Source organism: Pelmatolapia mariae, linkage group LG7 (genome assembly GCF_036321145.2).
Source record: "Pelmatolapia mariae isolate MD_Pm_ZW linkage group LG7, Pm_UMD_F_2, whole genome shotgun sequence".
NCBI lineage: Eukaryota > Metazoa > Chordata > Actinopteri > Cichliformes > Cichlidae > Pelmatolapia > Pelmatolapia mariae.
The window spans coordinates 32,254,775-32,326,863 of record NC_086233.1 but is presented as its reverse complement, the minus strand read 5'-3'; the positions used below and the strand labels follow the sequence as shown (position 1 = coordinate 32,326,863).

The following is a 72,089-nucleotide window of genomic DNA, read 5'->3' as shown; positions in this document are numbered from 1 at the left end:
TCTCACTCTCCTCTGTGACATCATGGGTAGTGCACTGTGCATTTCAAGCTAGCTGCTTTTCCTTAACACCCTCACTTGGGTCAGCCTTTATTTTTGTATTATAATGAATACAAATACAGCTTATAGTAAACAATTTAACGATATGAAAAAACAAACAAAAAAGAAAACAACCTAAACAACAAAAACAAAAAATAATTCACAACATATACAAGTAGGAGTCAACAGTTTTGAAATAACTCTGGCTAATTAAAATGAAATTACACTTTTTAATAAAATGATTTAACATGTTCAGTTTAATTAAATATAAAAATGAATGCATTTCAGTGCATTGTTTGAAGGTTGAGGCATGGTTAATATCACAACCATTATATATAAGATCTGTCTGTAATCCATCTATACCTTACAACAGAAAAAATGTTTTAAGGTATAAAAGAGATTTAAAAATAGAAAGGTATTGAGTTTGTCATTTGTGATCAATCACACCTCATAAATTAGGGGTACTTTGTAATCTTCATTGTTTTCAGCCTTCAGAATTTCCAGATGGTATGTGCCATCATTAGTGACTTTAGGATTCATGGGAGCTGGATCCTGGAGCAAAGCCTTCTATGTGACTGATTGCTTTAGTGGGTATTCCTGAGGTATCTCTTCATGTACTACCTAGAGTTATCACCTGATAATGATATTCCACATGACCACATGATCCACATCCTTTATCCATATCCACTAAATATTGTCTCTCTATATTACATCTTTAGGTCAGTCTCTGAGCTCAGTATGTTTTACATACATTATGTTTTAACACCCTCTCACAGTAGCATACATCACACATGCTCTGCTGTACCTTCTCCAATAGTTGTTATTCAACTGTTGGTCTATGTTTTTATGCTTTCTTCTCACACAACTGGGCTGAGGCCCAACTTAATTCCCCAGTTAGAAGTCTCAGCGTAGTCTCAGCCTCAGCTTTGTCAAAGCTACAAGACAAGATCACATCAGGATACACTGATGACTGCAATAATGAAACACAGTGCCCATGAGAGTTTCACCAGTTCTCAAAACATCTCTATTATTACCAATTCCTGCTGATTCCCTTCGCACCTCCTGCCATTTTTCCCTGCAAAAAATATTCACAGCTCATGTCCTGTTGATAATGGAGAGAAAATATTTTGTTAATCTATTCTAAACATGCTTATCACCTGATTAATGTACCCAATGCAATTTACAAATAGATAGAATTTTCTTTGCATTTATTCCTCCCTATTTCTCTGTCCCCTCATATGGTAAATGGACTGATTCTTATATAGTGCTTCTCTACTCTCTCGGAATACTCAAAGCGCTTGATAGAACATGCAACATTCACCCACTCGCACAAGCACTTCCTTCTATGCTTTTTAAGTACTTACTAACTAATTCACACACTTTCATGCCTCAGAGATGATTTTGCATGCAGACTAGAGAGAGCCAGGGATCAAACCACCAACCAAGTAGATGATCTGCTCTACCTCCTGAGCTACAGCCAACCTGTATAGACATGTACCCCTGAATCTTATAACATTTAATTCTACTTTTTTGATTCTGGGGTGTACTCTTCCTCAGTTAACTGACAGAGGGAATGATCCTACAGTCTGATTATATTTTTTTCCTCCACCAAATAAGTTCTTATGTTCTTCTTGTAAATTAGAATAAGATCGTGTTAATGAATGGTCTGACTACTTATGTAACCAATCTGTGCTCTCAGTGGTTTAACAAAGAGGTTACCCTGATGACTACGGTTCAACATGCTCCAACATAGCTGATTCAAATGATCAGTTGGGTATTAAATGCTGTGGCTGTCTGATAACAGGATGAACATTTGAATCAGTTGTGTTGGAACATCTGACCTGGTGTTCCGAAGATGAATAGAATTCAGAAGTAGAAAAGTCAGAGTAGTAGTGCATTTCCTGTTGCTGTGTCCCAGGCAGCTTTGCTTCTTAGGAAAAACAATTACTTGAGCTCCAGGTCAAAGGTCAAATCCTCTTTTACTCTTCATTTTATTGCAGTGACATGTCGTGTGACATTAAAAAAATATTAATAATAATCTATTATTTTTAATAATACAAGTAATAATACAAGTATAATAACCAAAATGCATAGAAGGTTAATGCATTTGTAAAGCCTAAATATTTGGAATAATATCTGCTATCTTCTTCTTTAGTATCTGATATGTTTTTCAGGACAACCATCAACTTCTTTGTGATTAAGGATGAATCATTATTGTCATCTTAACCTGACAAATAAATTTTAATCTTAGTCAACTTAACAGGAACATTTAAAACCTTATCCTTATTTTGTTCTTTAGCATATCAGCTAAGAAAGCATAGCTATGTTCCAATAACTAAAAATGAAAATAAATAAATAAAGCAAATAACAATGATAATAAAGCATTAATAAAAAAAGTATAAAAAATGCACAATTAGAAATGCATAATATACAACGCTAATCAATTGGTTTGTCTTCTAATTTATTTCATTTTTAATATTTAAACCTGTAGTTTTATGTTAGTAATGTTCTATTAAGCAACAGTTTTTGTCTTTTGTCTCTTTTTTCTTCCTGAGTCTTACAAAACCTAAAAGCTATCTACCAAGTTCACATCCCAAAGAACCTGAAGGCAGAAGGACAAGGTACAGAAAAAAGTGCAACATAAACAATAAAGCTGCCAGCAGCTCTTTGTGTCATGAAAATGATGAATGAAAACAACTTGAAATTTATTAGTCATGTAAATCTGCATGATGCTTTCCTTATTTTCCCTGGCTGTATTATTACAAGACCAAGTTTATGTATTTTGAACATCAATCAATCAATCAATCAATCAATCAATCAATCAATCAATCCTGTATATTTGAAACTTCATATATCTATAAACACATTTCCAGGATTAGCCACAAACTGCAAGTTGTATCTCAGTTACATATGGCCATTATTTCAATAAAAATGCTAATAAAGTTTACTTAATTTAAAACACCATATGAACATAACATATTTTAAGTTCTCTGGAGTATTTTCTGTGAGCTGAAGGGCTGTTCTTTATCAGGGCATGCATGTGCAGCATGTCCAATCAGATGAACCTCAAAATGGTTGTTGGAAGTACTGGATATATAACATTTCATATTGGCTTCACCGTATCCAACTGACACAATACTGACTGGTATGTGGATTTTAATACAGCCTCTGGATACACTTACCAAGTAAGGCCCATGAAGACTGCTTGAGTTTGTTTGTATCTTGCAGCCAATTACAGCACTGATTGCTGGTCAAGTCTGATAAAATTCCTTTAGTGAAAAGGGAGAATAATTTCCACCCTCAGGCTCAGATTTCTTCCAACTTCTTCCAACAATACACCCATGGGAACTTTCAACCTCAAAATCATTTTAACATGTTAAACTAAACATATGCAGGGTTTTGGAGGGCCATGCTCTTTTATGAAGTTTTACAAATGTATCAAACTTCTACAAATATACATATTACCAAGCTGTTATCTCTTACAATAAAATGGGTCTAGATAGTCTGTGAACATACTGCTGTATGAGTTGATTGATGCTGAGTTGATGCTTTTATATACATTTTAATTCAAAACTCTGCAAACAATGTATATTCTGTTTTATATAGAAACGGTTGAGTGCAGTGGTAAACTATTCGGTACTATAGTAAAACGTTTCTAGCATTCAATTACGTAGTGTGTATGGCCATGTCAAAGTTCAGTCAGACCACCACACAGGCTTCTTTACCAGTAGAACCCCACCCCGCTCTCATCTATGTCAACCCAATAGTTTCTCCAACCTCAACCAACAAATACATACAGACTCACACATAGTCAGTGTGAAGCTGACAAGAGAATAGCATGGTGAAGACAGTATTACTTGAGTTGACATAAAACCTTTTCCATCAGGAATCAGTCTTAAATACATGGATTTGGAACCATACCCAACTTGAATTTAGCAGGTTGGGTGAGGAAGCTACAACGCCTGCTGCTGATAACAGTTGAATAACAAACAGTCCAATTTTCATCTGTACAAATTGAAACAAAAGAGAATGGACGCCAACAGCGAAAAGCACTGATGACAGTCACCCAATAGGTGTGTGACATTTTGAAACAATTTGGCACATTGCAAACATGCTATATTAATACCATTGTACACACCCGGATTTTCACATGTTTTCTTAACCCCTTATTTAAACATTTACTGTAGGGGCACAACCTGACCAGATTGCTAGTGCATGGCACTAACAAATAAGGATTATCACTCAGATCCACATCTCACTAATAACTGAACTTAACCAGTGGTGTTAAAAAGCATACACAACACTTCAGTTCAAATTTAGTAAACATAACTGTGAGTAGACATATGAAATCAGCCATTAAATTGGTAACTATTGTTTTATGGCTACAGTGAAGTATTCTTGATACTTAAGTCTAGTTATTATCAGAGTCAAACATTTTCAAGTTGAAGCTTCTAAAATAAAATCTGTTTAATTTGGAATCTTAAATCATTTCAGACTGCTAGTTGGTCATAACTTGTATGACCAACTTTTAAAAATAATTCTTAATATGTTTTTTAGCCCAAGCAAAAGATCTGTTACAGTTATATTGGCATTTTAATCCATAAAGAAAAGTTATTTAGTGGAACCCTTCCTGAATTAAACTAAACATCATAGCCATCATTAATAATAGTCATGAACCTAGGGGTGTGCAAAATGATTTTTTTAACCCTTCTGTACAGCTTGCACATATTATTCTGCCGAAAGAAGCCACTGCCATTAAGGAATACTGTTGACATGAAAGGGTGTATATGGCCTTTTCCATAGTTTAGGTCGGTGGTACTTATGAAGATAACATCCGCATGAATGGAAAAACCCTAGGTTCCACAGAAGAACATATTCCAGAGCATCACACAGCTTTCTTCCTACAAGCTTACTTTTTTCTTATTAGTGCATACTGCTGCCATATCTTCAGGGTGTGGATACATCCACATCCACATGACTTAAAGAAAACCTATCTTATTAAATCAAGGCACTCTTCTTCCATTACTGTCTGGTCCCATTTGGACAGTGATCTGCCCACTGTTCTTTTGGTGCTTTTGGTGATAGACAAGGGTCAGCATGGGCTCTCAAGCTTTGATGCACTATATATTCTGACACCTTTCTATCATACTTTCAGGAACTTTTTCCCCAAGACTGTTTTTGGGTCAAAGGTTGTCCTACTGTACATCTAAAAGTTTACATTTTTGTGCAGGAAAGAAAACCTTCTCTATGAAAAAGTCCAAGTATTATCTGCCAACTATAATTAAAAGCCTGTGTCCCTTCATCTGTGATTGTATAAAGCTTAACTATTAAATAAAAATAGACTATTATTTCAGATGACTGAAAGCAAACAAGAAAAATAACATAAATGACTTCAGTGCTCTAGCTCTTCTGTATTATATATCATAAACACACCATGAATCCTCTGGAGAAGTCGGAAGGACTACATAAGACTCATAACAGATGGCACAGCATTACTCTTTTAGAATACATCAAATATTAGATGATCTCAAGAGGGCAACACATTCAGAAAGCCCATTATGGTATATCTAGTGAGAGACAACAGCTTGGGTGTGCTCAACAGGTGTTAATTTGCCCCAGTGGTAATAACCATACAATATGTGAATAAACATGTATGGTATAACATGTGCTGTAACATTGAAGGAAAAGACCTTTGATTGAAATAAAATTAAACAAAAAACAAACAAAAAAACCCAAAAAACAAACAAAAAAACCTGTGTGACAGCTATAAAAATTAACTAAGAAAAACGAATAAAACAAATAAAAACAAGAATGTTATCAAGAACATACATGTAAAAAATGTATTTACAAGAACAAGTCCTAAACACATAGTCTTTAAAGGCCTGTCTGTGCAAAATTCTCTTGTGACATTAAAAATAGACAGTTTTGCAACTGAAAGGTACAGTTGCAGTTAATTTTCAGTCTAACCTTATTATATTCATCACATTTACATATCACATATTTATATGCAGTTGTCTCTGTGTGCTCTTTCTCAGCAGTGCAGTACACAAGCAGCTATGCATATATGTATATGTATACATATAAAAAGCTGTATGTATAGGTTTTTTTTTAATGTGTCTGTAGTATCAGAACTACATGTTAAATACATGTTGAAAATTGTGTCAAAATGCTGCAGTCTTTCAATATGAAATATTGGGTTTCATAAAGATCTGTAGCCCCTGGTGTGATATGCACATTTATGCACGTGCCTCAGTAACAGTGACTTTAATATTGCAGTATGGGTATGACTCTGATAGTATATGATGCTCTGTGTTCTTCTCCTGCACATCCTACAGATTAGCTGTGAGAAGCTCACCTAGATATCAACATTTGCACCTTGTGTATAACGTATGTGTATAACAATCTCAGGGTAATATTAGTTTAAATCTGTAGCATTCAATTGGATTGAAATTCTATGGTACCCAAGGCTGTGCTTTATTTTGTAAACTTGTTTTTAAGGTGTCCTCCTTACTGAGGTGCATTTGCTAGCATTTTTGGTAGGCTGAATTTTAAATTTGAGCTTTTCTGTTCTTTTGAGTTCAACACCCAATTGGATTTTCAAAACTGTATAAATAAAGCAATTTGAAACACATTTTAGTTACTGAATTTCAATCTGTACATCAGACAGCTGCCTTAAATACTGCTATAGTGTGGCTTTCTATGCATGTATGTATTACATGAAATAAATCACTAATAGCTTTCCAATTTCACTTTGTACTTTGGATGATTCTACAAGAAGCTGCACAGATTGTAAAAATCAATTGCCTCACAGCAGGATTCCATATTTACTGTGATGTTTATGGATAAAGGGATGGAAAAAAGTGCACCAGATCAGAACTGGGAATGAAGATGAATAGAGCTGTCTTCCATTAGATCTGCAGGGGACTAAGTGTTTAGCTATGTATGTAACTCCGAGTACTCTGCCTTATGTAGCCTTGTCAAAACTACCTGTTCATGTGCACAGATACATTTATAAACAGACTCGGGAAGCACCAAAAAGCTGTTGAGCATCAGAATGAACCAAATGCCTGAAAGAACTCATGTAACACCTTTCCAGAGGTTTAAAGTCCTTCCAATGTTTTTCTTTTTCCTTGAAAGGAATGTTATTTGTCATGTGGTCTGTTGGATGGAGTTAAAAGGACATTCAAGCTCTACTGTGAGAAAACTGGCTTTGATCTTCTGATGGCCTAAGCTCCATTCAGCACTGCAATATGTAAAGTGTAAATTGTTAAGGGTAGGCTTTACTTCTGCAAACACCGTACATCAGTCAGTATGCGTTTCTGTTCTTCTTCAGCACAGTTCACTATTTCTTCACCTAAAGCCCTATCTATAATAGCACCTTTTTTCAACCATTAAAAATTCTTGAGGGGTAATGGACAAAAGACAGACATTGTTGCTGATGAACGGCAATCCTCCTAAATCTCTACATACACACACACACACACACACACACACACACACACATGTTATATATATATATATATATAAATATATATATATATAGCAGATGCAGGAAATGTCTTTTTTTTATTAAATCCCCAAGGCCATTACAGCAAGAGTCTGTTCTTCTTTGTCAAAAAAGAGAGGGGGAGCAAGCGAGAGACAGCAAGAGCAAGTTGAGGTTGACAGTTCAATCAAATTGTGGCTAATAGTTAACTTTATCTGTTTCTCCTTCCTAGGGCGGTATCATGACCAGACACCTGCAACCCAGAGAAAATGTGAGCACAGTGAGAGGGCATGCATCTTCAAATAGGGCCAGGATTTGAGTCAAAGATTTCAATCGGCACTGGAATTATCCCAGCCTGCAGGCACGGATCTGTGGAACTGTTCTATCATCTGAAAGACTTGGATCTCTGCAACATAACCTAGTTGCTTCTTTGAGCCAGGAAGATTTACTGTCAGGAGTGTGTCTGGCTTCATTCAAAGCGAATGCTTTTTACATATATGAAAGGTCCCTGATTTAAATTTCTATAAAATAATCAAGAGGCAGTTTATTTGAACTTTTTTGTCATCAATTTTAATAGAGCAAAATAAATAAAATGTTAGCAAGAAGTCTTGGTATTGTTTAAAAAAGCCTCTAATCAAAGCCATGATAACAAAACATCTTGTATGCTGATAGAAAAACTTGGTGCTGGTAAGGCACAATGTATCTTCCTTTTCAGTTATTACTTCTTGTTTAAAGTCGTGTTTAGTCAATTCTGATTTCTGGCACACAATTTTGAGATGTTTTTTCCCTATTACATTATCAAGGCTACTGTATTTGGAAAACACTGATTTACCTATGTATATGTAGCAGAAACATAATCATTCATTTTTAGTCATATTTCAGTCTAGCTAATGAAGAAATCCAATGTAAATCTTGTTCACTCTAGTTTTAGGGTGTACCCGCCTTTCGTCCTATGACAGCTGGGATAGGCTCCCGCGACCCTGGAAAGGATAAGCAGAAGCGAATGGATGGATGGATGGAAGTTTATATGTATCCTTTTATTTGAGAGTCTGTGTTTGAAGTCAAAATCTTTTAAAACAAACACTCCCTGAGGCAAAGTACCCTGATACAGCACTGGGATATACAACACATTTCTTATGGTGGCACAGTATTTTTTGAATTACCAGAAAAATTAAAATAGGACAGGGAATACAGGGAATATCCCAAATGAACCCTTAGATGATCCTTTTGACTCTGATAATAACTAGACTTTTTAGGCCACAAAATGCCCCAAAACTGATTTATTTTCATATATTATTTTAACCATTTAAGAGCCGGCATATTTACATAATGCCACTGATTTTTATAGAAAAATAAAAACAAAAATACATTTACAAGGAGTGTTTGATTATATTTGTATTTTTATTAGGCCCACAGATAAGTTAATGATTGGCAGCGACTTGACTTGCATGCATTTTTTTTTTGTCAGATTTTTAAAAAAATGACACTAGTGATCCCAAGGACACAAAATGGTAGCTTCCCAAAGACTGCTGTAAAATAATTATCGAGTAATATTTTTTTCTACTTTAAATGATGCAGTCTTTTAAAACTAATTCAGCCTGAACTAAAAATATCATATAAATTATATTTTTTGGATTTTAGCCCCATTTAAGGCCAGTATGTTTACATATAGAAAGAAAGAAAACCCAACAAAAAACAAAAATAATTTGCATAAAATATATTTCAAGGAATATTTTATTAATTTAAAATGGGTCAATAATTGGCAAGAAAACTGATTTATTATTTTCATACAGTGTCAGATTATTTTACTAAAAAATTCATCCTAACAAAAATAATGCCACCTTCCCACAAATGGCTGTAAAAGTATTATGAAGTAATATTTTTTTTCCACTTCAAATGAAATATAATTATTAAATATTAATGATGTTTTTTTGCATTTTAAAGAAGAGGGACTCCAGCTCAGGTGGCAAATAGACAGGCTGTGGTTTTTGCATGTAAGCTTCCCACATGGCGCTGCCAGCGCATCTCTTTCTGTCTGTGCAAAAGTCATACTGCCCTTACATTTGCTGATGAGACGGGCTTGTAGCAGCACCCTGCAGATTTGAATTGATTAATTTTTTGACCTGTAAATAGCCTCCAAAATGAACATCTCTGCATAAGCCTGCAGTTCCTATGTCTCCACATAAGCCACTGAGTGTTTCCCATACAGGTGTGTCATGGCCACGATTTGCTGCAGGATTTCATCCATCAATAGCTGTGCATAACTGGTGGCATGGTGTGCAGGTCAGGGGATCAAACTTCTGGCTGCCGGAATGTAGCAGAGCATTGCAGTCTTTGTGGGAGACCAAACTATGCAGTATGCTACTGCTCATACTTCTAACCATGGCTGGAGTGCATCTGCATAAACAAGCGAGAGCGAGAACCAAAAAGTAGTCAAATTTTGTTTTGGTTCTTGCTACTGAGACATCTTTGAAACTGTGAAAGATTGCTCATCATTTACTGTTATTGAATTAGTTTATAACACAGTGTGGCCTTTTAGGAAAAAAGGACTCAAAGCTGGTTCTGGCATAACTGCATCTTGTTGCAACTTATCTTTCTTCTGTGTAGTAACACAGGTTGAGTGAAGCAGGATCTCATTAGGCAAGTTATTAATATCTAGTATTACACAAGCATTACACAGTTTATTACTGCATACTGCAGTTTTATAAAGCAGTTACATTTTCTTGAATCATCCCAAGTTTGGTAAAAGTTTAAATGATCACATTATACAAGCTTAAACTCACCTCCCTGCATATCATCTGGGTTCCTGCTGGGTCAAATTTTGCTCCAGTCTGAGAGCAAAAACTAAATAAAAATATAAAGATAAAATAGCTGATGGGCCTAACGGGGTTAAAAGAAAATAAGAGAAAATGAAATTCTGAAATCTAAATGCAAATTAGTAAACCACCACACAACTGTGCATTTATGGTGTTTGCGTTACTTTGCAAGCATATGTGCACTCCCATGCACTCGCTCTAATTCAGTAGGGAATATTCCATGATATGTGTTTTGCAAGCCTCCGAGGGCTGGCTGGAGAATTCAGATAAGGACAGTTAGGTGTAGTGGAGATGTGCAGTGTACTGGGCTGCTGTGTGAAGTGCATTGTGTGGTTCCAGGTTTGCCATTGGTGTTCTCCCCTACTTTACCTGTCACAGTGTTATCTGAAGGGACCCAGAGAGCTCCTTAGGGGCGGGTCTAAGTAACGCCAGACATGCAAGGAATAGAAACTACTCTTTTTCAGAGGCTACTTCTTAAAGATGGCTGACCCCTAAAATTACCATTGTTGCCAGTTTAAATCCACAGAAAGTTTATTTTTTTAGGAATTGGCAACACAAACTCTACATTTCACTCAGCAGTAGATTAGTGGATTTATGATAAATTTACATAACTGGATGATATTATTGGGAGTATTGGGACTCGTTCATAACAGTAAAATGAATCAAGAGGATTCACCTCAGGTCCAGCTTGATGTTTATGCAGGTTGTAGCCACTAGCAACCATTTCTAGTGTTGATCTTAAGCCATCATTTTAGGTAACAATCAGTCAAGGATGGACAGGTTTGTTCAAATATAAATCATAATTACATTTTGTTGTCTCTCACTTACCCTGTCGTCCATTCATGTACTGATAGCAGTAATGACTACACACAGTACTGCCCTTAGTATCAGGGATAAGGTTAGTTTCAGTGTCTTTTCAAGAACACAGACATACAGAGAAGAGGCATTCAGGCCTAAAACATCTTCCATGTTACTAGTGAGCAACCCTGCTCTACCTCAAGAGTCACAGCAGCACTTGTTGATTATGCAGACTGTACTGTTGCACCCAATGTGACCCAGTGTCCTATATTGAGATTCACAGCCAGTTAAACTCTCTCTTGCATCACTTCCTCCAAGGAACAGGCACGTGTTGTATTTGGACAGGATTTAATGCAAAAAAGTGTGAAACTGAAATGATACAGAATACAAAAATGTCACATAAACATTAGCTTGGGTTGGATTTATGTGGACATATAAAACACATCAAACGTTTCCAAATCACTTCAAAAATGTCATATACCTTGTCTTAAAGGTAAATACAATTAATAAACTTACTCATATTGCCACTCAAAGGGATTTAACGGAGTGGATGGCTTTGGATCAGAAGAAACACACCATGTCTTGCTTCACTCATGAGCAAACACTTCCTATCACACTTCTTCTAGTAACTAATTGGTTCAACATAGCAAACTGTGCAAACCTGCGCCCCCTATAGGTCTGGAGAAATAGCATACAAACAGTTCCAGTACACTCCCCGCCTGGCATTATTTTAAAAAATGCCACTATTTACATGTTAGACCAATCTCTCAGAAGAAGGATACAGTCCGAAATGGGTCTACAGAATGTCTTTGCAATCTTGTCACGTGTCACCTTCACTTCCATTTTTCTGACAACTCCATCTCTGCTTGGAAGTGTCTTCACGATGACACCCATAGGCCACTCATTTCTTTTTAGTTGCTTGTCCTTCAGAAGAACAACGTCTCCTTCCTTCAAGTTTGGTTTGCTGAGCTGCCATTTCTGACGACCTTGGAGCATGTGGAGGTACTCCTTCTGCCACCTGGCCCAGAATGTGTCGGCAAGGGCTTGAACTCTCTTCCACTGACGTGTATATATGTCGGCCTTGGTGAAATCCCCAGGTGGAGTTGGGATCGGATCGAACTTCTGGGTGAGCAGAGCTGAGGGGGTCAGGATCAAGGGAGCGTCTGGATCCGAGGAAACGGGTACCAAGGGCCTTGCGTTGATAATAGCTGTGACTTCCGCCATTAACGTTGTCAGGACCTCGTGAGTTAGTGTAGGGTTTCCTGCTTGTAGGAGCATTGAGTCTAGGATGCGTCGTGAGATGCCTATCATACGCTCCCAGGCACCACCCATGTGAGATGAGTGAGGAGCATTAAACACCCAGGAACACCTCTGCTTGCGTAAGTAGTCATCCACACTTGTCTCACCAGGTTTTGGGGAATGCAACTTTAGGTCCTTGGAGGCACCAATGAAATTGGTTCCGCAATCTGACCTCAACTGCTTGGCGGGGCCTCTGATCGCAAAGAACCTGCGAAGAGCATTGATAAAACTGGAAGAGCTGAGAGTTTCAATCACTTCAATATGAACAGCCCGTGTAGACATGCAAGTGAACAGGACTGCCCATCTCTTACTGTTTGCTTGACCACCTTTGGTGCGGCGTGTTGAAACCTCCCACGGTCCAAATACATCGAGCCCAACATAAGAGAATGGGGGGTCCGTCTGAAGGCGTTCGGCAGGTAAGTCAGACATGATTTGCTGCTCTGTTCTACCTCGAAGCTTTCTGCAGGTGACACATTTGTGGATTACACTGCTGATAGACCTTTTAGAACCAACTACCCATAAGCCACTTGCTCTCACAGCCCCTTCAGTGAAGTGTCTTCCTTGGTGCTGGGTGGCTTCATGGTGATGTCGAATAAGCAGCGTTGCAATGTGATGCTTCCCTGGTATCAGAAGAGGGTTAGCTTGATGACTCGGCAAGCCAGACTCTGCAAGTCGACCTCCTACTCGCAGTAAGTTTTTGCCATCGATGATGGGATGAAGTTTGTGAAGAGCACTGTTGCGTGGTAAGTCTCGTTTTGCCATGATGCATTTTATTTCTTCTGCATAAACTTCATGCTGGACACACCTGATGATCGTGTGCTCTGCTTCAGATAAAGCTTCATCTGTGAGACTAGCCTTACAAAGATGCCAGCCGCTACAGGCATCACCATCTTTAGACTTGAAACTGTGAGAGATGTGGCGAAGGTAGGCCACCGCTTGGACAAGGGAAGTCCATTTTGAGAATCTTTCAAAGCGTGATGAACCCAAGGCACCTGGAGCAGTTGTGGTCACAAGCACATTGACTTTATGTCGAATTTCAATGTCCGACTCTGGATCGACAAGTTCAAATGGACCCTTTTCTGGGGAGAGAGTCTCGTGATTGAGAAGAAATGCTGGGCCGTACAACCATGAAGTACCAGAGAGTTTTTCTGCTGGTACAGACCGAGAGCCATGATCAGCAGGATTGTGCTCTGATGGGACGTATCTCCATTGATCTGGTAGGGAAGACTGCTTGATTCTCTGTACACGATTGTTCACATATACATGGAATCTTCTGCTTTGATTATTAATGTATCCTAACACCACTTTACTGTCAGTGTAGAATGTTGTCTTGTCAATCTTTATGTTTAGTTCTACTGTGAGAAGCTCTGACATCTCCACAGCAAGCACTGCAGCGCACAGCTCTAATCGAGGAATGGTCGGTTCTGGTACAGGAGCTAGTCTGGCCTTACCCATAACGAATCCAACCTCACTGTGCCTATCTTCGTGTGTGACCTTCAGATAAGCTACCGCAGCGATGGCTTTCACTGAAGCATCTGAGAACACACAAAGTTCAATGAATGTGGCTTGTGAGATGGAGAACGTGACATAGGGGCGGGGAATGTGCAGATTTGTTAGACTTCGCAGCGAGTCATGCCACCTTCTCCAGCCATCGTACATGTCTTGGGGTAAGGAACTGTCCCACTCAAGGTTGCTGCTGGAGAGCTCTCTGAGAAGAAGTCTGCCTTTGATGGTTACAGGTGCAAGCAAACCAAGAGGGTCAAACAAGCTGTTCACTGTGGAGAGTACGCCCCGGCGAGTGAAGGGTTTTTGCTCTTGTGGAACATGGAATGTGAACGTGTCTGTTGTGGGATTCCAACTTACCCCCAAGCTGCGCTGGACTGGAAGCTCATCTGTTGTTAAATCGAGATCTTTGATATCTTTGGCCCTGTCCTCAGGGGGGAATGCACTCACCACTTCCACTTTATTGGAAGCAATCTTGTGGAGACGTAGATTTGAGAGGGCAAGCATTTTCTGAGTTCTCTGTAGGACATCAACAGCCTCAGCTGCAGTTGGGAAAGACTTTAATGCGTCATCGACATAGAAGTTGTGCTCTACAAAGTCTCGGGCATCAGTTCCATACTCACTTTCTGCTTCCCTTGCTGCCAGTCTCAGCCCATAAATTGCCACTGCCGGGGAAGGACTGTTACCAAAGACATGCACCCTCATTCTGTAGTCTACTACGTCTTTGCCAAGGTCGTTGTCTTTGTACCAAAGAAAGCGAAGGTAGTCTCTGTGGTCTTCTTGGACCACAAAGCAGTAGAACATTTGTTCAATGTCAGCTGTGACTGCGACTGGTTCTTTCCTGAAGCGAAGCAGCACACCCAAAAGCGTGTTGTTCAGGTCCGGGCCGGACAGCAACACCTCATTCAGGGACACTCCATCAAACTGCGCACTCGAATCAAACACCACACGTATCTTCCCCGGCTTTTGTGGATGGTACACGCCAAATATCGGGAGATACCAGTACTCTTTGTCTTTATTGGGAGGTGGTGCGAGCTCTGCGTGTTGGTTATCTAGCATTTTCTGCATGAATTCCACAAAGTGTGTTTTCATCTCTGGTTTCTTGTCAAGCGTACGTCGTAACGTCATGAGCCGTTGGTAGGCGTAGGACCGGTTATCTGGGAGTTTGCGTCTGGGGGTCCGGAATGGGAGTGGTGCAACCCAGCTGTCTGTATTGTCCTTGAAGAAGCCTGCCATCTTTTTCAAAAAGATTACATCTTCAGCTGAATGAGCAAGGTGGTTGTCGTTACTGGTGTGACAAAACACAGAGTCTCCCAAATTCTCAGCTGTGGGCCTTTGGTGTGAGTGAGCAGATGGCAGTTGACTGGAGATGGCTTTGGTTTGGCCCAGACTGAAGTCCTCCTTTACACTAAGGTGACTGTTGCAGGGAGTGAGATAGCTTGGGCGTCCATTGTCCAATACATAGGTTTTCAGAACATTCACTTTACTTGGCTTGTGGGCATTGCCAAGACACACATCGCCAATGATAACCCAGCCCAGGTCAAGCTTCTGCGCAAACGGGTCATTATCTCTGCCATTGATTTGCTCCCTCACTTTGTGAACTCTCAGAAGGTTGCGTCCTATCAGCAACAGAATGTCTGCACTTGGGTCGAGAGGTGGTATTTCAGCAGCTATTGCTTTCAGGTGTGGGTGGTGTAAAGCAGCTTCTGCCGTTGGCACCTCTTCCCTGTTGTTAGGGATGGCATTGCACTCTATGAGCGTGGGGAGAGGGAAACTCATTTTTCCATCTAATGACTCAACCATGTAGCCACATGCTCTTCTACCAGTCGTGTGTGTTACACCACTACAAGTTTTCAGCATGTATGGTTCAGGTGTGGTTTGTATGTTAAATATGTCAAAAAACTCTGTCTTTGCAAGTGACTGGTTACTTTGATCGTCAATTATTGCATACATCCTTCTGGCGTTGTCTCGCTGACCCTTGGGATAGACTTGCACTAAGCAAACCTTAGAACAGGATCTCCCTGTGATTTCGTTTCCACATACCTCTGTGCATGTGGCAGTAACATCCGGGTCTTGTGGATTTGCTTGCTCCCCGCCGTGCACTTCAGGAGATGAAGGACGCTTAGGCATTTGCAGTGTTGGGGCAGGATGAAGAGCTGCCAGGTGTTTCTCACTATTGCACTCTTCACACTTAATCATGACTGTACAGTCTTTGGCTTGGTGGCCGGTGGAAGCAAGGCAGCGATAGCAAATGCTATTGTCTCTGAGGAACCTCTTCCTCTGTTCAAGCAGCATAGCTCTAAAGCCCCTGCATCTTTTGAGTGGGTGGGGTTTGTGATGTATGGGGCACTGTCTTTCAATGTCTTCGTCTGCTTTTTTCGCCTTTGATCCCTCTGATGATACGTCCGTCTTGTGTACTGTAACTGATGACCTTTGGTTGTGGTTGCTTAACGGTTTTTCTTTTCTGTAGCTGGGCATGTGGTTGACATAGGAAAGAGTTGTGTCGAAAGGTGTGGTAAAGCTTGGATCATTCCTTGCTTTTGCTTGACGTTTCACAAATTCAACAAAGAATGAGAATGGTGGGAAGCTAACATTGTGGTCTTCTTTAAACTTTGACCCTACCATTGTCCACTTCTCTTGAAGATGGAAGGGCAGCTTCTCCACGATTGGATGTACTCCCCTAGCTGTGTCGAGGTAACTTAAACCAGGCAAATAACCATCTAGCTTTGCAGCTTGGAGTTCACACAGCAGATCTGATAGGTCGCGAAGCTTGTGTGGTTCTTTACTGGAGAGCTTTGGAAAGTCTCGTATTCGGGCAAACAGGGAATTTTCTATTGCTTCTGGTGAGCCGTAACATTCCTCTAGTCTCAACCATATCATGTTCAGACCGGCAGGTGGATGCTTTATGTTGACTGCTTTTAATCTCTTGGCATGTTCAGAAGACTCTGGGCCTAGCCACTTAATGAGTAGGTTGATTTCTTCAGTGGCTGTTAGGCAAAGATCCCTAACGGTGCTCTGGAATGTGGCTTTCCAACTAAGGTAATTTTCTGGCTTGTCGTCAAATTTAGACAGTCCTCCAGTTATTAGCTGACTCTTGGCTAAGAATCTGGCGAGGTCACTTGCTATGGTGTCTGCATTATTATTTGAGCTTAATCCGTGCTGCAGTTGTAATGCATCGTGGAGAGTCTGCGGACTTCCATCTCTTTGTAGTCGGCTCTCTGCCCCATCTTGTGGCATGAATGAGTACTGCACTGGTTCTTGTTTGGGACAAAGAGGTGTGTACATTACTGGTTGTTTGGATTGTTCATTCTGATATTTACTGTCGTCATGGTGAGATGTAATGTCTGGAGCCAGGTCAGTGTGGCTGTGTTTATTTATGTATTCACTCACTTTTTGCTCTGGGGTTACTTGTAGGGGTGACAATGGCCACTCTTCCCCTGATTCAGCTTTGTCAAATTGAGCTGCTGCTGACTCCATTACCTCTGCTTTAGCCAAGGCTGCATCCGCTTCCTTTTGGAGGTTGATTACATCCAGAGTTGCTTCTAGGCGGGCCTTTTCTACTTTAATGTTCATCTCCTTCTCAGCGTAAGCTAATCTGGCTTTTGCTGCTTGAGCTTCTGCTTGTGCCCGCGCTGCTGCCATACTGGCTCGGGTTGATGCTGATGACCTGCTTGAACATGCTGCAGATGATCTAACAGTCAGTCTTCCTGAAGACTTTGAGGACTTTCTTGAGCGAGTGGACCTTGTTTCCTCGTCGTTTTGACCTTCAGCCTCTGATTTCTCCATGTTAGAGTAGAGCTGTCACTCGACGTCCCTCGCAGAGTGCTATGATTTCACTGTACTGTTGCACCCAATGTGACCCAGTGTCCTATATTGAGATTCACAGCCAGTTAAACTCTCTCTTGCATCACTTCCTCCAAGGAACAGGCACGTGTTGTATTTGGACAGGATTTAATGCAAAAAAGTGTGAAACTGAAATGATACAGAATACAAAAATGTCACATAAACATTAGCTTGGGTTGGATTTATGTGGACATATAAAACACATCAAACGTTTCCAAATCACTTCAAAAATGTCATATACCTTGTCTTAAAGGTAAATACAATTAATAAACTTACTCATATTGCCACTCAAAGGGATTTAACGGAGTGGATGGCTTTGGATCAGAAGAAACACACCATGTCTTGCTTCACTCATGAGCAAACACTTCCTATCACACTTCTTCTAGTAACTAATTGGTTCAACATAGCAAACTGTGCAAACCTGCGCCCCCTATAGGTCTGGAGAAATAGCATACAAACAGTTCCAGTACACAGACTACATAAGCTTCTTGCACTAAACATCACTGTTACAGGTCTTGCTTAAATGTCAATTACAGGCACTTTAAAGATATTCTTTGGAGTGTTTTTAATATTAATAAACTTAACTCCATGGGCTTTTTTTTTTCTAAAGAAACACAAATTTAGAGTTTTGTTTTGTTTTTTTTCTTAAATGGAATTAAGTATACCACAGAGTTTTAGAAAATATACAGAATGACTTCCTTTCTCATAAAACACATAGAAAGTATTTCTCATTTAAATTTAATGCTATGATGGCTCTGACTGAAGAGGGATGATGTGTGGCAGAGCATGCTACCTGGACACAAGTTCGGGCCTGATCAACCCAGTTGATTTTCCAGGGAGAGGGTGTCTGGTGTACCTGACAATGTAATATACACCTGTACATCACTGACAATATGTCCAGGATGTACCATTAGGTATATGTGAAACCAGTGTGTGCCTACGATGGGTGCTAAGCAGAGGGGCAGAATCTTGGAGACAGAGCATGGAGACAAACTATTAAAACTACAATCTTTATTTTACATAAATTTTATGAGTCTGAACAAACACAAATGCACATTTGGCCGGCAAGCAATCACAAGGCAGTAATTGAATTTTATTATTTAAAAAACTGACCATGAATAAAAAGCAAAACACAATTTCTCTAAAAAAAATATAGCATTCTTTCTGTAAAGCCATAAATCATACTGAGTCATTTATTATGTCTGTTTCTTTTAAAAAAATTTTTTTTTTATTAAATACAGTTTCTAGTATTATGTCTCTTACTCAGTGCTGAAGTGCTCCTGGCAAAAGCCTTGGTGTGAGGAAAATTACCATGGTAACATCTCTCAAGGCACCCGTTATGTAGTTATATGTGTCCATGAATAACACTCAATTTGCCTGCATCCACTTGTTGAGCACCGGGAAAAAAACATCATAAAAGTGTTACTGGCAGTAGGCTGCTGGCCCATGCCCATGGTGAACATGCTGCTTATAAGTTTCCCCGTGGGAAGGCAGCATGATAGAAGAGCATCAGCATTTCATCGACAATTCTAACAGGAGGTATTCACATTGTCCAAGCTAAATGAAACGCAAGAGAGTACTTTAAATCCACTTGAATTTTTCCAGCATCATCTTGGCTCCTTTCCTGAAATGTGACTGTGCTCCTTGGATAACAGAGCCATCATTATCATACAAGGGGGCCCCTGTTTGAGAATACACTGTCAGACTAATTAGTTAAAGCATTGAAAGGGAAACATTAATTTGTGTGAAGAGCACGAGAAGGCGAGAGAAGTGGCAGAGAAAAGTAGGATATACAGTAACTACTTGAATCTCTACTTGGTGTTAAAGGGAAATAGAAATAGAAGGGAAACAAATATTTAGAGAATTTGCCGTGAAAATAATAATAATAATAATAAATGAAATATATCTTTGTTCTTTGTTTAGAGCTACAATGCAGAATTTTTTAAAAGAAGGTTTATTTCTCGAAAAGTAACATCCCTTTCTTTTTCATATCATGGATGTGTATGAGGATGCAAGGCATATTTCTTCTGCCAGTTTATTGCAACTTTTCTTGTGAATACAGAGTTGACTGCATTATTTTAATAGTGTAACAGTGCGTCTTGTTTTATGAAGAAAACTTAAATTGTTTGTAAGTCCTCTGGGATATGTAACATTTATTTTGTTATGTGATTTAAGTAAAAGAAACAAACAAACAAATAAACTCTGGGCCATTAAGGTTATGGTCAGTTATGATGATGGTTAAACGTGACACTTAATGGTTCTGTGTAAATGGCAGAGTTGTCTCTGGTTTCAGTGCCAGAACCTTTGTACATCACCCACTGTGGCCCTCTGAAAAAGATAAAAGGAGTTTGATATCCCTAAATGTTTTCTTTTGCTAGAAAACAGTTATTATTTACATGACCGCAAGCTACCTGTTTTCATGTTGTCAGGCAAATAACAATGTGTTTGGTCAAATGACCATTGTTGTACCATTGTTTTTTTTTTCTTTTTCCCAGGAAAGATATTTTAAGATCTCTGCCATGCTTATGGTAATCAAAGGACAAATACCAACATGATGTGGCATCTCCCATGACCACATTGATTTCACAGTTCAGGAGTCCCAACAATTGCAGTTGTGGGCTTATGATTAAAAATGGCTTTCTAAACCCCCTGGCACCAAACAGATCACTAACCTTGTAAGCAGTTTAAGAGAAATACTGTATTTCTGTTTTTTATGGACAGAAAGGATCGCTATTAAAAGAGAAACTAAGTGCTAACAAGGTTACCTCCATATGAGATCAGGAAAAAGAGATTTGTGTAAAAATAAAAATCTACTTAACAAAAAAATAACCCCTAGAATTAACCTTTTGACATTTCCTGCTGCGCATCTATGTGAAAGACACAATTATAGTCAAAAGTTTACACACCCTCGACTGTCATTTCAATAAGGAGAGATCACTTGGAAGAATTGAACAAGATTTCTCGAGATAGAGAAATTAATGTATTTGACAGTTAGAGTCCAATGACATATCATGACAGAACAGAATCCCACCATTGATAGGATTTAGGACAAGACCACCCAGAGTCTAGACGATGGTGGTGGTGGTGAAGATGAAGACTGAGGCTTGAATAGAGCTTTGGCTGAAGTCGCTGAGGTGGAGATGGGGAAGAGGTGGTTTGCACGAAAGAGAGTCTGAAAGGGAGACTGACGAAGAACACAGATCTAAACCATGCCTAAAGTGGAGCTGACTTGGCTCAAAGAAGGTGGACGAGAAGATAATTGGACTAGAGTAATGATGTCAGTATTGAGATTGACAGATGAACACCCAGGAAACCAGGCAGATGAGTGATTACAGAGCTTCCTTATTGAACTTACACATAAGCGTAATGATAATTTGAAGGTTTTAATGTCTTGTAACTGACTTTTAGAGTAGTTGCTTTTAAGCACTTTCCACAAATTTTAAATAGGGTTGAGGTCAGGGCTTAAGGAAATCCATTCTAGAAGCTTAATGAGTTATTTCTAAACAACTGCAGATTACAGTATCATCCATTTAAACTGTATATAAGTATATACGTTTTTGGATGTGTCGTCACTTGAGCTATTTGGCCACAATTATAAGAGGTGGAGGAGTAAAGGGTAGGCTCTCAAACCTAAGAACACTGTACCAGATATCAAGTATGATGAGCATCATGCTCTGGGGCTGTTTTGATGCTAGTGGTACCAGCAATTGGACAAAATGGATGGAATAGTGAAGAAGAAGGATTACCTCTGAATTCTTTAAATTCCCCACAATTCAACAATTAGACAGTTGAAACTTAAACACAATTATGAGGAACAATGATCCCAAACACACATCAAAATTGGTTTTAGAATAGATAAAGTAGGCTAACATTAATTAACATGAAAATGAACTTTACCAATTCTGCCAGGAAGAGTGTTCAAATATCCAGCCAGATCATATACCTGGTACTCTTATGTTGAACATATTACTCCAACAATTTTTTTAGCATCATTCACTTCATGCGAATTTTAAGTAGATTATAGACAGTACTATTGCTTTAAATTATGCAATCATTAGGCATCTTGATTCCACACTGCATATGTATAGTGGGATATGATATCATGAATAAATCATAACAGAAGATTTACTGTTGATCTTTTCCATTTAAATGAGGTTAACTAAGACGTTGCACTGAAAACTAATTACACTGATCAAAGTGCAGAAATTTGCTTCATGCAGGCACTCTACTGAAAACTATCTTAAGTCGTATTGTAAGTGAGTTGTGTTCCTCAGCCAAAGAATGGATAATCAAATACAGCTTGTTCAGTCCACTATTCATTGAGCATAAATCATAATACTTTTAGGTTGTATAACAAAAAGAATCATCCACAGTTCTTTCTATGACCATAAGAATCTGTATTAGCATACCTTTGGGGAAGAATTATGTTTTTTTTTCCAGCTTTTCAACACACTTACAAGACCGTGCAGAATAATATCAGCTTTTTAGGAAATAACATGCACAGCAGCAGAGGGAATAAAACAAATGTAAATGAACTTTCAGTTTCCTCTTGACAGCTAAATTAAATGTGTTCTACCAGTGTGTTTTACCTAATAAAAACATATCAGGTTGGAAAATTCAGAGCCGTTCCACTTATGGCTGATTAAGTGAATGAGCAACATGAGGAGTAATATATCTCTTGTTTAATATATTCCTTCCTCTTACATCCATTACAGCCTGCATCCACTGCAGTGCACTGTGTGTGGCGCAGTGGCATAGGGGCTGCCTCTCTTCCACATGACACCCTTCCATTTTTCACAGCAAGAGGATCCCTTCATTTAAGTAAATATGACGGAGATGACTGAGGGTCACTTGAGGAGAAGTGGAACCCTCTAGGTTAAAGTGCTATGATCAGTCACCGGATTATGGATCAAAGAGTCTAGCTGAACTCTTGACTGTGAATTCGGGATCACTTGTGCATAAGAAAACACAAGAAGAACATAAACATCTCAGCGTAGCTTGGACCTTCTTTATTCAATGCACAGCACATATAAACCACACATATATTACATGGTAGAATCTAAAGGGAGAGACAGGTTTGGAAAGATTTTAGCATTAATATATCTGACATCTTGCACAGCAGGCACTACACCGTTTTAGGCATTATGTAAATTAATACTTTACACTTGTCTAGCACGCCTCTAAAGAATCTCTGATCCTATTGTTTGCTCCTCTACTAGAGGATTTCACACTATTCTTCAAAAAGATTTATCCTCATTTGGAAATTTGAGAGGAAGCAGATGGAGAGGGCTGTCAAGCATGTCAGCCAAAAATCTCCCATAAATTTTCAACTGGGTTTTTATCGGATGACTGCACAGAGAATAGCATGTGATTGATTTTTTTTTATTATTCTTTTCAAACCATTCAGTTACATCACCCTGCTTTATATGTATATTGCTTTTTATTGAATGTTCTATATTTTTTTAAATAATGAACATTATTTTTTGCCTTGTACTCTGATGAACTTGTCACCCCATCTACCTCTCTCCCTCTCTCTCAAACACTTTGATTTTCAGAGATGATCAAATCTGGCTATAGACTTTCATTCATGCTTAAGCTTATGTGTGTAACTGCATTAATGATATATTGATATTACCTTTGAATAGGAAAAAACAGAAGGCACTGGAAAACGCTAATGAGCTCATTGTCTTTGATTGTGCATACAGTTGCACATTTAAGTAAGCATATACAATCTCTAAAGGCTACCAGTATGCTGCAGAGACAGGGCAACATGAAAACTGTCTATATTTGTCTTTAGTCTAATTACGATTTGGAGTTTTTTCTCCTTGTAAATTTTCTGTCTCTTGAATGAAGGCACATTCCACACAGTGGTTTTTAAGTAATTGTTTCACATGATTTCTGAATGTCTTTCAAAGTGTTTATTTCTTTCACTAAGTCCTCGTACTGGACTAAATGTAAAGCTTTTTAAGGCATAAATGAATCTTTTACACCAACAAGGTAATTAACAAAGCTCTATTACCACAAAAAACACAAAATTTAGGCATGCTGTGCAGTGTAGAAGTGGCAGGTCTAGAGAGTTCTATGGGATACCAACAGTATTAAAAAGTAATACATATATATTAAAAACAAAAACAAAAAACAGGCAAACAATTAAATATATAATTGTTTATATATTTTTTTACAAAGAGCTGACACAGAACCTGAGGGCTGCATCTAGCATTTTAGTTGATCGATCTGCTGTTCACTGAAGCTTCATCAGAAATGGTCTCACTGTAAGGGTCAAAAAGTTATTCTTATGAAAGAGAAACATGAAGGAAAAAAACAAAAGAAACAAGCTGATGTATGCAAACTTACTCGAGAGCTGGACTGAAAATGACTGACTACAGAGGTGCTTTTGTGATATTTAATGGATCAGATTACATTTTTTTTCTCTCCCCGATATCCGATCCAGTAATTTAGGTCAGGACCGATACTGTATATCGGATCCGTCCATCCCTAGTTGAAAGAGGAAGAACTAGTTATAGCAAGAATGTTGGATGCTTGCAACTGCTGCTAGTTACAGGACAAGAAAAAAGTTACATTTCTTTGGATGTGTTAATAATGTAATTTATGAGTGGTTAACTTTGTTATCTAAATAAATGGATCTAACTCAAACAACAAGATTGATATTCATAATATTTTCTAACCGTGCATTAGTTCATTCAACAAGACTGACACTTGTAACATAAAGTACATAATAGTTGACATAACTAGACAATATTTTGTTGCTCTGAGGTATTTGATTGATGTTGATTGAATTCACATACATTTTGTTGGATTACGAAAGCCAAATATTTGGATTCAGTGAAACGTTAATAAATTAAAGCTACATAAGGGAATGAAATGTAACTGACGAAGGTATGTCATGTTAAGCAAACTTAAGTTTTAGATGGAAGTATGATATATAAAATAACGTTCAATCAACAGATTTTTTTTTTTTTTTTTGACTGTGGAGTTCTGAATCCAAATTTGAAATTTTTGTCTCAAATTGTCAAATCATAATCCCCATGTGAAGAGGAGGTCACGAGAGAGGTACAGGGAGTGTATTCCTGAAGACTACTGAAGAAATTCCTGAAGAAATTGCAAGGAGAGGTTAGGCTGTATTGAAGAATGAAGTGGTCATGCCAAAAACTGAATTTCCGCTCTCTAGAATTGTACAAGTTCTACCATATACACTGTATTTCCATTTAAGTTTGCACATATTTTAATAGATTGCTGCACCTATTTCCAATTTTTCTAGTACAATATAAAGAAATGAGGAGAATCTTTATACTTTTAATGGCACAGTACTGCATGCTGGGATATTTCTTACATTCCTCTACTCAGTCCTTACAGAAAAAGAAAAGAAAATCTTTGAATATACAAACATTTCTTTGCGATGAAAGTTCAGTAAAATGTGTCCTAAAATTCCTTCTCACTTCAGAATACTGTACAAAGGTTGTAGGCAATGTTCCCTCTAAGCTGCGCGCGTGCGCAATTGCGCACTGCTGGCACGGTCTCTGCGCACAGAAAATCTGAATCTCTGAAAATGTGTGTTGCGCACAAAAAAAAAAATCTAACCTGAATTGAAATTAAAATAAATACATTAACAATTCTGTTTTGCAGTGTTAGTCAGTAAGTGACTGGCTGCTCCAGTATGGGATTAGAACGATGCCACCTTATCCCATAGTCCAGCCAATGATGCGATTCACATTCGTATATACGCACCTAATCAACGTCGAGAGGCTATGACAGCGTCCTTATGTGCCGACACCGGTGTTTTAGCTAGCAAAGCGGCGTGGCTGATGTGGAGTGAAGCCACGTTAATGACAACGTGTACAACCACTGGAGATGTGAGCAGGACAGACGGAACAATTGACGGAAAAAGTGTGGACTATACCACAATTTGACCACACTATACCACAACTATACCAGTTTTTAAATTGTGTTGATAGGCCATGTAAAACCATAGTTATGATAAAAAATATATATGCAATGTTTGTTTTTTTCCTATCGTTGTTTATATTTACTGAGGGAAGAAATGGTAAAAACGGCGTTTTATAAGGAAAATGCTCAAAAGCACTCTCCGCCTGTGAGCAAAAACCCCTCCCAACCCCCCCAGCCTTTCCTATTGGAAAAATGTACCATGTGGACCAATCAAAAAATGATATGGCAACATGGCATTTGTTGTTTAGGGAGGGGGGAAGTATTAGGAGTGACGGTGGTGTTTTGAGATGTGAGAGATTTGTGACGTTTAGTGCAAATCTTGTGTAGTTAGTGTGTAGTGTAGTCAATAGTTTTGTTGTGTGTGTCAGAACTATGAGGCGACTGCTGAATGTTACAGGTGTTACAGGAGTGATACATCTCCTGTTGTCAGGCCTACAGGTACCTACAGGCTTGTGATGTTCTCCTTTATCTCATAGTGAACAGAATTATGTTTTGGAGTGGCACAAATAATTTGTGTGGCATCAAATTTGATGCAGAACAGCTGATTGTTCTGTAAATATTTTGAAATGTTTATTTAAAAAAATGCCTTGGCTGCATTTTTAGTTAAATAGCTGCAAGAAACTTTGTTGTTTGCAAAACTCAGTTACTTTTTTGAAGAAGTAACTATATAATTAACAGCCCAACATTGGTAATTATATACTGTATTTTGCAGACAGAGAGTTACAGGACTCTCTCCCAGACCACGGACTCATACTCATAATACAAGTCAGAGGTTTATTTAAAAAAAAAGAAAGAAAATTGTGTTTTCAAAATTGGAGTTCAAGTTATTTTTACTTCCAATAGTGTTAACATACTACACAGGTCATGAACAAGATTTTTTTTTAAATTTTCATTGTAAGTGGGCTAAAGCAGTTATTTAAAAGTAGTCTAACATAAATGTAAATGCTGTCATTTGATTATTTAAATAAACCATGTAACTTGGATGGATTCGATGCTGGCGTGACCACAGTGCACATGTCTAATGTTGCTGACAGTGGTCCAAGGGATCGTTCAGGGAGTTTGTGTGATCGCTCAGACACATGAAAAATTAGAGGGAACATTGGTTGTAGGGACTCTATGTGTTTATATTCTTTTCTATTACACAATACCACCAGGTATACCAGCAATGACTCAAATGTGTTCTCAATAACAATGACACCAAATATACACAAAATCATAGAGAACATGAAAAAAGAATAAGGAGTGCCTGAATCCATCATCAGCCACATGTTTGACACCTGGCTTTATAGGATATGAAATAATTTCTGGACAACTGTCTGTAACAGTTTTTGATATTTGACCTTTGGAGCACTTTATTGTTCTTTTCAGGAGGGTGCTTCACTTCAGCCTATTAGCAATTATCTCTGTAAAACTGGAAATAAGAAAAAGATCAAGAAAAGCTCACCTAATAATGACGGAAAGGAGAGGCCAACAATAAGAGTCAGAACATTTTTTTGTTTTTATTTTTGTGTTTATTTTATTTTATTATATTTACACCCATGCCAGGATATTAACATATCAATAAGGAATAATTTTGTGTATTACATTTAAAAGTTTGAAAAGATTACTTTAATAATCAGGGCCAGCTTAAAGATAATTGTTGGAACACTTCTGGAATCAAGACTGGAGAGTTTAAACAGACTACACTGATGTTTTTGAGTCAAAGAGTGGATGACAGACAGTGAGCAGCATGCATAATGTGAGGTTTACACCAACATAGGTGTCAGTTAAATATTTTTTTTAGACAGGGAATAAATATTGTAATTGGTTACACATGAGATAGCTTTTCTACATTATTGATTTTTGAAAATTCCTTTAGATGCAAGAAAATGGATTTTTAGCAACAGTCCACTACCAGCTTAAATGAAATTTTGCCTTCCCAACAAGCTCTAATTTTAAAGTCTTTTGCAGTGAATATTTTAAAATGATTGCCATCCAATTTGCACTCCTATCAACCTATTGCAGACACCACTACAACCATTGGCTCTAAAGTAATTAATCGAGGCAATACTGACACAAGCAATGAAATGACATAACACTGTTTTAGTAACCTGTTGGTAACTAGAGCATTCATTTACCAAGTGACAAAAAATGTATTTCATTTCGGTTTATTTTGATTTGCGTGCAGCCATTTCATTTTAGCTCAGTTCTTCAGCTGCTACTGTCACAGCAGAGGAACATAGCAATGGTAAATACATTTGTCCTATTGATGTAGCTCCTTTTGTGACTGTATTATTTATTTTATTTCATTTGATCTCTCTATTTATTTTAGACTGGCTTTTATTCACAAAAGCTTTCAGGTTGTAAATGATATGTGCAAAGCAGGGAGATTATTATTTTGATGTGAGATGCTGATGCTCCGGTGCAGACAGCAGAGTCTGTAGTCTATTTTTGTGGATTTTGAGATTTTCCAGATAGTTACCTCATCTAAAAGGGGCTATTGGCCTAAAAACATGGGGATCATTGAGATGATGAAACATTGAGCAACACTGTGAACTTCAAGACAGCTATCACTCACTCAATACTTGGATTAAAAAAAAGATACAATTTTTATATTTACAAATTTAGAATAAGTGCTGATACCACATCTGTCTGGAAAGAAATGGCCTATATGTGTACAAGTGCTAGCAGATAGTGACAATAGAATGATAGCCAAGTTAGAATCACCAGTTAACCTAAGAAGTATGTTTGTAATCTGCGAGAGGAAACCAGAGCACCCAGAGGAAACCCAGGCAGACACAGAACATGCAAACTCCACATGGAAACTAGATATGCAATTCAATGAAAATCATAAATGTCAACCTTGTGATGTTGTTACTGGAAGAAAATTGACAGAACACCAACATCATTCTTTAAAGACTGTGTACAGATCTATCACAGTCCAAAGCTATCTGTCAAAACTAGTAAAGATTTTTCAGTGAGAAGCAAAGTTGGGCAATGGCAAAGCATATTGTTATCACTAGTAATAAACAGACCACTTCTTTCCTTGCTCTTTCCCAGTAAAAGGAAATCATTTAAGGAACCAGTCAGGCTAATATATGTTTGGTTTATAGCTCCAGTATCCTTTACAGTTTGTGTATTAAACATAAATCCAAAATTAACTTTTACAGGTTACAGTCTCTTTTAATCACAAACCTTGCTCCATATGGGCAACTACTAAAGAAATACATAAAATTCTGGTGATATGAAAAATGTGAATGTAAGAATAAATGAATTTCTTTCTCTCTGTGTTAGCCATGAGACATGCTGGCAGTACCCTGTCTCTTAATCTGTAAGAGTCTCCTGCGCCACTCAATCCAAAATTGGAAAAACAGTGAGGAAAATGGATGGATGTATGGATGGATGCAGCCTTTTAACATTTTGCAGTGAGAGTCAAATTTTCAGACTTTAAGAAATCTTAATAAGCGTTTTATGCCATCCATAAAATGGAGTTTCATACACATTTCTGTATGTGTAGATTTAAATTGCAGATGCAAACACACTGGAGAACAGGATGAACACGGGATTACAACAACAAATATTCAGCCCCCGAGAATGATGGGAAAAAAGCACAGTAGTAGAGGTAGTTGGTGGATGTTGTTTATATTGTATCATATAATATATTATATGACAATTCCCACGACCCATGAGACAAGATACAGAACATAGTAAAATATATAAAATATTTTTCACTATGTTATTACAGTTAGAAAACGCATTCTTACTGCAGGTTTAATATTACATTAGTTCATTCTGAATTAATATTTAATAATTAATAATATTTATTAAAGGAGTAGTTTAATTTTCAGCTTCAGCTTTGTCAGACCATATATGACCATTTAAGAGTTATACATTGATAATATTACCATGTCTTTTCATGATTTCTTGTTCCTCCTCTACTTTTTCATCTCCATCTTCCTCCACTGCTCTCTCCTCCCTCATCTTCACCTCATCTTCCTCACTAAACTAATCTTAAGCCAGAGCTCTAACAAAAGAAAACATGTATAAACATGCTTACTTGTTACCAATATTGTCATACTTCTTCATTGTTAGCACCAGATAAGCCAAGCACAAGTCAACTGTCTCTCATGAAATATATTAAAACACAGTGTATGCATTTTTTTTAAATAAATATAAAGTAAAAGACACTTACTAGCCATCCTCAGCTGTTACAGGGAAATGCAAAGCAGCCAGGGTGGTTTTGGGGTACAGAGGATTAATGCTGGTCTGCTAGTTTGCATTTATACAAATGTTCTGTCTGTATTTATATATATATTCAGGAAATTTACTTTCAGTAAAGTAAACAAAATAGCTTAAAGGCAAAGGGATTTTGTTTCATTCTCACACCACTCAACTTACTGTTTTGAATGGCTTAGTCTACAGCTAATAATCCTCTTTCTGTCTCCTGGGTAGAGGTTTGACCGTTTCACCAGCTCTTGAGCTCGCAGTATGGCACAATGAACTTCTTACACTTGGGTGAGCAGCTGATAGCCCCCCAAATGAAAGGTTTATGGAGTCATTAGTAAGGTTTTCATATGTCTGTGCCACTTTTAATTACTTCACAGCGAATAGTCACGTCCACTGTGGAAAAGGTGGGAGGAGGACACATGAGATGTATTTAATTAAAACTTGGAATGAACCTACGTTTTCTCCTTCTGAAATGTGGAGAGTACTGCACAGCAGTCCATTCATCGAATAGGATGAGGTTTGTATTATGGGTTGTTCACCAATTTGATGAGCCTAACCAAATACCATAGTGCATGTCTGCTAAAGGCTATGGTTATTGTTGTGATTGCACATTTTGTTTTCAACCAAATGAGCTGAAGTGTCATCACCCACTACGAGACTATAATGTAAATGAATAAACACGGAAAGGTCCCTGTTCAGTGTGTAAATTAAGATGAGCTTATCTACGTGACTTATTGAACTGCACATACACTAACATTCTGGAGGGCACTTTCAGCCAATTAACTTTGAAACACCTCAGAGCAGAAAACAAAACAACCTTCTGTATCTGTGCAAAACTATTGTAACACTCTGGAATGTACTGGAATAATCTGCATTCTTAGTTAACCTTTCAATCGTTCATGAGTGAAAATTAGCAGGATAATGCAATTTTTTTTCTTTTAATAAAATTCTTTTTTTCCATATGCAGTTGCTCTAGCTTATATTACTGCATAGTCAAAATATGTACCAAAGGAAATAACAACTGAGCCACATGTCAAAATTTTACTGCTTGATTTTATTTATTTATTTATTTATTTTACATGTCACATGCCCATGAGAGAAATGTCAGTGCTATCAAGAAAATGGTGTTCAATTTGCTAAATGTCACCAGTATGCATTTGCACACAGAACATTTTTTTTCTCCTAGGACAGAAAATGTTTTTTTTTTCATCTACGCAAACAACTGTAGTCTTTGTAAGGTACATTATTATATTGATACTGATGATGACTGTATATAATTTGCTTTATTAAACAAGAAAATGCTGTGTGTGGACTAATTGATGCCTAGAGAAAATATATTTTAATTCCCAATTTTTTTTTTTCAGATTTACTTACTATTGTATATTATTTAGTAATTCTATGTATTGTTTTATACATTTTTATTTAGTGAAACAACTTCTACTTATTCTGGTTATCTTTTATTTCTTATACTTTAAAAATACTGGTAATGATTTGAGTGTTCTTAACCTCTTAAGCCCCAAAGGGGTTTCTGAGCTTCCTGCTCGAAAATGAAATGCCCAAAATTAATTGATTATTTCTCCGCACTTACAAACTCTGTGCTTAAAATCTTGGTATCAAAATAAAGCTAACACTTGTGAAATTTCACCAGAGGTCTAAATATTGAAGCAGATATTAATGTGTATTAAAGTTACTAAGACTGGAACACAGAAAAAGTAAGTAGATTTTATCCTCGCCTAATTCTTTTTATTTATTTTTTAGCATATAACCCTTTTAAAAATATGCTTCAGTTCACATTTCATTCTAGAAATTCAGTAAGCAATATATAAACATCATCTGTGCAAAGATTTATGTTTCTAAAGTGAATCAATGAAAAATTACAGCACTGTCAATACATTAATATCCAGACGTTGTACAAAAATGTCCAATTTTGGCACACATTGGACACCATGCCAGTTGAATTTTTTAGGTATTAAAGAGCAGAAATTAATTAATTTATTAACAGGCCTAAAATGCTTTTTTAAAATATATTTTTGAAGAATTAACCACACATTTACATGGCAATGGCCCTTTTCTGGCGTGCGCATGGAGCGTTTAATTGGCCTCTGGCCCTTTAAACTCTGAGGGGCTGTAACTTTGGTTTCTTTTGGTCAATTTACATGATTGACACCTCTTTTTAATCGTTTGAGCCAATAGGATCACAGTAACAATGCCACGTTCGCATCACTTCAGCCAATCAGAAGTTACGAGGCATTGGCTCTGATGCAGCTAGTTCGGCGTGGTAACTGCTGATAATCACGTGGCTACCGGCTACCAGCGAAAATAACGGAGGAAATCAGGACGGAAAGCCAATTTCTGTCTTAGCGCATTTGTGCCGCTATGTGTTTTTGTGGTCTTCTTTTGCGGCTCATTCAGTGAATTTTGGTCAGAGCATGGTGTAATTTGGTGTTTGGGGTCAGTGATAGCTCTGGAAGATAACCAGCCTTTCTTTAGCCGGTTACATGAAGTTTGAAGAATTTCTGGTTTGGTTTTGTTTGTTTAGCGGACTTGTTCGCATTTACGTAACTGCTCATTTAATCATGGCTTGTTTTCATTGTGTTTGGTGGTTGTAGAAATGGTTTATACTAGATTTTAGCTGAGATTCAGAGGTTTCTGTGGATACCACACATGTCGGGACTTATATTTCTCACCCCGTGTTATAACCAATTAAACGTGATCTCCTCCTTTTTGCCCCAGGTACCAGGGGCGTGGGGCTTAAGTGGTTAAAAAGGCATTCACAAATTGTTTTGTTAAAAGGCAAATACCTTATTGGCCTTACCTTATTGTTTTTGTTTTGTTCTTTTTGTTTTTGACTGCCATTAAAAAATGTTTATAAAATTGAATGTAAATCCAAAAGTCTGAACTGGTATATCCTTAGTGCTCCTGCTTTTCATCAAAATGTTGCCAAGCTGCCATACCAAGTGGGACTAGCCAACTGAGACCTGACTTATATCGTTTAGTATATTTTTGAATTTAGCTCACCAGCAAGAAGAAAATCATTTGTATTTCCAAGCAAAAAGTAACTCTGTACTGAACAGCCTTGCTTTCTGAAGTTATTTTGTAAGTCCTCCCCACAGGGATTAAATTACATAGACTATACATAATGTTATCTGTTTTTTTTTTGTGTGTTTGTTTGTTTTGTCAGCTGCATTCAGAACAAATAATTCAATTTTTGTCTAAAAAGACCAATGAATATTGAGTCCCCTTGCTGTTGTAGTCATTTTAGATGCCATTTGGCAAACTCTAGGCAAGCTGTCCAGGGCTCTTTATTGGGCAGCCACTTTGTCTAGCCAATGTACAATAGGGGCATGATGGATGGAGTGCTGTGGAGAAAGCAGTCACTCTTTAAGATCCTGCTATCTCTGTAGAAAAAAAATTATAAAACCCAAACAAACAAAAAATTCCCTTTACTTCTTTAGGTGTTAATTGCTACATCATGATGCAAAAGCGATCATATAATACAGACATAAATAGACAAGACATGCTTACATTTTTTGTTTAAAAGTCAAATACAAAAAACACAACAAACAAACATCTTAGAAATAGTACCAAGCCAGTCATATTTCAAAATTCATAAGCAATGCTTTGTATCGCCAAAGCAGACTTCTGAAAAATTGTTGGCTAGTTTAAGCCATACAAATCAAACTACTAGCATGCAAAAGTCCTGAAACTAGCAAAATGACTCCTTTTTTCATTATTCATTGCACATGCTCACTGTAATTATGGCTGTACCTCAGTCTCCAACCACTATTTCCCCTAATGTGACTGTAGCATAACCTATCAAGAGACAAAGCACGACCAGCAAAAGTGAGTGAAATTTTTTTTTTGCCATCAATGTCTTGTTTCAATTTTTTTTTAACAAATCTTGAATTTAAACACAATGGATGGATGGACAGATATATCCATGTAGTAGCCATGTACACTGTAAAATCTAATTAGTTCCCAGAACTCAAAAAAATTATGGAAACTCGTTGCCTCAAAAAAATTGAGTAAAGCTTAGCTAAAAATGACTAAGTTAGGACAACTTATTTATTTTGAGTACTCTGTACAAGCTCATTTGTTCCCAGAACTCAAAAAAATTGGATCAAGTTTACATAAGATGACCAAGTTAGGGCAACTTACTCATTTTGAGTACACTGTACAGCCGTGTTAGTTCCCAGAACTCAAAAAAATTATGGAAACTCGTTGCCTCAAAAAAACTAAGTAAAGCTTACTTAAGATGACTGTTAGGACAACTTATACATTGCAAGTCTGCAGTATTAAGAATAACTTGATATTTCTGACTTTCTGACAATATTAATTGTTTACCTGCTGACAAACATTTCAAGTTCAACTAAATGAAAAAACAATTTGTGGTAACCTGAATATGATTAAAAATAATTAACAACAATTTTTGTAATGATGTTAAAATCAGCCCAACTTTTATTTTCAAACACAACAAAGTACAACAGCCAACATACTGGACGCTGTTCTGCTGAACAACAAACAATTATATTGCCATCACTGTTATAATCTTACAATGAAACAAAGTCTCAGATGTAATTATTCTGAAAACAAGTTTAGGCCTACCACAAGTTTGTTTTGTACTTACATTACTTATATAATCAAAATAAAATATTTGTTGTTCTGTCACAAGTGCAGTCTCTAATTTAAACAACACATTTGTTTTTCATTCCAACACAGGAGCTGGAATGTTGTAATATTTTAAGGATGCTTGTTTCCAGTCCAGGCATTACTGCCTGAATGACTGTCATGGATCGAGGTGATCCAAATGTAGGTGCAGAAGAAAGTCTTTAACTTCCCTTAAGTACAGTGGCAGTGGATGTGGGTTGGAGATGCAATGAGCTTGAACCTGTAGGCGACCATCTTCACTGACCACACCATCTGTGACGGAGGACTCATCTCTCCTGGTGTCCTGCAAGCAAACAATCATATTTTTGGAACATGAACTTAATTGCTTTCTTAAAACATTTTTTTCTGCATTTGGTATAAAACAGACTCCAATTTAGACAATCTCAGGCTCCCTCCCCACCGGAGAGGTGACATTCAATGTCTCAATTGTCAGTCTGGATAGCCCTGACCACCACCCAACATACAATAATGTCATGAAAGCATCATTTTAAAAAAGGCTATGCAAACATGGCCAATAACTTTCATTCTAATGATGTGCAAAATGATTTGGGCACAAAACAAATTTTGCTGTTCGAAAACTTGCAGACTTCACTATATACAGTGTAGACCCTCTAAACTAAGTTTGAAGAAATGCAGACCAAACTGTTGTTGTTTGTTTACTTACACAGCATGTCTTGTAGAATTAACTGGAGTCACAGCAACAGCATAGTGCAGTCATATCTCAAGTCTAATAACAGAAGACAGGAAAAGATCAGTAAAGAAACAACTTCCCCAAACCAAAGCACAAACAAAACAATAAGTAAAACAGGCTGATCTAAAGTATGATTAAAGTTCAGCCTGATTAATATAAATGTCACTGACAGTTGCTAATATATTGGAAAACCAAAATACTTACTGATGTCTTTCTGTCCAACAACAGGAGTGCTGGTCCCGAGCCTCAAAGACAGTAAGAAGCAAGCAGAGGGAGAAAAAACAGAACATATTTCAGAAACTGATTTGATCCTTAATGGCTGTGCAATCATTGTAACATAGAATTTGCTTATTTTGTTAAATAAAGGCTAGATTTGACATTAATAGATGCCACAGATGTTCTAAAGCTGCCACAAAGCTTAAAAAAAATGGACGTCTCCGAAAACGTCGGAGCATTTTTGCAAATATGTGATGTCTTGATAAATCGAGCAGATATTTGAACTTTACACAGCTACATTCTCGCCTGAAAATATCTTAAAAGTTTATTTTGTGACCCAGAAAAAGTAATAAGTTTTTCAGCGGCGCTCCTCCGCCATTGCCGCGCTTACAAGTACGCACAGGCTCCGACAACCGTGGCCGACAAATGCGATCCTCCTTTTCCCCAGACTACCCTTTCTGGATCACAAAATGACCTTTTAAGATATTTTCAGGGGAGAATGTAGCTGTGTAATGCTCAAATATCTACTTAATTTATCAAAATATCACATATTTGCAAAAGTGCTTCCACGTTTTCGGAGAGCTCTGTTATCCACCCCCCACACCTATCCCACCCCTAACGGCTGCACCTCCCAAAGAATTTTGTCTGGGCTCTTATCTCACTTATTTATTTCAAACGATCAACAGAAAATTTCACCGACATAGTTTTATGTAAGGTTTTTAAGGCTGTGGTGTTAATTTTTAAGTAACATGAGCCCAGCGGCAGCAGCAACGCTAGGCTAACACTAACTAGCTAGCAAGATTTTAAACCTGGTGCTAAACTAAGAGAAGCCACAAAATCAGTTTGAATAAGAGTAAACATTTACTCACCAAGTCAGTGTATCAGGTAAAGATCCACAGTAATGACAACAATAATATCTCCAGGTTTGCTCAACATATTCCATAACAAATGCACCGTGAACATGCGGACTGATCCGCGAGGGAGGAGGACGGTAGTCACGTGGCATTTTCAAAACACATCTTTCATCCTTCCGCCCAGAGAAGCAAAACTTCCAGCTTACTTAGTTTTTCTAAGTTAGGACAACTCAAATTAATCGAGTTTATCAGCGTTTTTGCATAAAAAGTACTGGTAAGTTATTTAAATTGAGTTCTAATAACAAATTGATAAAAATTGAGTTCAGCCTATTTAATATTTTTAATTAAACACAATATTACATTTTACAGTGTAGTGTGATTGACCCATTAAGTGGATAGAGAATTGTGGATACACTTTATATCTAATGGTCTTACTGCCTATATCTCGCCAACATCATCTGTTTGACTTTCAACAAAGCCACGCTGTGACTTTTCAAAACATTAGGAAGAAGTTACCTAGGACTCATATAATACTTTATTGATCCCTGTTAGGCACATTTTTGTCTCCTTTGTAAGCTGTGGAGAGGCAGAGGCAGCTGATACGATTTAATGTACTGTTCACTGATATCTGGATGGGTTCTGATAGAAGTTTTTTTTAGACTCAAATTCTCCTCACTTGCTACACTGTGCTGCTGCCCTGATCTGTGTATTAGTCTTGTATTAAATACTGGAAATATTATCACCTTTTGAAAGAGCCTGGCCACAGAGTGCCACCCCTGTAGCATCAAAGAGAGGTAACACAGCTGAATAGGTGCACTGGCGCTTGAATCTGTAAAGGGCAAGCTTTAAGGATCACCAAACATAGCATTTGCCACAATACATACTATGCATTACAATGTCTCTTGCAGAGGATTGGATTGGAGTGTTTTTATAGCTATGTTTTGCTTGGTTTAATGTTGTATATAGAAATTATATCTACAATGTAAAAGATGCACTTTGTAATGCATGTTACAAAGAATTTAGTAACTGCAAAAACTCTCTGCTTTTGTTGTTGTTGTTGTTTTAGCTGCTTATCCAACTCAGTATAAGTTGGAATTGGAGCCTATCCCAAATCTTATTTCATTAAAAGTAGATACACCTTGGACAGGTCACCACTCCCTTCATTGTGCATTCTAGCTTCATTTATGTCATTCAAATTTATTTGATCATGATTGCATAAAAATTAACATACTTTAACACTGCCTGCTAATGAGACAATAAAAGACACATTGTGCATCTTTTAGAAACTCGAATTTTAATTTAAACAATTTATTTTGTGACATTTCATTTTGGTTTTTTTGTTTTGTTTTTTTTACTGCTGGTTCTGAGAAGAAGAGGAAAAATGAAACATCTCTGCAAGACTGCATTTCAGTTTGAAGTGCTTTGAAGTAAAATGACAATGTGCTCTGAATGACATTGGTAATATGATGATGCATAATTTATTTATAATTTTACTTTAGCATGTTAGTATTGAAATCTGAAATTCACAAAGCTAATGGGAATTTCTTTATTTTTAAATTCACCAAAGCAAGAAAGATTTATTCATTTGGTACGGGGGGGGGGAGTCAATCCATCTAATAGTTTGTAGTGCCTCTTACTAAAAATCCAAAATGTCAATGTCCCATTGATACTAAAAGAAAAGGGGGAATTACCAAGGTCAGCAGTCTATGTGTCATCCTCCAAGGTTCCTGAAAGTTTGTAAATTTCATTTTAAAAATCAATCTCATGACATTTTCTCAAATAGTTGCAATAAAGGAAGTGGACTGACTGGCAGACTGGTTGACGCTGGAAAGCACACAATATATTACCAAGCCAGTAGTTTTATTACATAATTGACTTTAACCCTTACCATTTTTATATGTTAAGCAACATTTTTCTTACAAGAGCTTAGCAAATATAAACATTCATAAGCAGACACCAGTTATAAAAATAATAGCAATAACAATATGTGATAATGAAATCGATGGATAATGGTCCCATTAAGCATGGGCCAAAAAAGACAGAAGACACAGAAAGGATGTCTTGATGCATGCTCAATCATCCAGGTAAGAGAATCCCAAAAGGTTGATTCTGTTCATCTAGACGTAGTGTTTTCAGTGGGAGAAACGTTTCGTCACTCATCCAACTTAGATGAGTGACGAAACGTTTCTCCCTTTGAAAACTCCCATTGAAAACTCTCATCCAAGTGACTTCTTCAGACTGAAGAATCAACAGAATCAACTTTTTGGCACACAAAGAGGATGCATATGAGTCTAGATGCAAGTGGTGGTGATAACCCAAGGAGTTGCTGTGCTATATAATGGTGCTGTCAAAATGAAAGGGACTGACAGCATTAGAAAATGAAAGTTTTATAGAAAAAACTTTTTTATTATTTATTATAGAAAACCCTCTTATTCAACTTTAGTTGAACCTGATTTCTTGTCACTATACTTTAATAACAGAAAACTATGTATCATATTTGAACAGAACTATGTATTTCATCAAACAGATTTTGCAATGCACAAAACAGAACAAAGGTTTAGGGTTTGATAATCTAAGTCTATAAGCAATCATTTTTGGCTAGTATATAAATTTACAGAGTCAAGGAAAACAAGACACCATGTAAGGGCAAGTTAGTTTGCCAAAGAGGGTTCAGATGGAGGATCTCTCTATAAAAAGATTGATTTAATCACATACCCTTCTTAACTTGAATTAATGAATCATTGTTTTCATGTCTATACCCCGAGGAAAGACAAAGTACTGTCTGGCTGGCCGATCCCATGCATTGGATGATTAGCACTCTCATTAAGGGTGGAGGTGGAGTGTGTAAATCTCAAGAGATTGAGAGTAGCTGTACAGGTGCAGTAGTCATGTACACTGTCTAAATTTTCTTTGTTTGGTGTATATTACTTTGCACCAGACTGAAAAGTATTTGTTTCAACATCAAACAATATATTTGTTCAGTATAAAAACTCATTATTGATTAGTCATTGGCACCATTATTTCAACTTTTATTTTTATTTTTGATTATTGTTGTTTTATTTATTTATTTTATTATTGATAGTTGGCCATATTTGTCAAAGTATATGACCTATATACCAATCTGACCTGACAGCTATGTCAGAAACGAACCCCTGCACTGTGTAAGAATGACAAGGGATGTCACATCCATCGTACAATCCTCATTGCCCACTGACATAGCAGTGCTGATATGAATTAGGATTTAGACTTCTTGATACAGTCACATGTAGGTCACAGGCTTGCGCTCAGTGTTGCAGATTTGAAAACAAAGAAAAAAATACTAACTTTCTGTCAAAAACCTGTAAAATTATGAAATTTCAGGACACAAGATTGATGAAATAGATTTGTGGCTTTCTGTGTATGCAGTAAAGCTGTCCTGCAATACACCATTCAAAATTAAGGATATCTGTAACTGCTCTACAGAGAATACAAACTCCACTTTTTTAATGATTGAAAAGAATTGATCGCTAAAGTTGTTCAGCAAGAAAAGCATATATGCAGTTTATTTGATGGTGTTCATTAACATCGATTCAGCTCTACACTGCAGGACCTTTAATCAAGTTATACAAATGCCTTGAATATAATGACACATATATTATATATAACATGTCACATTATATATATATAATGTGACATGCCTAAATAGTTGTCCTTCAGTACTTCGGTCAAGACACTAAAATTTTAGCACAAAGGAAACAAAGCAAGATTAAAAATGTAAAATTTCTTATTCTACATTTAAAAAAAAATGGACAAAGTTTGGGTGAGGTGTGGCATCTTCAGTTTGTCTTCTTTAGTCTTCTCTTCTTTAATGTTTCATTATTTTAATTCTTGGTTTATTTTTTTATTATTTATTTTGTATTGATTTCTTCTGCTTTATTTTGCTTGTTCTAAACATGACTGCAAATGCTGTTTATAACTTTACATTTCTTCCTTCTTCCAGGTCTGGACTACTAAGAATGACACCCCAAATTTCAGTTGGGTAACAATTGGGTAACAATTTGGGAAATTGATATATATTCAATGTATTTTCAATGTCTAATTGAAAATATATTAAATATATATGTTCATTTTCAATTCAGTGTATTTAGTTTCAGTCGTGGCAAATCACAGTAACAGTCACTCAAGCAACTTTGGTGCTATATAAATGAAATTGAATCAAATTGAATTAAAGTTTTCTCTTTAAAACTTTGCTAGAGAAACTTCTATAATGCATTTGTAAACCAAATCTTACCCTGACAATCATCCAGTCATACTCATGAATGCTCTCAAGCAAGTCAATCTAATGCAAGGATTTGATGGAAGCCATTTGAAAGGATTGTACTCCTTACAATAAATCAGTGGTTCCCAAACTTTTTTTGCTAGGCCCCCCTTTGTTTTACAAGAAAAAATCCCTCCCCCCACACGCGCGCGCACAAACACACACATCCTCCAACCACACACACCCATATTTTGCTCCATTGCGGTTTATTTCACACCTCAAACATTTAGTAAACAATTAAGCAAATACAAGTAATCTGCAATAAATTACAGGTAGTAATAAAATAAACTACTAACTTTTTTACGCTATGTCCACACCTACACGGGTATTTTTGAAAACGCAGCTGTTTCTGTGCGTTTGGGCCTTTCGTCCACACGTAAACGGCGTTTCGAATCACTGAAAACGGAGATTTTTTAAAACTCCTTTTTTTGTGTTTACATATTGACGAGGAATACAGAGCTCGTCACGCAACATCAAAGGTGCCTTTTTTTCACGTCACGCTGTGCGCCACGTTATTGTTTACATGAGATGAATTGCAGAATGGCAGATAGAGACAAAATACTGTTACTGTTAATCTTACTATCTTCAGGTTTTACACGCTTACATATACACACGCAGTTACTGTCCCTCCATTTAGAAAGGCAGAGGCGTCACGGTGTAATTATTTCACATGTAGTTTTTTTCCTGTGTAATAATATTCAACATTGCTATCAATACATTTTTCAAAAAATGCCTCTCTGTGCAAAATGGGTTTAAAAACATAAACAACTGTGGGATACTGTTTGTCTGTGATTTGAACCGAGGGAACAAATTGTGGCAGGATCAGCCTGATATTATTTGTATCCCGCTGTAACTTTACTGTATAAAGAGTTAACGTCTCCAAATGTCTGGAGTAGTTAGTCATTACATCAAGTGTTTGTGAACTAAAAATCAAGAATGTGGGATACTGTTTGTCCGTGATTTGAAGAGCCCAGCGCGTGCTCCCGACGCAGGGAAAACCAATTCTGCAGGGGAGACCTACCTTGGCATTTGTGCAGGTGAAGCCAAAGGGAAGATATGCTTCACCATATTTTCTAGTCTTTGGCTTAGAATGAAGTTGGTTTGGAAACATATTCAGCTATGCTTCATCTCCTGCTTTGCGTTTGTGTGGGAGCCCCGTGCTAGCAGTGTCCAAGCGTTTTTTGTTTTTTTTTTCCCTTTTCATACCGCGCCCCCCCTGGGGCCCCACACTTTGGGAAGCTCTGCAATAAATAAATAAAGTAATATACAACGATGTAGAGAAAACAATAACACTGTTTTGTATCCCTTATACATATTGTACTTTAATCAGCATATTGTGCTCGATTGTAAAAGACTAGTCTTGCTTGTAGAATTTTTGCACCGAGTGAAGTGAAAAAGTGAACCAACTAAGTCTGCGTAAAGGCAAGGCAGTGAAATATGTGTTGGTGCATCTACATTTTTCCTTGGGTAGTAACTTGAACAGAGTAAAATGATGAGGCATAAGCTTGTGTGTATACTAGAACTACTTTGATCGTCTTCTGTGACCTGCTTCAGCACTGAACTTTGCCCTTTCTCTTTAAACATCCATCTTGCAGTACCAGGTTGAGAACAGGGCAACCTCATTCATTCCACTAAAACTCGGGAACACCTGCTTGGCTGTCATAGACGAGTAGCACTGGAAATATTCAGTATACTCAACAACTGGCTTTTCACTAACCAAATAATTTTAAAAACACATAGATTTACAATGAGGAAATGTTTGAGCAGCATGTTTTACACACATTTTCCACATTTGCTTTTTAATGAGTTCACCATTTCATTTCCACAATATGTACTGCTTGTGGGGATATCAGAATGGATAAAAGCTTAAAGGAGTTTAGACTCGCAGGCCTTAGGCTGTTTGATTTTACTCACACTCCAATATCAGCATATGAAAGCAACTCTTAACGCATGTGTTTGAAGTTTATAGACTGGAGTGAGTGAAAATACATTATTTTTTATTTTAATGTTTAAAAAAAGAATCAAGATTATGGTTAAAATGTTTTTTTACCCCCCAAAAAAACAAAACAAGATTTTTTCTAGTATTAAAACAGGATAATATTTTTTCAACTTAAAAACCAACCAAACAAAAAAATAATAATTTGTGCTTATTGGGAATCTTGTGAAACACTTGGAAAATCCACACAGTACATATTTAAAATGTCCCAATCGACTCTCCATCCTCCTGAGGTCAGCAATAATGTTTTTTAAAGACAGACTCAGTGTCATTTATCTTTTGTTCAGTGACATCTCTGTAACTGGTTTTTGAGATTTAAGTGTTGAATAGCCAGATCACTATCAAAAACCTGACTTTTAGAGTCTGATAGCAATCCCTTAATTCTGGAAATCATATTGATTCACGACAGTTACTTTGACACATACCACCTGCCCACTGGAGTACCTGGGCATGGGTTTGTCACCAGTTCAAATAGTAACCATGAGCGTGATTTGGAAGGCCTGAAGGATATTTGAATGTGCTTTTTATCTCTGGAGTGTAAGCCTTATCTACCTGGAGCTTTGAGGTGAGAAACTGCTTTTTCGTCTCCTTTATCTTGAGCTGATGATGGGCTTCTAAATATACTTTTCATTTAAAAAGATTAATGTCATGTGGTCAAACTTTTCTTAATGGAATTGCTTTCAAACAGATTTTTAATAAACACAAGACACGTTGTTCTTCAAGGCCAGCATTTTCTTGCCATCTCTGAGAAAAAGAAGTCTTTCACAAAGAGACAGGCTGCCATTCCATTCCTCCCATCCTTTTCCCTTTCCTTGAACCAAGATGTTCAGCGAGAGGAATGGTGGAAAGAGGGGTTAATAGCCACTCTTGTCCAGCAAAAATCTATTCTGCAGGTGACGGCGTGAAATAGAGGAAAGGTACATCCTGCACAGGCTTGTATTAGTCTATCACAGAGCTAACATATAAAGGCCGCCATTCACGTTCACACCTACAGTTTAACATAACATGCATGTCTTTGGACTGTGAGAGGTTTCTTTGATGCACACCACCAGGGACAGGGATAATGTACTCCACACATAAAGGTAGATTCAAGCCCAGTAACTTCTTGGTGTGAAGCAACAGCACTAACCACCACTATGGCAATAAAACACAAGGAAGAAATGCAGTGTATATTAGTATGTGAATTGTGAAAAACCTTTTGATCAACTGAGGCAAAAACTGAAATACATTATACATGGTTGTACAGTTAGCCACAACTTTATATTTCACAGAGACACACTTCTGCTCATCTTGATACATGCTCATTCATCCAGGTAAGGCAATTCCAGAAAGTTTATTCTGTTCATCTGGATGTGCTTGCAGTGGGAGCTGCATTTTCCCACTGAAAATGCAATGACCAGATGAACAGAATCAACTTTTTGGTTCTTCTGCTTATCCTCTTCTCCTTCAAAAATAATATGACTTTGTAACGTTTTTCATTGTTTGAAATGTTAAGATTATGTTTCCTTTTACATTTCTTAGTATATGCAATGTTAAAATAGTTTAGAATTGCACTGATAACTATCAAATATAAACTTAGAGCATTTGGTATCAAATGATACTAAACCAGTTGGTGTGAAGTGTTTACATCTGAGTGCAATATGGCTGTTTAAGACATTTTGCAGTTGCAGTAAAATTCACCTCGAAACCTACGGCTTGTGACTAGTTTATGTCCTATGGAACACTAGGACTGACATAATGAATTAATTAAATACACCATTAAATAATGAATTAAATGTAGCAATAATTAATTAAAATTGGAAATAATTAATTACATAAATATTTACGACACATTTAATTAATTAATTATTTACACATTTAATTTATTATTGACATATTTAATTAATTAATAACACATTTAAATAATTATTGACAGTTTTAATTAATTATTTAATGATTTATTTATTTAATTCATTTTGGCACTATTGTCCCCTTCATGTCTCACCTTGAAATCATTTTATCTGTCAGCCTCACCCATCAAACTAAGGGGGCGGGGTTAACGCTGCCACTGCAGCTTCTCTAACATTTGATTGGTTGCCGTGCAAAGTAAGTCAAGACAGGTCGATGCTAGACAATCGATTGCTTGTGTGGACTTGGGGCAGCCAGGTATCCCAGAATGCATTTCAAATCACAGGCAGCAATAGTGGTGGTGTAAAGTTTTAAAATACCCCGTTTTTTTTGTCACTAACTACACTTTTAATAGTGTTTTAGCCGCGAATGTAGTGGCGTAATCTTCATATGTCTGGTCAGGTTGTCAACATAGAACATGTTTGCAAAAGTGCTCAGATGTTTTCAGAGATGTCACTAGCTCTGCTAACAGTCAGCTGACAGAGTGTACTGAGCTCACAGCTCTTTTGTTTGTTTGTTTGGGGGGGGTGACGTTAACCGGTTTGTTTACATATTCCACTCTCCGTGTTCCACATGTTGCATTCGCAGATTCTCATTTTCACCGAATGATCATCACTTTCCACCTGGTCTTGCGTCTCTGTGCTTCTGTAACATAAAGAACGAGCTAACATTTTTCTCACGACACCAGCGATCAGCTCAAGAGGCCCTCAGTTTACCTGCATGCATCCTCCTCCTCACCTGTCAGCTGTTTAACACCTGGGCCCTGTTTCAGAAAGCCGGTTTAGAAAACTCAGAGTTAAAAATGATACTCAGGGTTGAGTAACCCCGAACTGTCCAACTCGGAATATTCGGTTTCAGAAAGGCTGATAACAATTAGTTCAATCAACGCGGAGTTGCTTTAACCCCAAGTTAAGCGCGCGCACGAGGATACATAAAGCCCTGATTAGTGGAGCACAGATTAAGCGAGTCACCATGGAGACGGAGGGAAAGAAGGCGCGGTCAATGTATTTTACAGCGCTTGAGGCCGAAATTCTGATGGCAGCATATGCCGATAACATGCATATTTTGCAGAAAAAAAGTAACACAGCCTCAGCTGCAAAAGAAAGGGAGCATGCATGGCAAAACATAGCCGACAGAGTCAATGCGTGAGTGTTAATTTAAATATTGATCTAGGGATTTCCACCCATTTAACACGTTATTTTATTATATTTAATTTTAGTGTTTATTTCATACATTTTATTTTGTGATGTGATGTGAGCGCAGGTGCAACCCAACAGGCCCCAAACGTTCCTGGCAGCAAGTAAAAATGAAATATAAAAATATAGTCCAAACAGGTAAGGTGTAATTGTATTATGAGCCATAGTGCTTGGTCTGTTTGTCCTATGTAGATCAATTGCAGTTAGAGGCTACATTATTTTTCTTTCTGTAAGCACTTATTGAAATTATCTGAGCACATTACAAGTACATATTTGCTTACTCAGTATGCTCAAATGTGACCCGTTATAGCCAACAGAAAAAAAGCGGAGGCCCGAAAAACAGGTGGGGGTCCTCCACCACCACCACTCACAGAGGCTGAGCAGTTGGCCCCAGCCAAAACAGTGGGCGCCCTGTGGCTGAAGGCATCTCTGCGGGGACATCCTCTGAGTCAATAACCCCGCAAGACACAAGTGCCTACATAAGAGGTAAATTCAAAATAATACATGATGTGCATACATCCTTTCTTCACAGTCACCTTTGCAGTGCTACTCATTCATTTGATAAACTCTTTACCATAATGAATTATTTTGTAGTGAAGTTATCTTCCTACTGATTTTGCCTTCCCTCAGTCTTGGTTGTCTTTGAGAGCATAATGACAATGAAGTGTAAGGTGATTGGTATATGTTTGTTAATTGCCATTTGGTTCCTTGTAAGTTATAAGTGACCTGTATAAACCTCATATTTTATCAGTTGATGGTGATGGTGTACTGCATCTGGTGCAGCCTCCTGTTGAGCCAGACCAACATGCAGTTGTGAGTACTCTTAATACTCCACAGATCATATGAGTTTACAGTAGAACAGCAATGTTGTTAATTTCTCTACTACAGGAACTTGAAGAAACATTGACAGCTGTCACAGAGGAGGAAGCAACAGAGACACTTTATGAGGTTTACATCTTACAATGCAAAATATAACAATTGAATAAAATGTGGTACTATAATAAAACCATGGACTTTCTATGTCTCTAACAGAGTGATGATGGAAATGCAGAGGAAGAGGGTCCAGCCACTTCTCCAACAAACCTTTCCTCAGTAAGATGTTCAGCACTGATTTACAACCAACCTAAGTAGGCATGTACTATGAATGTCAATGCTATTTCCCGTGTTTCCATAGCTCCCTGTAAAGCAGCTGTATAAGAAATATTTGATCAAGAAAATAGAAAAATGCGACTTGGAAATGGAACACTTCAAGCAGCAGATCCAAAAGACCAAGATTGAGATTTTACTCCTGGAACATCAGTTAAGGGTGGGTGAAGTGGTCAGAGATGGACGAATTAATTCAGTGTTTGAACAACATACTAATATACTTATTAATACTTTGTGTACAGGAAATACAGGCGACCAATAAAGCCAGTTGAACAAAAAATCTGTTTATTCATCTTTCAACATGTTGAGGTGATGGGTCACAGGAAATGATTGTGACATATGGTGTCTCTGACTGCTCTTCCATCTTGTATGTCCGTGGGAGGGTCAGGATGTTCATGGTTTGGATCACTGCTGATGTTTGGTTCAGAAGGACAGTGTTCTCCTCTAATTGTGGCAATGTTGTGAAGAATCACACATGCCACAATAATGTCACATGCCCTTTCTGGGGTGACCCTGAGTCTTTGAAGGCACTGGAACCGGGCCTTAAGCATTCCGATAGTCATTTCAACTCTGGCTCTTGTCCTGCAATGAGCCAGATTATATCGCTGCTGTGGGCCCGGTTCAGGGTCAGGGTAAGGGGTAAGCAAATAGGGTAAACATGGATACCCCCTATCACCAAGCAAGTAGCCAGTGAACTCTCCTAAGACAGAAGGATACACTTCAGTTCAAATGTCCCTGTAGCAATTGGTCTTTATACATTTTAAAGTATTTTCAACTCACCATGTCCAAATTTTGTGCTCAGTGTACATTCACGAAAAATTTGTGAGTCATGAACAGAGCCTGGCCACTTGGCTTCCACATTTGTGATAATGTTGGCAGCATCACATATGATCTTCACAGTGCAGAGAACACAAATTAGCATCCATTACTATAATGAAATAATTTGTTAGTTTGAAATGCTACAGGGAACTATGTACCTGTACATTAATGCTGTGGAAAGACTTCCTGTTCACATAGTCTCCTTCATTTACTGAAGGAGCAATGATTGGAATGTGAGTGCCATCTATACAGCCAATCACGCCTGGGAACCCTGAAAATAAATGTAAATTTTAAGTAGTAGTTCAAGTATCACCACATCATGAATTAGGTTTTGTTCATCCTGATACCTGCAATTTTGTGGAATCCCTCTTTGATAAATCTTGTGGGTCTATGACCGGGGAACACCACAAACGAGTACAGGAGACGTTTCAGTGCAACTGTAACATTCCTGACTGCCCGACAGACAGTAGCCTTGGAAACGTGCTCAGCGTCACCAATATTATACAGAAAGCTCCCGTTTGCAAAAAAACGAAGTGCAATACAAATAATATGTACAAAACTGAGAGAATGTCCGCGATGTGTCACATGAGCAATATAAGGCCTGACGATGTTATTCAAATAAATTATAGATTGTGCTGAAAAACGGTAACGTTCACACAGAAAATCATCAGGAAATGATAAAATGTCCAAACGCGCTCTAATCACTCTCTCCCGGCGGAGAGCTCTGCGGAGAATTTGGGCTTCAACATCTACTGGCTCTTCAAGGAAGGGGCACGCCATGTCTGACACTTCCTACAGTCAGATTTCCGACAAAGAGGCGGAGACAGTCAGGGTTAGTTGAAGTAAACCTGCTAGGGGGCAGGTTAGCTTCACGGAGTGTGTCGTCATAGTAACTCACTCAGAATTAATCTAAACTCGTTTTGTGAAACCGAAAACCCAGAGTTTTCGTTAACTCAGGGTGTACTTACTCAGAGTTTGCACTAAACCGGCTTTCTGAAACAGGGCCCAGAGCTGCTGGAGCTTGTTTCCCAACAGAGCACTTTATAGGCGAACCCACTTTATCAGCGGCTGATGTCCAATCACCGGCACACAGCTTTGAAACCTCACCTGAGTTTTAGCTCTCAGTGGTTAAACACTGGACTTAATTCACCAGGTTTTGTCTGTCGGGTCACATTTACTTCGCTGTTTTATTTACAACTGAGCAAATCGGTTTGGTTGAGGTTACAGTTACGTCTCGTAACTGCATAGTTTTACTGAAGTTTAATGGTTCACTGGCACATGTGTTAGACTGAACCATTCGCTTTTCTTTATCTGGTGTGTTTTGGATTTTTTAACAGTGAATTTTGAGATTAAACTGACTTTTAAAATGTTTTTATACAACGAAGAAAGAGAAGGCGCATTTCCACCGAGCGGAGCAGAGTTTGCAACAGCATGTTCATCATGAAGACTGCAACCTGGACAGAAATATTACATCATCTGTTTTTTAATAGTTATTCAACTGTATTCTAAGCACCTGCTATCTGTTAGAATTTTTAACATACAATTTGTGTTTTGTTTTTTTTGTTTTGTTTGTTTTTTGCTGTTTCGGTCATGTTATGTTTAACTGTCAAAGGCTTTTTAGAAACACATCGTGCAGACTTCTGGATGTTAGAAGAAAACTAATACTGCTCATGAATGACACTAAAGGCAGGACGGTGTCCTTTAAAACTAAACATGTTAATAGGACCTCCCTATTTATATCATAGTTTATGATATAGCGGGTGTATTTCAGTAATAGCCTACTTATTTCAGTGTAGTGGTGTACAGTCACACAGCTCACGTGGGCGTTATCTGTGATACTCCTTAACTATAATTTATCCAAGTTAACTTCAGTTAACCATTCAGACAGTTCTTTTGCAATGAAAAACATAAACACTCATGTCGCCGGTAGGTTTCCGCAGTGCCAGCTGTTTAAATTACAGCTGCTTATGCAGTAACCATGGTAACCACGGACTCTGAGCGGCTGGATCGATGCAGGTCAGACAACAATTTTACATATATGATCTTAAAACAGGACACAGCCATAATACGTGCTGGCCTCATATCAAATGTGAACGCAGACCAAGTCTATGTTTGACGTTTGTTTTATATCTAATCTTCGCTCTCAAACATTTAAACAGCAGCGAGTCTGCAGCTGAGAGAATACAAACTCAAATTGTCGGAACAGGTTTGATCGTTTCTTGCGTGTATTAATTTGGTGATTTATTAAATGTACAGATGTTATTCTAATCTGCGGCTGAGTCTCTTACGGTGATTAAAATGCAGATAACACAGATCACGAACACCTGTTCAACCAATCACTTTCATTACACTTTGATCTGTGACAAACTGACGCGTTCATCTCTGTTACAACAGTGTTGTGTTAGACTGCTATATTTTTGTGTTCTTTATATTGCAGATTTTCATGTCTCTGGAATAGTTGGCAGTAATAAGGATGATTTTCTGTAAATGTGACCCGTGAATTATTCGTAGATGACCGGTAGATTAGTTTGATGCTGCCGACACTTTCATGTGACCCAGCTGTGAAACTCTGGGTTAACTCAGAAAGCTGAAGATATCGTGGATATGCTGACCTCGCTCCATGGTGTACAGGGCCGTTTACCCTCATAATTAATATTCACAATAAAAATAATTCAGAATTGGCAACTGAAACAGGTATGACACATACGAACATCAGGAAATAAAAACCCGTAAATATAACCTCAGTAAATGAAGTCAGTGTACAGCGGGGGTTATTACAGCTGAGTACCGGAGCCTGCGCTTTGTCGGCAGTAATAACAGCTCGATTGCTTGCGAGGCAAGCGTGTCTATCCCACGCCGTGAGACTGGGCTGGGCAGACATCTCCGAAATCATTGAAGCACTTTTGCAAAGAGGCTCTATCTTGACAAACCGACCAGATATCAGAAGATTAAACCACTACATTCTCGGCTAAAAAATATTAAAATTGTATTTGGTGGCACACAAACAGGGTTTTTCAAAGTTCAGTTCTGTTAGTTTCCACATGCCGGTTGTTGTGTGCTAAAAACAACGGCCACCAGGCCAAAGCAATGGTTTTAACTCGATCAGCATTAATCCCGCTCCCTGGGTTTGATGGGTGAGGTTGACAGATAAAACTGGACTGATTTCATGGAGTCAATAGTGCCAAAATTAATTAATTAAATACACCATTAAATAATTATTTAAATGTGTCAATAATTAATTAAAATGTGAAATAAATAAATAATTAATTAAATGTGTCAAAAATATTTATTTAATTAATTATTTCCCATTTTAATTAATTATTTCCAATTTTAATTAATTATTGCTGCATTTAATTAATTATTTAATGGTGTATTTAATTAATTCATTATGGCAGTCCTGGCAATTCATAATGTCCCACTGACGGGTTGTGATATCTACAGAAAGTCAACAATTTAGCTAACTCTCTCAGACTGTGTCATTTTGCAGTGGTTTAATGGTTAATCTTAATTATTCTGATTTTATTTTCCATAATAAAGCTAATTTCCCTTCAAAATAGTTAAATGCAGTAATGTCATTTCCCAGCGACTAACCAAAAGTGGTAACCTATCATTTTGTTTATGTGACTGTTTGAGTTTCACATTACAGTTATTAAGTCCTAGAACTCATATTGCTCCTTTATTCTTATCATATGAGAAAGACCATGTACTCATTCTTGAAATAACATATGTAGTAGCAGTGTTTCAATTGAAAACCCTCCTACTATCTAAAGTTCATGGTTTGGATTAATATTTGTGCTATTCAAGCTATTCGTTTTTGAGATCACCAGGGTAACAAATTCCACCCCATCTGATGTACAAAACATCATAAATCAAAGTCATTATTTGATTATGGACTATTGTCCATTAACTGTGGACTATTGCTTTGCTTCTTCCATGCTTTAAAGCAGTAAAACAAGCTGCAAACACATCACTGGCATATTGTCACCTTATTACATTTTTTAGCATTCATTTGGTGCTCATCAGGTAGCTTATACTGTATGGTGCTTTTTCTTTATTTAAAACAGTCGCTTGCTGCAGCTAAAAAAAAGTTGGTAAGAGAGATTAAACTAAACCAAAACAATAAAGCTATGTGCCATGAAAGGAAAACATAAAATGCTCCATAGAGCTGACTATATTAAGCCTCCTGTCAAAATGTCTAATCTTCAAAATCATTGTTGAGTGTGATGTTTTTGCCTCTGACCTGCTTCCTCTTTGACAAAACATTTTGACAAAAATCTTGTATGTCTTTAACTTGCATGTCACTCAACACAACATAAATGCAAGCACTACCTTGCTTTCCCTCCCATGCACAGCAGAGATTAAGGGTGGGTGAGGCGAGTGGCTGCCATGCTGCAGAACATTTGTTCTCCCTGATCAAAGTAGACTCTGGTAGATTTCATCTCTTGTTTCCCTCTTTGCTCTTTTCATCTCTGATCTGCCATACGCACTGAGAACTGTGATGCCATAGCACCTGTCTTAATGAAGTGTACAATCATGTTATATCCCTTCCTTGTGGTCTAAAGGTTATGGCTTTACAGTGATTTTAAATGTAACTTAAGTAAAATGACAGTACCTTCCACATGAAACTGGAAGATGTAAGCCCTCTCATTTTAATTTTGTAACCATCTCTCATCCTCTCTGTCCTTCGCACACGCACGTTTGTGTTCTGTTTATGATGTTGGTAACGCAGTAACAACCGTCAGTGCTGTGTTTTTATGCTTCTCTTTTAATAAAAAAATAGTTTATAAAATTTAAAGTTATTTTTTTTCTTAACTTTATAACTATTTTTATAACTTCATCATTACAGAAAAATAAAACTTACTACCTTTAACTGTCAGTTAATAATGAGAAGAAGGAAAAGTAAGTCAGGACAGAAAAATTCAACATACATCTGTGATCATATATTTGGCCTCAAGTAAGGTTTTCTAAAGCCTGATAAATCCTTAAGATTACTAATCAAACTCTGGGTGTTTTGGCTCAGATTCAGCAAACGTTCAACACAGTATTGAAGGAATCATTAAAACATCTCTGAATTTCACTGCCTCGTCAACTTCACTCACACTCCAGACAGATCAGTGTAGGTCAGCTGTTAACGAGGAGTCTAATGCTAAAGTCTCCCTCTGAACACCATTAACCTGTCTGTGTGAAAAGGACACACGGAGGATACCACTGATTGTGCTTTAATCTCTTTCTTGCAACATCCTCTCTAGCAGTAGGTCTAATTGAACTGGGGTTTTCTTGATTTTAATACAGTTTAAATCTGGTTATCTGAACACATGCTAATATTCTCTTCATGTGAACATCAAATCAACATAGGGGTAGGAAAGGCAATGCATATTTACCTGTCAGTACAAATTTTAGACCAACCGCAAATATATGATTATAAAATAAACAGATGGAGATTTGGAAAGAAGCACAAAACAAACTTTTATCCTAACAGTATCACTGTTTGCAAACTGATTTTAGATGTTCCCTAAGAGATAGCATTGTATAATGAGGGAATCATGCTGCCATCAGATGAAATTTTCTGTTCATTTTCTGCCTGCCTAGTGCTTGTTTGTGGGACTGCTGACTATAAGGCTGTGATCATATGGTTGCTGAAATGTAAAGCACAGTTACAAATGTTAGAAGTAAATGACGGACCACAGAAGTCAAAGACCACAACTACCGTTAGTCATTATTGTTGCTATGCAGCAGGATTTTTTTGATAGCAGAGTGCAAAGTAACAAGTAAATTAAAATGTATTTTTAAATCATGGAGGAAAATGTTAAGAATGGAAGTGAACAGAGAAAGTTCGTAAGTGAAGCTAAAGAGGAATACATCTAGAGTAAATAGATACATAAACATCGAGATCATATGAGCAGATAATCTGCTGCAAGAGGCAGATAATGGTTTCTGATCCTCCAACCTTTAGTCTCAGTGCAGTCTTGGGTATTATCCATTGGAATTGCATGTTCTTTTCTATGGCAGGGAAATTTAGAAATTGTAATTTTGCACCTCTACTAAAAATAAGACACAAATTAGAGCTGCTAAGGGTTTTGAAATGTTCTGCTCTTATTTGCTAAAGTATTTAGCATTATATTGTAATTTTTCATGTCACTCAGAATTACTTGACAGGCAGGCTTTGTCCTGGGGGTCTAGGAGTTGCTCTGAATGCTGATAAGATGCCAGATGGTCTTTTTCTATGGAGAGGCAAGTGCCCTGTACAACATGATCAGCCTGTCGGTGCTAACTAATAGGCAGGACAGTAAGATGGAAGAACCACAAACCATAAATCTATGTATTTATTTCTCTCTACTGTTGCTCTCTCCTTTATGGTTTAATGTTACTGGGTCTGCATTATTGCTGTATTCTGTCTATCACACACAAACCTGTAGAGCAACATATTGAGGCTAGTAAACTATGTGCTACACAAAAATGTCCCTTTGGACACACATAGAGAAAAGAAGATCTTACAGGTTGGACATCCATAAAATGATAAAATTTCCACATTCTTCCAATTCAATTCAGTTCAATTCAGTGTTATTTATATAGCACCACATAACAACAACATTTGCCTCAAGGTGCTTTATATTATAAGGTAAAGACTCAACAACAATACAGAACAATAATAACAATAATACAGTATTCAAGTTTTTCCAAAGATGAGCACTAGAAAACATCACACTTGAGTAACATTTAAATCAGTAGACCATCTAGGGACACTATTGCTTTTTCATTTAATATATCTGTGCTGATAAACTCATTTATCTGGAAAGGTACCAAAAACTACAAAAGAAATGCATATTTATAATGCATGCATACATAATTCTAAAAGTATAATGGGTCTTATTCTTTTCATACCTTGCTCCTCACTTTACCTGGAAATTATTGTGGTTTTACATCACATGAAATAGAGAAAAAGACACAATGGATCCCTCATATGGCCTGAGTGATGTTACAATGTGAAAGAATAGAATCTTTTTGAGTTTCTAAACATTTAGAGTTTAGTGTTTGAAATTAAAGTCTATATTGGGCAGGCATATTTGTACTGTACACCACAAAAGTGGATTTATATTCTGATGTTGTGTTCCAGTCAAATTTAACTGGTTTAAGTTTTATCTCTGTGCACAAAGTGGTGGAATCTTATGTCAATGTGATCAAATTTACACTTTTCAAAGAGCATTTCAACACATAATCAACTGTATTCCTTTACATCCAATTTTGTGATTTTATTTCACCTTTTACCTTTCATCGTTGTACACTCTGTGTTCCTGGTCAAAAAGGATCTGGTTATTAAAAATGAATGTGGAAGACAACAATTAGTGCAAAAAAAAAGTTCTCACATAAATCCTCATTTGTCAGACGGACACATGCACAAACACACATGCACACATATGCCTTGGGTACCCTGGCAACCATAATGGGAACCTTTGCCCAGCCGAGCCATTCTCCCACCCGAACAGCACCTATGTTGGCAGTTCTCACATAAAATTGCAACATTGTTTCAGTAACATCAAACTTTTTTTGTAGTATTGGTCTATAGTGCTTTTTTTAGCCCTTGCATACAGGTCTTTGTGTGGTAGCACAATGACAGCTCGATATACCCTAAGTGAGGCTTTTGAATATTTGATCAACACATGATGATGAATAAAGAGAGCCCAGGAAACTGGCAGTGAGGATTGGTTGGACTTGCAAGTGTCAGAAGCTGAAGATGACCCAGAATATAATCCAGACCAAGAAATGACTGATGAGGAGCAATCAAGTGATGAAGAGGATGGCCATGTTAAAACCACTGTTACATTTAAATCAAAGAATGGGAATTTATCCCTGTCTAACAATCAAGGAAGACTTTCATCTGACATACAAAGGACATACAAATTGTACCGTATTCCAGATTGATTACATCAAATCCTGATTTGAACTTGAACAGACTTGATGCACTGAAACCACAGTGGTGAACAATACCAACTTGGAGGGGAAAGGAGGTAACCCAGAAAGACATCAACGCATACATCAGTTGTGATTTTGAGTGTGTTGTGTACAGATCCAGAAATGAATCTACCAGCAGTTTATGGGATGCAGAGTCTGGTCGGACAATTCATTAGGCCACTGTGTCACTCCATAAATTTCACATGTTGTCACATCATACAAAACCAGGCCATCATCAACAAGACAAACTGAAGGCAATCAGAGAGTTTTGGGACAAGTGAGTGAAGTGACTGCCACTTATCTTTAAGGCAAGTCCAAATGTCTCAGTGGATGAGTGTCTAGTCACTTTTAGGGGTGCTGCCCTTTCAAACAGTATATGCCAAGCAAGCTTTATGTTATGTGTTATGTGAGCATGTTAACATGTGAACATACCAGGACAAGTTATATACCGGGAACATGCGGGTTCATGCTGGGAAACCTGCAGACAGTGTTCCTGAAAAGAAGCAAATGCATAGTAATGACTGCAGATCTTAAGGACATACTGACATGTGATAATTTCTTCACCTCCTACACTCTTTGTCAGGAGTATCAGAGTGCAAGTGTAGTTTTGGGACAATATCTTTTGTACACAAATAAAATGAAAATTGACTGGGAAGCCAACAGGCATTACTTTTTACTTTTTGTGACTGTGAACAATTTTAAATGGTTTCAAAACAAATGTCCTTGGTAACTTTGAATCAACATAGTCTGTGATAAACAATTTGCTATGTTTATCTGATAATTTCTTCTTAACAAATAGATGTGCAAAACTTCACAAGAACTTGAATAAAAACATCTAACGCGACAAGTAGTGATGACATAAGTATTATTATAGTTTTTATGTTGAGTCTTAGTGGAAGAGTCATGTTTGACCTTAACTTAAAAATTTGAATTAACTGTTTAGGGGCTAAATATTAATTATTGAGATTGCTGTTTAGGAACTATTGGACAAACTATTGGACAAATAATATAATTTTAAATACAATAAGCATTTGTAACCTAATTCCACTGGAAAACATACCTGACTATGCAATAACACTGCCACCAGATGTTGTGGTATACTTTAAATCATTAACTTTTTCTGTCCTTTGACATGCAGTTTTGTCTACATCATCATGATACAAGTTAATCCTTTTTTTCTTCCTCAGAACTTTTCTTTCTCACAGTCACGTTTCGATTGTAGACTTTGATACTGATACATATATTTCCTTGAGAATGCTTCTCACTTTGCTAGATGTTGTGAGGGTTTGCTAGGGTTTTTGTTAACCAGCCACTTAGTTATCTTCTGTGATATTCTAGATCTGCTGGTGTTACAGATCTGGCTCTTGCTTTCTGTACGTTTATTTATGTATGTATTTATTTATTTATTTATCAGCCTTATGATGGCTTCCCTGGGGACCCCCTAGTGGAAGGTTATGAAATTTAGGTTCAACACTTGTGATCAACACTTTTTGCCATTGGTCTAAAGGACAAACAGACCATAGTTGGTAATGAAACTGCTTGTCTTTGTCAATTACTTTTGAGCATCATAATATTGGGGGATAATATGTAAAAGTAGCTCTAATTCCTACAGTTAATTTCCTACAGTTAATGCAATACTTTTTTTTTAAACCCCTTCAATTAAAGGTGGTGTATGCAGGCAAAAATATGAAAGTCTTGCCAATGTTCAAAAAATTATAGATCCAACTGTATGTAGTAATTCTGGGGAATCACGTTAGGGCACAATATTATTTGTTTGACCCAGACCCTGTTTTCATGCACATATCAACTTGTAACCACAAGTATTATCACACCTTTTGCTCATAAAAAAGGACTGTTCATACATCTGCTCCATGAGCATACTACACTGACACCACTCGTGATAAAAATCTGTCAATGGGAAAACAGTCAACTGTAGTGCAGATGATAGGAAAAGGTGATAAGGTTTGTTGGCCTGCGCCACCACCAATCTGTTCAAGGCAGGAAGAACTGCCCACAGGAGGCCAGAAATGACAAGGCCACTGCAGAATAATGCTCCCACACATGGCTTGGGTACTGAGGGAAAGATATCTCTCTCTCAGAGGTGCCATAACATGGTCTAGATGCCTGCCTTTTAAGAAAGGGCTACAAAAGGGATAACAAACAAACAGCACAGTTTGGTTGTGCTTTAGCTGAGTGACAATTTAAGAACTAACATAGAAAATTCATTTCCATTAATGAGCATGGTTTTTGATCAAAAAGATTTGAATAGTTATCACTCTAGCCCAGAATTATTCGGGATAAACAGATTAGAATCATTATTAACAGATGATTAATGCTGCTAAAAAATGTAATCCCTGAGAGAACAATAATCTATTTAATCACCAAGGGACTAAATCCAATGTATTCTTTGCAAAGGTACACACACACACACACACACACACACACACACACACATATGTCTGGTTTGCTATCCTCGTGGGGACATCCCATTGACATAATGCTTTCCCTAGCCCCTTACCCTAACCCTAACCATTAAAAATGAATGCCTAACCCTAACCCTTACCCTAAACCTAACCATAACTTAATTGTAACCCTGACAGTAAAACCGCATTTTGAGTGTGAAAATTGCTTTCAACCCCAAGGGGACCTGGATTTTGGTCCCCACGGTGCAGAAAGTCCCCACCAGGATAGTAAAAGTCAGATTTTGGTCCCCACCAGGATAGTACGAACCCGTACACACACACACACACACACACACACACACACACACACACACACACACACAAAGGTAATTGCTCTAAATTTTAGCATTATGAACTTGACATTAACAATTAAGTTCACAATCAAGAGTGTCATGCTGTTTTTGTGCCCTGACATCACACCAGCTGGAGCTGTGATCATCCTAAATTTAAGATGACAGCAAGTGAAAAACATTGTCAACATGATTTAGACATATGATATCTAGCCAGGGTGTCTTGTGTTTTAACACATTATGCTTAGTTAAATGTTAGAAATGTCATTATTATCAGGTGGTTTTAGCTTATCTGCTATATCTGGGTTCATGTCATGATAGGCTAAGATGTCCATCCTTCTGTCTTCTCTCCATGTTGGGAATGCCTTGGGTCTTCCCAAGGCCAGACAGAAAACATAATCGCCCCAGTTTGTTCTGATTCTGCCCTGAGGTTTTTGTTTTCCCTGCTGGCCCGAAATACCTACTTCCAGGAACCATCTCAAACTACCTCATCTGTCTCTTCTCGACACAGAGGAGCTGTGGTTCAGTTTGGCGCTCCCTCTGGATATCTGAGCTCTGCACCTTGTTTCCAAGGATGACCACTAGATGCCCTGCAAAGGAAACTTTTAGTTATTTTAGGGTAGATCGTTTGGTGAAGCAAGTGCCTCCCTTTCTAGCTAACTTCTGTCTTCACCTTACTGGGCAGGCCACAGGTCAAACTGATTATTGTAGTGGGGCTTATACCTTTTTTTTAGTTACTTTACTGTAGTTTACCTTATTTAACACTAGAAGTCCCAGAGAAGAGCCATTTGGCTTTTCTACCTATAAAACCCACCGTCGAGCCAAATGGCTGGTAGGCTTTTAGCTAATATCCTTAATCACCTGTGAACAGCTGCTTTTGTTATGTAAATAAGGTGGGGCCATGCTGAACCACTTGGAGTGGTTAGTTTCCTGAGCCACAAGGAAACTTGTGTTTCAGTTTGCCTTAGGGAGAAATCAACACACATGGGTGTATTTCCTTTGTTGCTGAGATTTATTGATAAAACAGTACAAAAAACAAAAATAAAAAAAAACAACCATTTGTACACATATTTACAAATAACAATAAAAAGTGAGTGAGTACATTTCAACATTTTCAGCAATCACTCACAGTCCTGGCACTGCCATGGTATCTGTAGTCTGCATTTACCACATGTGTATCTGTAGAAGTGAACACATCGCACAGTGGCATGATTGTTCTTGCATTTGTGTTTGACCTGACACGTGGCTCTTTTTCCAGGGCTAGGTGTGGAGGGTTGTGTCCGAAGCAACTGTTCTTTTCTTGCCTTCTTCCCAGCCATATGAGAGTTAGCCAACTCTCTTGCAAACTCCACCAGGAAGTCCACTCGTCTTTCCTGCGTCCCGTTGCATGCTTGATACAGCACATGTGCATTCAGTGCTGCCATGTCAATCATGTTATAGAACACGGCAACTGGCCAGCGCCGTGTTCCTCTGCGGACTGTGTACTCCCGCACCATCTGGTCCATCACATCCACGCCACACTTTGTGGTGTTGTAAAGGGTGACAGTGTTTGGCTTCCTTTTGGTGGTGTTATCAGTCTGAACCACGCTGTGCATGCTGCTAAGAATATAGACTGTCTTCTTCCGTTTGGCCGCATACGCCGTCAGCGTGGCAGCAGTGGTTGAAAATACCTAAGAAATAAGATAAATTGTTATTTCCATAGCACTTTTACACACAATAAAACACATAAACATAGAACCACAAAAGACCTGCAGCCTACCTGAGTGGTGAATTCATTGCGATCTGAGTATCTAGCGGATTGAGGAATTTCCCGGCGAATCTTGTTGACTGTGCCGAGGATGGTGGTTTTCCGTCTAAGAAGTTTTTGCGCAAGTGAAAGTGATGTGAAGAAATTGTCCGTGGTAACATTTCTGCCCTTGTCTAGGAATGGTTCCATCAGCCTCATCACTACATTTTCAGACAGTCTCTCCCCACTGGGACGATTGGGGTCCTTGCCAAGATATAGGAGGACATTGCAAATGTACTTGGATTTTAGGTCGCAGGCCACACAAAACTTGATCCCAAACTTGTCAGGTTTACTTGCAATACACTGCAGGAAACAGCACCGAGTCTTTGATGGGAAGAGCTGTTCATCAACGGTGATATGTAGACCAGGGTTGTAGCACGTGATGCAGTTGGTGACAAATGATCCCCACACACTGGAAACTGCAGCGAACTTATCAGTCTTTGCTCGATCACTGCGGGTGGACCTGTCATCAAAGCGTAGGTGTTGCATGATGTCTTGGAAGCGGTTACGCGGCATAGTTCCAATGATCTGTGGGTTTCCCAGGTTTGCTGACCAGCAGTCACGTAGTGATGGAACCCTAGTAACCCCCCCCCCAAGATCAAGATCTTTGATCAAGATCAAGATCAAAGACTCGGTGCTGTTTCCTGCAGTATATTGCAAGTAAACCTGACAAGTTTGGGATCAAGTTTTGGGTGGCCTGCGACCTAAAATCCAAGTACATTTGCAATGTCCTCCTATATCTTGGCAAGGACCCCAATCGTCCCAGTGGGGAGAGACTGTCTGAAAATGTAGTGATGAGGCTGATGGAACCATTCCTAGACAAGGGCAGAAATGTTACCACGGACAATTTCTTCACATCACTTTCACTTGCGCAAAAACTTCTTAGACGGAAAACCACCATCCTCGGCACAGTCAGCAAGATTCGCCAGGAAATTCCTCAATCCGCTAGATACACAGATCGCAATGAATTCACCACTCAGGTAGGCTGCAGGTCTTTTGTGGTTCTATGTTTATGTGTTTCATTGTGTGTAAAAGTGCTATGGAAATAACAATTTATCTTATTTCTTAGGTGTTTTCAACCTCTGCTGCCACGCTGACGGCGTATGCAGCCAAACGGAAGAAGACAGTCTATATTCTTAGCAGCATGCACAGCGTGGTTCAGACTGATAACACCACCAAAAGGAAGCCAAACACTGTCGCCCTTTACAACACCACAAAGTGTGGCGTAGATGTGTTGGATCAGATGGTGCGGGAGTACACGGTCCGCAGAGGAACACGGCGCTGGCCAGTTGCCGTGTTCTATAACATGATTGACATGGCAGCACTGAATGCACATGTGCTGTATCAAGCATGCAACGGGACGCAGGAAAGACGGGTGGACTTCCTGGTGGAGCTTGCAAGAGAGTTGGCTAACTCTCATATGGCTGGGAAGAAGGCAAGAAAAGAACAGTTGCTTCGGACACAACCCTCCACACCTAGCCCTGGAAAAAGAGCCACGTGTCAGGTCAAACACAAATGCAAGAACAATCATGCCACTGTGTGATGTGTTCACTGCTACAGATACACATGTGGTAAATGCAGACTACAGATACCATGGCAGTGCCAGGATTGTGAGTGATTGAAATGTACTCACTCACTTTTTATTATTATCTGTAAATATGTGTACAAATGGTTGTTTTTGTAGAAATATTTTTCGGGTTTTTTGTACTGTTTTTATCAATAAATCTTTTGGAGATTTATTTTCCTGGATGATTGAGAATGCATCAAGACGAACACAAAATGAAGTTCACAGCTTTTAGCAGTTCCCCCTCCCCACACACAAACAAAGAGGCAGTTTGCAGTTAGAAATCCGCAATCATTCACACACCCCCACTCCCCTCCACAATTCTCAGGTAACGACCCAATTTACATATGAATTGATGCTAACAGACTAGCCAAGTTAGCTTCCACTTGGCTGACAGAGGGTTAGAAAAGCCTGGGACTTCTAGTGTTAAGTAAGTAAATTTGGTTACTCTCGAGAATAGCAGAGGTGCAATCCAAATAGTCCTGAGTGTAGAAGATGACGGAGTTGACCCAGTTACAAGGCCGAATTTCCACAAAAACTTTGTGTTCTCCATTGAATCACTTAGGAAATATCTCATAACTGCTGATAATGTGCAAGAATCATAAATAAGTAAGCAGAAGATGGAGTCTTGAGACACTGGGATTTCTGTCTGCTAAACAGATTGTTCACCACCCAATGATGTAAAAGCAGCCCTCATCGCATCTTATTAATTCCCCAATTAGTTCCTCAATTCTGGCTGTCATGGATTTAATGTCTCAGCAGTAAGCTGGAAAATTATTGTCTAGACATTGTCAATAAGTTAAAGTCTGTCTCATACAAATAATACATAACCAAGGTCGCTTGTAAAAATAATCATTTAACAAAATGAGAGTGCTGATGGACTAGTGAAGTCACATTCAGTACAAGTATTACTGAGGCAGATCTTGAAAGATCATTTAACTTATTGCTTGTTCTAGGAAACATGAGATAATAATAGTTCTGACAAGGATCCATGGGTTACTCAAGAATAAAGTAGAGAGAGGGAACCTTTAGAGCAAAACTGTTCAATTCTTTTCTATAAAAACAAAATTATTTATGTTTTTAATCCCAGAGAGGAAAAAAAAACAATAATTTATTTTAGGAAAATTGCAGCCATTTTGCATATTATGAAAAAAAACTTCCTCACCAAAAATGTTGCTTCATTTCAAGTGCAATCTATAGCTGTAAGAAAATGTTTATGTACCATTGTCACAATAAGTTTGTTTTTGGTTTTTATATGTCAAGACAAAATAAAAAGTCATCAGATTTCAGTATCATGTCATGTCACAATTAAGGCTCAAGAAAGGCGATCCATTTTTTCATACAATTAAAAAAATAAATAAATAGAATACACATAGGGTCATACATAGTTGTATAGTCATACCTATATGATTACATATGCATTCATATAACGCACTGTGTGACTGCACTAGATGTGGATGACTACATCTGCATCTTTTTTTAGGATTTCACTGTTTGTGACCCAACAAAAGGGAGAAATGCCTCTGTGGTGTCCCAGCATTTGATTGTTTTCTTGATAGTCTTTCTGCCCCTCCCCACTTTAAAAGTTTGTGATATTGTAAAGAAGAACCAGTGATAATTATTCATCCATCTTTTTCTTCAGTGACACAGAAGAAACAGATAACTATTCACACCTACAGTCAATTGACCTAAGATATATGGCTTTGGACGGTGGGAGAAAGGCAAAGGGAGACTATCTCAAAACCTTGAGAACAAAGTTAATTAGCTCTATGATGCAAAGATTAATTTCTTATTGCCACATCAGGTAACATTTTCTATTTCTCCAGTAACTCAGGGTAGTGAAAAACTGTTACATCTTAAATAGCTGGTGATGAGAAAACTAAACTTTTCTTTTATTAGTCAATGTTCTGATGGGAATTGGGTTATAGCATTAACAAAATATGTGATGGGACACTCAGCCATCCACACATTTACTGTGTTAAGAACATGCTACTTTCTGGATATCTAGTGTACTGATGTACAAAACCTTCCAGTATGAATTCAGTGCTTATGATACTAGATTTTCACACCTCTTCCTACTTTATAGCTTACTTTTTTCCATAATATATTGTTAGTTTTGGTCTCTAATGTTGCATCACCTAAGACTTTGTGGGTCTAGAAGAGGTGAGGGTGTTGAATCGCTTTCAAATGCAACCACGCACTCTCTCACACATACACCCTGTAAATGGATTTATGCACAGTATTAAAAAGCTAATAAGTCAGACATTGCTGTACACCAGTGCACATGGCTGAACAAAGAGACTCACTTGAATGGACTAATATTCAATCATTTCCTGTCATTTTGATAAGTTTGGAAAACACTGCTGTAATAGCCTTTTCAACATACTTCTTCACAGCATTTGCACAAGCAATCTCTGGAATTAATAGAGTAACATGGAAAGCTTTCTTTTGTGGTTGGACTTGAAAGATTAGACCTGCAAATACACACACACACACACACACACGTGTATATATATATATATATATGTGTGTGTGTGTGTGTGTGTGTGTGTGTGTGTGTGTATGCATATGTGTATATGTGTGTGTGTATATATGCATATCTGTATATGTATATATATGTAATAGCAGCTGGATGGAATGGGAGTTCCAAAGTACCGCCCTTTGGAAGGGGAGTCAGGGGTTTGGAATACTACTATGCAAGCAGAGGGGGCTACACGAATAGGATGTGGGACTTGTGGAATCTTCGATACCCAGCATCCAGACTGATGGCGAAACAATTGCTTGGGTATCAAGTGTGATGAAAGAAGGAGAGCTGAGTGCGAGAGGAACTGATCTGAAAGATAGGATCATAGCAAAGCTTGAAACCTGGACCCTTCTGTAGCTAGTTACTAGGATTGCATGAAGTACCATCTGAAGATGTACTAGTTGGTGTGAATGAAGCACTATGTACAATACCTACTGCGACCATTACCGAGACTAACCAGCTGATTTACACCGCAGCAGCAGTGATGAGCGAGATGCTTGGCTATAAGATGAATAGCCACAAGGAGCAGTACCCTCCATGAAGAAGGAGACTCGAGGCCGAGATCAAGGTAGCACAGAGGGAAGTTAGCCAACTCTCAGAGTTGCAGAAAGGTGGAATGAAGAAGCTGCCTAAAAGTACAGCAGGCTGTCCATAACTGAGGCTTTGGACACTGCAAAGCAAAGACTCAAAGCCTTGGCCAGTCGCTTGAAGCCGTTTGGTAAACCAGAGAAAAAGAAGGCAGGAGACTAAACCAACTGTTCTCCACAGAACCATCCAATCTCAGTGGCAGATGAACCACTGAGATTTACCAAGGAGATGCTCTGTCTCCACTGCAGTTCTGCATAGGCCTGAACCCCCTCAGTGAGATCATTAACAAGACCTCCGATACCAACTACAGAATGGAGCAACTGACAGCCACCTCCTCTACATGGATGACATCAAGCTGTATGCCAACAGTGAACAAGACCATGATTCACTGATCCACACCACCAAGATCTACAGCAAGGACATTGGAATGCCATTCGAAGTGTAGTCAGATGGTAACGAAGAGAGGGAAGGTAGTCAGAACTGAGGTGATCAAACTACCAGAAGGCAACACTGCATGCAATGAGGACAGCTACGAGTAGCATTTGTCAGAGTCTTCGAATCTCTTCGTCGTGTCGCTGTAACGTAATCGGCCTACAAATGCGGGCACAGGAGGATGCGGTTCCTGAATTTGGACACAGCTACGATACCGGACACTGCTTCTTCTTCTTCGAGGTTTAACGGCAGCTGGCATCCTTGTACATGCAGTGCTGCCATCTTCTGTTTCAGTCCGTTATTACACTCTTAAATCCTACTACTTATTCCTGCGTCTTTTGGGATCTTACAAAGCTTCAAACGACGCGTCAACTATTAAATTAGTCGTCGACGATTTTAATTGTTGACGTAATTGTGACTAGTCGACTAATCGTGGCAGCCCTAATCAGTTTGTCTTAAAAACTCCCTGAAAAGCATTCAGTTGATACAAAATGCTGCGCCAAGATTACTTATAACAACTAGATGCCGGCTTCTTTTCATTGGTTCCCTGTTAAATCCAGAATAAAATTTAAAACCACTCTCATCACATACAAAGTCTTAAATAATTAGGCCCCATCTTATCCTAAAGATTTCATAGTACCATATCACCCCAATAGAGAATTTCCCACTCAGACTGCAGGCTTACTTGTAGTTCCTAGGGTATTTAAAGGTTGAATGGGAGGCGGAGCCTAAACCTTCCAGGCCCCTATTCTGTAAAACTAGCAGTTTGGATTTGGGGGACAGGCACCATCTGTACTTTTAAGATTAGGCTTAAAACTTTACTTTTTGACAAAACATATAGTTAGGGCTGGATCAGGTTACCCTGAATCCTCCTTTAGTTACACTGCAATAAGTCTAAGCTGCTGGGCATTGTGGGAAGGCCCCACTTGTGTTTCTTCTTCACTTTTTTCACTCACTACGTGTTTATACGCATTTAATTATTAGTTATTACTCATCTCTAGCTCCCTTCCATAATGTGTCTTTCTCCTGCATTCCTCCCTTCAATCACAACCAGTCGTGGCAGATGGCTGCTACTCCCTGAGCCTGGTTCTGCCAGAAGGTTCTTCCTGTTAAAAAGAGTTTTTCCTTCCCACTGTTGCCAAAGTGATTGTTCGTAGGCGATAATATGATTGTTGGGTTTTGTCTGTTTTCTCTGTATTTGTTAGGTTCTTTACCTTACAGTATAAAGCACTTTGATGCAACTGTTGTTCTAAATTTGGTGCTATAAACAAAATTGAATTGGAGTGTAGGGGTGTTGATATCTCACCCCTGACCTGGCATTCTTGCTCTGCCTTGCTGGTGTGTTTGTGTTGCACATTATCTATCTCTAGTTGTGATAGCAGTTGCTTCTTCCAGATGTTGGAGCACTGAGCTACTAGTTGTTTCTCTGCAATTTCTCATCAGTGTGTCCTGGTTCCTGCACACCTTAATCCTTGTGATGTCCGTTATAGCTCTCTCGCACATATTCCATGGTATGTTTGGATAGCATTTGGTGTGTGGGGGGGGGGGGTGTCAACAATTTGGATACACGCCCAGGTTGGGAGTCAAACCACCAACTTGAAGTTCTAAAGGTGAGTAGTGTTGAATGGAGCCTACTCCATTTTGGAAGAATTTGACTACAACAACACACAAAACTACTTTATTCTGCTGTTCTATGGCAAATGCAAGTTTCCAAACACAGTGCTGGGCAGTGAGCACAGGACACACTAAACACTTTTGTGAGTGTGGACGCTTTCTCTCTTTGCTCTTTAAATGCTTTGCTTCTTTTATTGATTTTTATTGATTTTTATGCTGATTTATTTCCGTATGAGCTTACCTGCAATAGCTTCTGGACACTGGACACTTATAGATCATTAGGACTAAAGTGTTCTTAACAGAAACAGAAACATTTTTATAGTTACCTTATCTTCAGCGCTCTGTGTGTCTGTGGCCTACACACAGCTGAAGCCTGATTACAGCGTCTGGGCACCGAACAGCCTCAATAGCCTGGAAAGGTGCTAACCGCTAGGCTAACTAGCAACAAGATGCCTTTCCTCTCCACAGATGACTACCACAGCCTCCTGCAGAAGATTGCAGTACTGGAGACAAAAATTCATCGCTTAGAAGTAAACGTGGAGGTAAATGGACTGTGTGGAAATGAAACAACCTTGCCTTTGATTCAAAACAATGGCGATGAGCAAGCTAGTACACAGCTAAGGAGCACAGATAACATGACCAAGAAAGTAGACTCTGTGGATTATAATAAATCCTCAAGCGATAATCCCCCCTTGGACTGTCTTGGTCCAAAACCAAGACATAAATCAAGTCTCCTGGAAGGGGGAGGACGTATCACAGGCAAGGCACAGCGAGCTGAAATCTCTGAAACCGACTGGCCTTCACTTCCTATGAGACAGAGAAGCTCTTCTACCCCTGTATACGGGAGGAAACAGGACAGGACAACCGTGAATAGGAAGGTTAACAACAAACCTCCAAAACAACTGAATGTGAAACTGCAGAACAGATTTGCTCCACTATCAAAGGACCCTGGATCTATATCGGACAGCCATCCATCTAAAAGTAGCGAAGTAAGGTCTGAAAATCTGTTGAAAAGTAAAAGGCCACAGGGAAAGCTAAAGGCTAGGCCTGAAACTCTGATTGTGGGTGACTCTGCCGTAAAGGATGTACAAAGGATGTGCAGTAAGAACACTAAAGTCCTCTGCTTTCCTAAGGATATGGTCAACAACCTGAAGGAGAGAATTCTTCAAATTGCAGATGAATATCCAACTGTGACAAACATTGTTCTGCATACAGGATCAAACGATGTGTCCAAACAACAGTCGGAGGTTCTGAAACGGGACTTTACTGGATTATTAAATACTGTAAATTCTCTGAATGCAGCTGTATTCATCAGTGGACCTGTACCGCCCGTCAGAGGAGGAGACGAGAGATTCAGCAGGTTGTTTGCACTGAATAAATGGCTTATATCAGCATGTACTGACCACTCAGTGCATTTTATCAACAATTTTAATATTTTTTGGGAACGCAGGCATCTGTTTAAAGCAATTGGATTTAATTTTAACAAGTCAGGGGTGAAACTGTTCACCTCCAACTTGTTTTATTCCATACGTCATCCATCTGTGCTTGGTGCCAAGGCTGAGATAAACGAGGAGTTATCTCATAAAGAGGAACAAAGAGTACTCCAAGAACAGACAAAGCCCAGCAGAAACCTTGAGGAGAAGCCTCATCTGCCCACACCCCGGAAGAGCTTCAGAAAGGAGAGACATCAGAGGCAAGAAGAGGGGTCCCTATTTGCCTCCAACTCTCTCAACAACACCAACGACCAGGACCAGGGACCACGACCTTTCCCAGTCCCCCAAACCCCTGACAGGCCATCACCCTCCTCCCCCTCCCTTTCTCCCTCCTCCCCACACTTGAAATTCACTGAGGAGATGATGGAGCGGGTCAATGCTGGGCTCAGATCTACCCCCCGGCCCAATCCCTTTTTGTCCCCCATAAACCCCCCACCAGAGCAGCCAAAGGTTCGCCATCGAGCCCCGCCCTCAACAGAGCAATCGAAGTTGCCCAGCCTCGCCCCCCTTAGTTCCTCCTTACCACCTTCATGCTCTGTCTCCACAGTCTGATAGGTGATGTGTGGAGGGTCCGGGCTGCGAGGATTATGGCAGTGGTGACTTTTCCCAGGAGAAGCTGGGACCCTGTTTACTAGAAGGTTTTAACATTTCTGTACTTTTAGGTGACAGAAGGAGACATGTGGCCTGGTCAAAACACAGAGAGCTGCACTCTAAAAGATCTTTAAATATAGTAAACATACCTTGTGTGCCACAGACTACTCCCAAACATGAGGCGGCAAATAATACCTCGTGTCCCCCAATACCTCTAAAACACTTAAGTTGGCTTTATTAAATGTTAGATCTTTAGCTGGGAAAACATTTTTAATTAATGATTTAATCACTGAGCACAGCCTTGATTTTATGTTTTTAACTGAAACTTGGTTGGACCAAAGTAACAGTGGAGCTGTTCTCATCGAGACAACCCCTCCTAACTACAGTTTTATCAGTGAGGCCAGGGTGAGCAGGAGAGGAGGAGGGGTTGCTGTCTTATTTAATGAATCATTTCAATGTAAGCAGCTATCTCCTGGAAGTTTTCAGTCTTTTGAATATGTGGCTTTACAGCTGAAGGCCCCATCCAAAGTTGTGTTTCTTAATGTTTACAGGCCTCCCAAATACTGCACAGACTTTTTTAATGATCTCAGTGAACTGCTGTCTGTGATCTGTGTTGATTTCGACTGTGTAATTATTGTTGGGGATTTTAACATCCATGTGGACAACCCTCAGGACAAAGGGACTTGAGTTAACCAACCGGGACACCAGGAAAGCTTTCCCTCAGGTTTCCAGATCACCAAAAAAGAAAGCCAAACAGCTCTGCCTTTAAAGACCTGAGTAACACTCTGGGCAACTTTGGGCTGACTCAGCATGTAACGGAGGCCGCACATAATAGAGGACACACTCTTGAGCTACTGATCTCCAAGGGCCTGAGCATTTCAAAGGTTACTGTGTCTGATGTGGGCCTGTCTGATCATTACTGTGTTTTCTTTGAAAGTAAAATTTCAGCACACACAAATATATCAACAGCAGTGATCACAAAACGGTGTATAACTGAATACAGTAGTGAGATCTTTAACCAGGTCTTCCCATTAACACCTGACCTGTCCAGAGGTTCAGTCAATGAGCTCGTCAATAGCTTCAATGCTAAAATGTTAAATGTAATGGACACTATTGCTCCCATTAAGGTGAAGGTTATCTCTGGAAGGAAAAAGTCTCCATGGAGAAACTCCACACTGGTGAAAAATGAAAAAAGAGAGTGTAGGAAAGCTGAGCGCAGATGGAGAAAAACAAACCTCCAGGTTCAATATGACATCTATAAAGAGAAACTTCACAATTATAATTTACAACTGAGGAGTGCAAGGAGGTCCTACTTCTCTGACATCATCACCAAAAACAGTCATAATGCTCGGGTCTTATTTTCTACAGTTGACAGGCTAACAAACCCTCCTGTGTCAGTGGCAGCTGCACTTCATTCGACCATGGCCTGCAATGACTTTGCCAAATTTTTCACAGAAAAAATCCAAAAGATTAGACAAGCAATTGGTACATCAACAGCAGATTCAGGATATGTACTGTGTCCACCAAAAAACTGTTTAAACACCATCAAACAGTTTCACCCTATTAACAGCAAAGACCTGGAGGACATCTTAGGCCAACTGAACTCCTCCTCTTGCTGTTTAGATGTCCTGCCAACAAGTTTTTTCAAAAAGGTCTCAAAGACTTTGGAGTCAGACCTGTTACAGATCGTCAACTTTTCTTTAATGTCAGGTGTGTTCCCAGAACCACTAAAAACTGCTGTAATTAAACCTATACTGAAAAAGGACAATCTTGACAAGACACAAATGAACAACTATAGGCCGATCTCAAATCTCCCATTTTTAAATAAGATCATTGAAAAAGCAGTTTCTCAACAGCTCAATTACGTCTTAAAACAGAATAACTGCTATGATGCCTTCCAGTCAGGTTGTAGACAGAACCACAGCACTGAAACCGCTCTGACCAAAGTGTTTAATGACATATGTCTGAATACAGACAGTGGAAAAATGTCAGTCTTAGTTTTACTGGATCTCAGTGCAGCATTTGATACAGTTGACCATAACATATTACTCAAGCAACTGGAGAACTGGGCAGGTCTCTCAGGAACTGTACTAAACTGGTTCAAAACATACTTAGAAAACAGAAAAAACAGGAAATACTTTGTATCAATAGGTAACTTCACATCTGAGCAAACAAGTATCACATGTGGAGTTCCCCAAGGTTCCATCTTGGGACCCCTTCTGTTTAACATTTACATGCTCCCACTGGCACAGATTATAAAGAACAACAAAATAAACTATCATAGCTATGCAGATGACACACAAATATATATCACAATGTCACCAGGAGACCGAGGCCCTGTACAGGCTTTTGGTAAATGCATTGAGGAAATTACTGACTGGTTGTGCCACAATTTTCTCCAGCTAAGCATAAACAAAACTGAAGTAATAGTCTTTGGTGCCAAAGAAAAACGATTACAGGTCACCAGAGAACTTCAATCTATACAGCTAAAAACCACAAACCAGGCGAGAAATTTGGGTGTAGTGATGGATGCAGACCTAAACTTAGAAAAACACATTAAGACAATAACAAAATCAGCTTACTATCACCTCAAGAATATATCAAGGATAAAAGATCTGATGTCTTAACAGGACCTGGAAAAACTAGTCCATGCATTCATCTTTAGTAGGCTTGATTACTGTAACAGCATCTTTACAGGTCTACCTAAAAAATCAGTCAGATAACTACAGCTCATTCAGAACTCTGCTGCTCGAGTCCTCACTAAGACCAAAAAAGTGGACCACAACAGTCCAGCTCTGAGGTCTTTACACTGGCTGCCTGTCCGTCAGAGGATAGACTTTAAAGTTCTGATGCTGGTGTATAAAGCTCTGAATGGTTTAGGACCAAAATACATCAGTGACCTCCTGACCCAGTATGAACCTTCCAGATCCCTCAGGTCATCTGGATCCGGTTTTTTATCAGTTCCCAGAGTCAGAACCAGACACAGAGAAGCTGCATTCAGCTTTTATGCTCCATATATCTGGAACAAACTCCCAGAAAGCCTCAGATCAGCTGAAACACTCAGTTTATTTAA

At 38.4% G+C, this 72,089-nt stretch overlaps 2 protein-coding genes and 2 long non-coding RNA genes across 5 annotated transcripts; 1 reads left to right on the top strand and 3 right to left on the bottom strand.

Annotated features, from left to right (window-relative positions):
• Positions 1 to 11,402: 11,402 nt before the first annotated feature.
• Positions 11,403 to 15,803, bottom strand: LOC134632185 (uncharacterized). Its single transcript, XM_063480840.1, has 2 exons — positions 11,653 to 15,803; positions 11,403 to 11,505 (listed from the first exon to the last, which is right to left on the bottom strand). Exon 1 carries the CDS (start codon positions 15,796 to 15,798, stop codon positions 11,884 to 11,886), a length of 3,915 nt encoding a protein of 1,304 aa, XP_063336910.1. The 5' UTR covers positions 15,799 to 15,803; the 3' UTR covers positions 11,403 to 11,505; positions 11,653 to 11,883.
• An 18,754-nt stretch (positions 15,804 to 34,557) lies between these two features.
• LOC134632184 (uncharacterized) lies at positions 34,558 to 35,637 on the bottom strand. The gene is made up of 3 exons (XR_010094477.1): positions 35,516 to 35,637; positions 35,285 to 35,347; positions 34,558 to 34,903 (listed from the first exon to the last, which is right to left on the bottom strand). It is a non-coding gene; the product is annotated as an uncharacterized LOC134632184 (long non-coding RNA).
• A 10,365-nt stretch (positions 35,638 to 46,002) lies between these two features.
• LOC134632183 (uncharacterized) lies at positions 46,003 to 47,151 on the top strand. 2 transcript variants are annotated; one of them, XR_010094475.1, is made up of 5 exons: positions 46,003 to 46,243; positions 46,509 to 46,570; positions 46,646 to 46,705; positions 46,790 to 46,849; positions 46,932 to 47,151. It is a non-coding gene; the product is annotated as an uncharacterized LOC134632183 (long non-coding RNA). The 2 variants fall into 2 exon arrangements; XR_010094476.1 differs by lacking the exon at positions 46,646 to 46,705.
• A 69-nt stretch (positions 47,152 to 47,220) lies between these two features.
• On the bottom strand, positions 47,221 to 48,589 carry LOC134631741 (putative nuclease HARBI1). The gene is made up of 4 exons (XM_063480297.1): positions 48,070 to 48,589; positions 47,881 to 47,993; positions 47,684 to 47,795; positions 47,221 to 47,603 (listed from the first exon to the last, which is right to left on the bottom strand). Exons 1-4 carry the CDS (start codon positions 48,500 to 48,502, stop codon positions 47,221 to 47,223), a joined length of 1,041 nt encoding a protein of 346 aa, XP_063336367.1. The 5' UTR covers positions 48,503 to 48,589.
• Between the last annotated feature and the right edge of the window lie 23,500 nt (positions 48,590 to 72,089).

Coding starts and splice junctions, on each gene's coding strand:
- LOC134632185 (XM_063480840.1), bottom strand. CDS start 15,798: ATGCTGAAAACTTGTAGTGGTGTAACACACACGACTGGTAGAAGAGCA.
- LOC134631741 (XM_063480297.1), bottom strand. CDS start 48,502: ATGGCGTGCCCCTTCCTTGAAGAGCCAGTAGATGTTGAAGCCCAAATT. Junction 47,796..47,880: donor TCCACAGCATTAATGTACAG/GTACATAGTTCC, acceptor TGCACTGTGAAG/ATCATATGTGATGCTGCCAA. Junction 47,604..47,683: donor GAGCACAAAATTTGGACATG/GTGAGTTGAAAA, acceptor CTTCTGTCTTAG/GAGAGTTCACTGGCTACTTG.